The sequence below is a fragment of the Cavia porcellus genome, unplaced genomic scaffold (genome assembly GCF_034190915.1).
Source record: "Cavia porcellus strain 051 isolate PalLab524CR breed Dunkin Hartley unplaced genomic scaffold, mCavPor4.1 scaffold_22, whole genome shotgun sequence".
NCBI classification, from domain to species: Eukaryota; Metazoa; Chordata; class Mammalia; order Rodentia; family Caviidae; genus Cavia; species Cavia porcellus.
In genome coordinates this window covers 6,756,017-6,816,964 of record NW_026947505.1, presented here as the reverse complement: position 1 = coordinate 6,816,964, position 60,948 = coordinate 6,756,017, and the positions used below count along the sequence as shown (strand labels likewise).

Below are 60,948 nucleotides of genomic sequence, written 5' to 3'. Positions count from 1 at the left end.
ATGACTGAATTCATATCCAGAGGAAGCCAGCATAACAAGCTCCTCCAGGAGAACCAACAGCTCAAACCGGCAACACTTAGGAGAACCCACAATGCCTCGCTCTTCTTCTCCATGTCTCTATTTATGCTGGCAGCTTTCCTCAGGTGGACCATCTACACTCAGCACCGTGCTGATTTAATTCAGCTGGTTTTAAATTGACCACCAGTTTTAAATCCTTAACAGTGACACACTGCCTATAAAGCACTTCTGTTAATTTTTCAGGTCTCGATCAACTCACAATCTTCTTAGCACCTACAGTGAGGAAAGATCTGTTCTTCGCATCCTTGTTTCCCATCCGTTCCCTTCCTTGTGTTCTGCATCCTCATCTAGATTCTAAGCACCTTGAGGGTTAAGTGCTCTAAGGCACTGTGTTTTTCAGGTGATCTACGAGGGATCAGTGGGATGTGTGGACTCTCATCTAACAGCAACTGGGTGGTGGTAATGAAGATACCTCCCCCACACACTTTTGCACACATATACACTCACACACAGCAGCAGCAGCATGGGCTGGTCACTTTGTGTGTCCTCTCAGTTGATACAGCAACCCTATGAGATAGGTCCATACCGTTCTCATTTCTGTTTAATTAATAAAGATAATTTAGGGAAGTTACATGTTTTTCCCAGAGTCATCAAGTTAGTGACACATTACCCCCACGTACTTCAGTGTGTGCTACTCCAGGATAGCCTCTCCCATTCTGCAGATATAAACAGTGACAGCCACGTGCTTTAAAAATCTTGATAAACCGTAGCCTGACTCTCCTACCCTTCCTCATCCCTTTGAGCCTTTCTCTTTCTCCTCTGAGATAATACAGTGGAAATTACCCAAATGCTAGATCTAAGCCAGGAAATGTAGCTGTAAAAAAAAAAAAAAAATAACAAGATCCATTTCTCCAGTGTTTGTGAGCGTGAAAACAACTATGTTTTCCAGCAAACGTATCTGCAGGTCATTCTACTCACTGGCATGTGGACACGTTCTTCCTGCCTACTGAGTCATTCAGAATTGGAACATGTGAGTGGATGTGTGTCAGCCTCCCGTGAAGGAAAAATGTCAACACAAACAACACCCAAGAGTGAGAACTGTAAGGTTCACAGCCTGTCCATGAGGATTATGTCACTGGCTTCTAACAACATCTCTGAGACGTAGGTAACATAAACAGTGTGACTATCCCTGATTGACGGGCTGAAAGAAGTTAAGTGATTTATCCAAGGTTAATAAGATAATTAGTTAGTGCCAGGGAGCCCTTACTAAAATCCAAAGTTTTGTTTATTTGTCTTTTAATTGTGATCTTTTTTTTTTTTACTGCATGCTGGGAGAAGAGGAATCAAATGGAATGAAACTATTCACATGACAGAGCCTGGACACGGGTAAACATACACAAAAAAACTAAGAGACCTCTGCACCAAGGCAGAAGAAGCCCTTTCATGAGGGAAGGAGGCTTCTAACACAATGGCCATGTGGGGAGGGGGGGGGACACCCACAGTTGGCATTTGGCAGGAGAGACTGTTCCCTGGTGTTCTCATTCAGAAAGTAAGTGTATTTGAAATTCTGAGGACGCCACATCTATTCTGTTAATAATTTACCAAGTGAAACCATTAAAGATGTTGACAAAGCTTTTTCCATTTTCTGTGGGTGTCTATGGGTGATTTGATACCACGTGTTACCTCTCAAACCTTCTGGGTTATTTCTGAGGGTCCCAGTTATTCAGCAAGCAGTGTGGAATGACACCAGATGCAGCTTGAGTTTGAACACACAGCTACTGCTTCTACACTCAGGCATTTTGCCACCAGGTCACTAGGGGACTATTGGTCTGGGCCTCAGCAGACAAACTGTGTTTGCCAACATAGCGTAACTGGATATTCCTGGATAAGAGGCTTAATATTAAAAAGTAAATATATATTCTCAGAAGCCCATCTGTGTCACCACAGTTGAACAATCAATAGAAGTGAGAAAGGAGAACATTCTTATCAAATACTTCATTCTTTTAGAGCCTTCCCAGTACATAGGGGCTAAAGTTCTTGAACGGAAAGAAACAAACTGCTTTACTGAAGACAAGTGATTCCTCTAAGCCATCATTTGCAAATAAAAACAGGCTGCTCAATATTTGCTAAAGTTCTAGATTGTAGCTCCATTTCTGCCACCCCCAATCCCTTTGGATAAGTTAAATCAGTGAGAATGTGTTTGGCTGAAAATAATAGAAAATGAAACTCAAAGTGACTCGAACAACGGGAGCATTTACTATTTGGCTTAGCATGCAGGCTTATGGAAGTTTCAACATGATTACACTGACAGCTCCATGACCTATGACTCTCCTCCTGCTGCCACACCTCAGGCAGGTTGTCCTGGTGTAGGCTAGCATCTTCCATGGCTCTCAGGTGGCTACCGAAGTGTCTGTGTCACCTGGAGATGATAAGGTTTGCTTGCTTTTTGTTTAAAGTGAAAATCTTAGCAAGATACAAGGGTGGAAAGCCCATAATTGAGCTGGCTAGTCAGGGCAGCCTTTAGAGCTGAGGGGTGTGAGTTCAGAGCCCAGTCTGCCTTCAAGCATGTGAGCACTCAGAGGAGAGTAAACAAATCAGAGGAAAGGAGGAGAGGTCAATTGTGCAAACAACAGGGATTATCCGTCACATCTAGGAATCTAGTATCTTCTTTACGGCTCAGTCTCCTTACGTCACTGGGTAAGAACTAGAACAGAGGCCCTTTCTAAGATCTTTTCAGCTGCTAAAATTCTACAATTCAAAGATGATAATAGTATCCCAACTTAATGGAAGAATCAACACATGTTAATTACATAGTAAGATTTTCCTGGAAAGCTGAAATGGTTCAAAGGAATATAATATACAATATAAATATATATAAAATATACAATATATAATATATTATATAACATATAAATGACTTAACTCTTATAGTCAGGCATATGAGCCATTCATCTCTACAGTTCTGTGACATAAATAAGGTTGTGCCATCAGGAAAGGTAAACTAAGGCCCAGGCAAATAATGAGCAGTTTGTAGTCATGTTGTATCCCACTGACCCCCAGGCACAAATTCCAGGCACAGAGTTCAGATTTTGTTCAGATCACTGAGTCATGGGTAGGGAAGTCCTGCCTGTTAACAGCAGTTTTCAAATGACAGCATGGCCCTGGCAAAGCTTGCAGCAGGATCCATTCAGGTTTGGGAAGGAAATATTGACATGTCTATTTATACTTTCTCCTCTTGATTTATGTGTGTATTGTTTCATAATGTACATGACACATCGGTGTGTGTGCATATAGTCATTGATAGCTATGAAAAAGAAAGTGAAGGCTGATAAATTTAACTTCCAGTATTCACAGTTTCAAAGCATGTGTGAAGCCCTCTGCAACACACAAACAATAAAATCAACAACGACTGTCAACGTGACTGGTACAGATCATACTAGATTGCTACGGCTTCAAGTATTCCACAGAATGGAAGAAAAATACCTGCAGAAACCGACCCAACTGGATTTGTGACTACTCACTCTGATAAAAGCTCAGCTGCACTGGACCTGGGTTTACAATGCTCTGTGTGCAGCAAAACAGAGATTGCCAGCTTGTTTTTAATTTGTTGATTCTTTCAAAGTCTCATACTTTTGTTTACCAGAACAGGATTTCTATCATTGTTTTCCTCCCCCAACCGACCCCCAAGCCCTTCAAAGCATCTCCTACTTTAAGAACTGTTGGGCTTGGTCTATCTGAAGCAACATAAATGCAGCTCACTAGGGCACTCAGGAAGTCAGAATAGCTTTGTGGTTCCCACAGTTTTTGCTCATGCAGTTGACAATCGTGCACATCTACTAAAAGCTAGAAAGATGTTCCAAAGCTCCTAGAGTCCAGTGCCTGAAGGAAGACTCCGCCAATCTAAAGAGACACCATGGAGCAGTGATACAACAGAACCTTAGCCAGCTACATGAGAAAACAAACAAAAATAAATTAGCCAATTGTGGGTTAGTCAGGAAGGAAGTCTGAGTTGGGTAGCAGTTAGTGTCAAAGACTTTTTCTAGGAAGAAATGGCTCTCAGCCCCTTCCGGGGTCTTGAAGGAGACAGGAGATCAGGAGGTTCCGTGTTCCTTTCATCAGAAGTAAAAAAAAAAAAAAAAAGAAAATAGTAATACTCATGGAAAGACACTGATTATCCTCCTTGGAGGGAGAAGAGAGGTCTCTTTTTCACTTCACTATACCTCATCTCTGCTTCCCTGCAGCTTCACAGGACACTGAAGGTGCGGCCTGGGTGTGGATGCTGTATTCAGTGGAATGCAGCTTTCCCTGGACATACCGGGCTGCCCATCCCAGGGCACCTAAGGACATGGGAATGTGCAACTCCCACAGCAGCCCAAGGCTTAGAAGCAAACGTGTTTCTAGGGGCTTCTGCAAATGGAGAAACCAGGTAGCAATGGTTCTGATGTCAGCAGAGAAATGGATCGTGAAGGCTCAGAATTTCTCCTGTTTAATCCCATGGACACGCCTGCCATTTAGGTTAAAAGGGAGTTATTCAGTGAGTCTAATCAAAAAATCTGCTATAAGCTAATTGCAACCTAACCCTAAAATCACTCCAATGACTCCATGCTTTTAAACTACACACGCAGAAAGATTGGAGTGTTTGTGTAGAAAGAAGTTATTTTCCTTCAACCTTCCATTCTCCCACAGTTCTCTCTTCCCAGGGGTTACCCTCAGGCTTTCTGCTTCAATTCAGTGTTCTGAGGAAGTGCAGGAAAAGTATCCGTGCAGTGTGACTCAGCTCCATTTTTTTCTACTTTCGAAAGAAACATGGCAGGATTGCTTAATTGTTTCTTCCTGAAACAGGGAAAGGAAGGACACAAAGACTCAGGAGTCAGAAAGGCAAGATTAGAGCCTTGCCAGAATCAAAGCAAATGGTTTTTTGGTGAAAAAACAAATGTTTTTATCATTAAAACAGAAAACCCTTCAAAACACTATGGTACTTAGTCCTTATCAGTTAAATCAGAGAAAAGAAAAGGATGGAGCTGGTCAAATTCTATATACAGAATTTTACCGGGGATCAAACTCAGGACCTCAAGATTGCCAGGCAGACGCTTATGCTGCTGAGCTAAAATCCTCAGCCCCAATATACAAAATCATTAAATTGGACAGAGAGGGGTGGGGAGAATTCAACTGGCAACTTTTGGTGTTAAATTGAAGCAAGGAAATTGGAATTTGAATTTAAATTGCAGGAATCAGCAGACCATCCCAAACCAGATACACAGGGAGAAGGCAGGGTCACTCTGCATCTTTCCTTCCCTGCTGGAGTATTTGCAAACAATTGTATCTTCTTCAAATTGAAGTTAATTTTTTAAAAATGAATACAAAAAGTCCAAGAAAAGCACTCAGATATTTGTATATTGTATATGCTCCAATTACAACATTTTACACCTACTACAAACCAAAAATTTACCCCCACTGTGGGACCTAGAGAATCTACAAACGTCTAGACTTAGCACTCTGAATGGAGTCATTATTGCTTCTTGTCAATATTTTTCCTCTTTCTTGTGCTAATATGTCTTCAAACCAACCTTTTTAAAAGGCAGGGATGGATACAAGGAATACAGGGCCAAGGGATGATCTTTGTCATTGATAATTTTGAATAGTCATGTAAGGTATTTGTTTGAAGGCTCATGGCTTAAATGTACATTTCAGTCCCCTGAGTTTCTTAAAGTACATTTTTTTATTTTAAAGAGAAAAAAAGGAAGAAAAAAACAAGAGACATATAAACAACTATGACAACAACAAAATCTCAAAATAATAGTAAGATAGGCTTTCAAAATAAGATGATAGGAATTTAACAATTGTTGTAATATTGCAAATTGTTATGTTCAGAAGAGTTGCTTGGATTACCAGATACTGACATGCAAAATCAATTTAATCATATGAGTATTAACTGTTCTTTTCCAAGAACTAATAGAATTAGTCATATAATTATCTTAGCTATTTTATGTATATATAAACAAATTCATTAAAGTATAGTTTTATTATTAGTTGAAATTCTCTGATTTATTTATATAGTTGATTTAAAATATTTTCTCTTTTTTAACTCTAAAACAAATATGGAGATTGATTGTATTTCTGAGGGATTCCATCTCTTCAACCATTGTTAACAGAGTAAACCAACAATTTAAGAGTATATGCCCCCAGAACCAAAGCGTCAGTTAACCGTTACCGGGGATCAACTCACGACTGCCTGCTTGCAAGGCAGGCACTTATGCCGGTGAGCTAAATCCCTATGAAGTTATATTCAAATATTTCAAAGAAAAAGACACTATGGTAACTACCATTAAGTCGGGTTATTTGGTGGTGAAGCACTAGGTTGCTGAAAGTGTCATGCTTTAACCTGTATTGTTATATTGTTATGCCCCCTTTTATCTCATCCTCTCCCTTATTCATTAAAAAATTATTTGATTAAAAAAAAAAGCGTCAGTTAAACGCCAGTTAATGTACTTCACCAGGTCTTAAAGACTAAATAAGATAATGTTGTTCTTCACTGACTTTCATTCCTTATAGCAACTGTAGTCAGAAAATTTAAAGCTGAAGTTTTAAGAAAACAGAGTAAGGTGAGCGCACTTTATTATAAACGTTTTCAAGCTGATAAATTTCTGTAAAGCTGCATTTTTAAGGTGGATGTCAGTTTACAAAAATAACATTAATACTCATAATCACAGATTTCCATCAACTATTTGCTTTGCATTATAAATTGTTTTTGGCTGGTGCTCTTTTTAAAATTATTCTTTAACACTGTAATAGACATGGAAAGAGATAATTTCAAAATCTTGGGCAATTTTTTCTTCTTGTCTCTCTTAGGCCCATCTTCCATCTTTTCTTGCTGTAGTCTCTAAAAGAGTCACTTAGTTACAAGGCAATTAAAGAAAGAATATTTTTCAAAATGTCATTGCCCAGAAATAAGAAATGTTGAGATTTAGGAAATAATTTCTTAAATTATAATTTTCTGGGCAACTGTCACAGCTGAGTTCAGCAGAGTGTAGCTCTCCAGCTCTGACTGCTGACCTTGTTTCATTGAAGGGTACATCAGTGTCACACTCAGTTCTTGTGGCCGGATCACCTGACATGTTTGATTTGAGCCGAACAGGCAGGGACTCTGAAGTTCGGGGCAACCTATGAGTCATAACAAACTCGTTCTAGTTTGTCTTTCATCCAGTTTGTCATTTCCATTGCAAAAGGCTTACTGGAGAATTGCTACGCAATAGTCGTTTCTTACAATATGCTTGGTCCTTGGACTCAAGTATTCTCAACCTGGGAGATAAGAAAGAAACCCACTCTCAAGAAGCATGCAATACCTCTCTTCTTTCCCATCATGGCACAAAATGACCATTCTAAACAAATCAGGCCACCAAAACACAATTCCAAAGAAATACACAAATGATCACTACATACATGGCAAGCCACCAAAAAAAAAAAAAAGGGAATCAAATAACATGTAAGCTACTGCAAAAGTATACTTTTTGAAGAATAAGAAACACCATAGCTTTTCCTCAAGCTATTAATGGAAATGTAAGCATAAGTTCAAAGCTGAGCCAGAGAATTTCAGTTCAGAGTAAAATAAAATTGAAACTCTCAACATCCTTCAACTAGTGGAAGACAGACAGTTTTTTGAGCGTGTCAGGCAGGCATTCATGGAGTCATCTTAATTATAATAGCAGCCAACATTTTTGGAGTGCCAACTACATGCCAGGCTCAATGAAGTATGATTATCTGCAGTTGGCAGGTGACAAAACCACAGCTCTGGGGGGATTAAGTAACCATTCAGTGAAGTATAGAGCTGGAATATGAAGCTGGGTCCAACTTCAAAGGCACTTTGGACTACTGTAGAATGGTTTTTTATTAAAACACAAAATAAAAATGAGGCTGGGTTTGACTCATTTCCCCCCTTCCCTTGCATGGCTTTTGTGGGTTTGGCTCCATCTCTCTCTTTAGTCATTTATTCCTAAATGACTATTATTCCTAATAATTCCTACTAATTTGTTGATAAAGTGTTATATATTCTGCCATATTCACTTCTGGAGTAATAATGCCATGGGTTTGTTAGTAAATGAGTTCAGCGATATCTCTTTTTATATTCTAAATTTACTTTGTCAAATATGTTCTGAGTAAATTTTCATACCATTAGTCTTCTTGGTTACGATTTCATGGTTATTAATTCTCAATCAATACTCTTTATGATAGTCTTTTCCTCAAACTTCCATTATCATCTTTTTGGCCATTTTTGATTGCCCATCCCTTTCTATTGATTCTTTCTAAAATTAATCTGACCAAAACTGCCCGTGATAATGCAGATGTGCATGTACCCTCATTATAAGCCAGTGGCATGACACGGACTTCTGTTTTTCTACACCCCTCCTGGTGCCCAGTTTTGCTTTGTTTTGTTTTGTTCTTTCCTGGAAGAGTTTCTTTGCTGAGGAATGTTCCCTCATTAAGCAATGCTCTGGATCTTAAATTCTCTCTTGGTTTCTGTTCTTTTCATCTTCTGTGCATTTGATGAGGCCTCGCTGGGAGTGGTGAGGTACACAAGTTCTGAGTCAGGTTCCCCAGATTTAAATCCAGCTCCATTTACGGTGTGGACACACTAACCTCTCCCTATCTCAGTTTCATCATTAGTGAAATACAGATACTAATGGTGCCAATTACATATAGTGGCTGTGAGGCCAAGTAAAATAACAAATGCCAAGTGCTTGGAGGAGCAGCCAGCACATGGGAAACTCTTGATAAATATTAGTTTTTGCTGTTACCGACCATGTCTCAAATATTACAGTTGTCATTTTATCCCCATTTAGACAAATTTACAAATTTCCTACATTTATATTTTTGACTTGCCTCTGAACCCCACAAAAGTCCTGCATCACTCCAAATGTGTAGACTTTGCTGGAAATTTTAACCTTGACCAAATGTCATTCACAAAGAATATGCCCTTTATATCTCTTCATATTAAAATCATCTATTTGCTTTATAATTCACTTCCTGTTTTAAGTTGGTTTCCTCCAACTGTAACTAATTGTTCTTATTCAGTGAGAAAATTACTGGGATGCCACATGGAAAAATTGAATTATTCAATAAATTATGAAAATCTGTAAATACTCTTCCCATACTTTGTATCCACATGGAAGTTTATATGATAATACAAGGTAATTATTTAGATCTCGAACTTGCCTATTAAAGAAGTGCTTTTCCCCTCTTTCCTGGATGTAACTGTTTCAGGATTCTAGTGTTACAGTCTCTCTAAACAAAGGAAAATCTGAGAATATAATTGCTGTCTGTGTTAGATTTTTTTCCTTGGTTTTGAATCTAAATTGTTGATATAAATTACAATTTATTTGACTGGCCACGCCGTTCCCCCATAAACTCCCTAAAACCATTATTTGCCATTTTACAACATCCAGATTGAGGCAGAGCAAGAAAACGAATGTGATACTATCCAGGATAATAAATGGAAAGGGGGATGGAAATGGCACCCTCAGAAAAACATCATCCAGAGAATTTCTTAACTTTTGAAAGACTATTTTTAGAGCAGCTTTAAATTCACAGCAAAACAGAGAAAAAACACACACTCCATCATCAGTATTCTCTACCAGATTACTACACTTTTTGCAGTTGGTGGACCTATGTCATGCATCACTGTGGCCCAGAGCCCACAGATGACTTAGTTTTTATCTGAGGTGTTACGTACTCAGTGGGCTTGGGTTCAGGGGTGATGGCATAACCCTTCACCGTAGTGTCATATAGAGTATTTTCACTATTCTCTCGTTCCATTGCTTCCTGTCCTCTAAGCACTCTTAAGCCCTGACCTTTTTATTTCTCTATAATTTACTCTTTCCACAATGTAATATAGTTAGAATCATAAGGTTTGAAACCTTTCAGATTTCCTTTTTCACCTGGTAATAATCAATGTTGTTTCATTCATATTTTTCTGTGGCTTGATAGCTTGATTTTTTTTTCCAGCACTGAAGAACATTCTATCATCTAGAAGCACCACAGGTTACTTATTGGTTCCTTCCAAGTTTGGCAGTTAAAAGTAAAGCTGCTACAGAAACTCCAGCTTGCGGATTTCACTGGGCATTGCTTGCTCTTTTCAGGGGCCAAGCTAGCTATGCATTTCAGGTCCTCTTCTTCCCTACTGACCTTTATCACGGTCCAGGGCTGTTCCTTATTCAATCATCTACTCAGTACCTGTTGGGTCTGGGTGTAGGGACTAGAGATGCAAAAGCAGAAGAAAATAAGTCCTAACTTTCACAGAGCTCAAATTTCACTGGAGAAGCACAGACAAGGGAGAAGAAATGAAATCATTTTAAGACAATGTCAGTGATTAAGACTATGAATAATTATAGGGAAAACTAAATATTCCTTGTTAGGGAAATCTACCATCAGTCTTAAACTTGGAAATATTGGAGAAGAAATTTTCCACTGAACAGCAAAAGCCTTTTGACCTGGTAGCATCTCTAGGTCATAAGCAAGACAAGACCCAAATCAAGGCAAACAGAAACACTGGGTAAAAAGCTTAAATGAAAAGGTAAAACCTCAATAACTGAGTAGCATCAGAGAACAAAGGGCTTCTAGTTGCTGTATCAAAATTCCATAAGCTTAGTGATTTAAACAATAGTAATGTATTTCTTATAGTATGGAGACTAGCAAATCCAAGATCAAGGAAGCTGACAACTTAGTTCTTTAGTAAGATTTTTTTCCTCTCTTATGAATGTCTGTCTTCTTACTGTGTCTTATATAGTACAGGCAGTAACAGCTGTGGTCCCTCTTCCTCTTCTTAAAAGAATGTTAATCCACCATGAGCAGGTCAACTCTTGTGACCTCATTCTGGCCTAATTTCCTTCCAAAGGCCCACCTTCAAATACAATTTTTTTGCAGGTTAGGACTTCCCTGTAGGAGTTTTGAAGAGACACAAACATTCCACCCATAATAGCACGTGTGAACATCCGCCGGGGCATATTTAGAAATGTTTCGGCCTGTGTGCATAGGCTGGAAATTCTGTACTGCAGTCAGTGGTCCAGCTCCCAGTGGTGAAGGGTGGCCTTTGCCACTGCTCCCACCTTACTTCAGTCCTGTCAAAGAATGCAGATGTGTCTGCAGTGCTGCTCAGCCTGACAACGGACGTACCACCATCCCAAGTTTTTAGGACAAATTCTTTGTCTTCTTGAGACATTTTCCTGTAAGAAGAGTAAGATACACACATTGAAGAGCTACACATAATTTCTCTTTTAATGTTGCAAATAAGGAGCATGACTCCCATGATTATCAGACAACTGAAAAACCAAAACATTTGATGATATATTTCAATAAACTTTGAGATAGTTGCAAAGCAATTCAAAAGCCTGCCCAATTTAGTCTGAAGAAACACTGCTCTGGGTCAAGAGTGTTGCTTTGCTTTTAACACAATGAAGAAAAACAGCACATCCTACACACCTTTTTATTAATTGGCTCTGACTTTTAGGTGCCTAGAGAGCTATAAGGACTGTTTTAGTGTTCCTGGATCAAGTGTAAGCAATAGATCACTTGATTCTTTGTGAACGATGATGGCTAATAAAGCCATTCTCAAAAAGATCACCCTTTGGAAGGATATTCTTCCACTCTTTGGTAACTTTCAGAACAATATACAGGGACTAAAAATAATGTCAAAATTATTTAGACAGTGGAGGAATAGCAGCATATGGATGACGCAGACCCATTATTAATGGCACTCCAGTGTGACATGGTGCAGCAAGTGGGGAACAGCATGCCCTCTTGCTTAATGCTTTAGAAACTACTGACGAAAAGTGATACTAAAATTTATGCTGTAAATCCATCATGGTCAAATTTGAAAGAAACTGGACTGAGTATTGCCAAATCAAAATGGGCAACAACAACAAAAAAATAAACAAAGCTTTTGTAAATAAGGAGAGAAAGAAAGACTGAAGGGAAGGATGAGGAAAAAAAGAATCAAGATATATTAGACACAGGTATGAATTCCCTAGGATGAGTGTGATCATTATATATAGCAAAAGCGTACCAATAACATTAATTTAAAAATAAATATAGGGCAGCTGGGAGTTAGTCAATCACATGACAAACTCAGCTGGCCCAGGGTTGTTGGGGGGCACTATCTCAAGGATGAAGTGGGGTGCACTGGGAATTGGAGGACAAAGACAGTAGAACGTTTTCAGATATAAACTGTCAAAGATGATGAACAACTTCCAGGCTCTTCCAGCAAGGCTACTTTGATCATCCTCTATGTCTTACGTGTCCATGAATTAAACTTGCTGTCAGAGTTGGGCAGGAGAACACGAAGAAGGTAACTAACAAGGTCCAGGCCTGTATCAAGCACCAAAAACCAATGCTGTTTTTCTGTTTGTTTATCTGGGGTTTGCTTTGTTTTGTTTTTTGTTTGTTTGTTTTTCTCTTTATGAGCTTCTTGGAGCATGACTGTGAACTAAAATGCACTTATCCTAGAACCATCTAACTGGTGCTAGAGAGGCCCTGTGGGGCTTGTGCAGCGGAGAGTGAGGAAGGGCCTCTGAAACCAGGACGGGAACCCTGGCTCCACCAGGAACAACCTGTGTGACAAGGCAGGTTACACAATATCCTACAACCAGTTTCCTCTCCAGGAAATGGGGTTGACTCTAGCTGCTTTTCAGAGCAAGGTCACTTTATAAAGAAAATATGAGCATATCTTCTTTCTGTTGCCAGAATGAGGCAAAACAACTTTCCCTGGTGGGAAAAGTTTGAGCTTTATGACCTGCTGCTGTAGAAAGATGAAGAGCTTTTTGTTGTTGTTGTTGTTGTTGTTGTTGTTGTTGTTGTTGTTTTAATGAAGCTTATAACACACTACCTCTGCAGTAGTAAAATAAAGTGATAAGGACGATTGTCTTTGAGGAGCAAAACTAGGTGGTTGCAGGAAAGGAGCTGACAGGAAACTGGCCTCTCCTTCAATGGATTTTTGAATTGTGAATCTAGACAACAAAAGTAAAATGCAAGTTTCTAAACCAGCATTCAAAACCCATACCCACCTTCTGTGTCCGCCTTTATTATAGGGGAACAGCAACTTAATGCTTTCCTCAGCTCCTTGGGCATCATTCAGTATGAAAAATGCCTCATATGAACATTGGAATGTGATCAATTCTGACTTGAAAGAATCAAATTCACCAATTTTTATGTTTTTCTTAATCAAAATATGAAATATATTAACTTGTGAAATTCAGATATAGCACCCCCCCTTAATCTAAGTGGGATACATTCCAAGAAACATGTTTTTTTCCTACACATATATACCTTTGGTAAAGTTTAATTTATAAATCAGGTACAGATTAATAACAATAACAAAACAGAAGAATTACAACGTATTGGTAATAAAAATTTTATGAATATGGTCTCTACTATTATACTGTATTCACCCTTTTTCTTGTGGTGATGTAAAATGATAAAATGCCTAGCTGATGAGACAAAAGGAAGTGAATGACAAAGGCATTGTGAGGTTGCATTAGGCTACTATGTAAGGGTTTCATGAACACAAGCACTGTGATGCCAAGACAGTCAATCTAACAACCAAGATGGTGACCAGGTGACTAATGGGCAGGTAGCATATAAAGCATGGATCCATTTCATAAAAGGATGGTTCACCTTCCTGACTGGATGAAACCATATGATACAGTGTTTCGTGGTGTTTCTCAGGACAGTGTGTAACTTAAAACTTACAAATTGTTTACTTTTGAAATTCTCCATTTAATATTTTAAGATGGTGGTTGACCACAAGCAACTGAAACTGCAGAATGCAAAACCACAGATAAAGGGGGACTTACTGTGTTTTATAATTGGCTTAACATAGCCTAAAAGAAAAATATTTAACTTACAAAAGTTTTCATCCATTTTTATAATTAGATTTGTTTTATCAGCTGCCCCATTCTCTCTCCACATGGAAGTACAGTCATTTGCCTTCTTTTTCTCATCTCCAAACATGAACTTCCGAAACACAGAATCACTCTCAGAGGACAGGATGAAGATGTAAACTTTTAACTTCCTGTTTGAAAAAGCAAAATGAAAGTTACTATTTGTGTTGCCAATCATGTTGTCTTTTAGACTTTCAAGTTCTCTGCGGGGAAAGCATTTTAATTTTTTTCATCATGTAATGATGAACAAGTCTCCCCATGCTTAAAAATCAACCTAATCTGACAAGAACCATTGCCATCTCTGTGACTCAGAAGCAACACGTTGTGTCATTTGACTTTGCAGCTAAGCACACTGAGAGGGCGTCTGGGGCTCCCAGTCACCGCAGGTCCCAGGCACCGCATCACCCACTGCAGGTCTGTTGGCCACAGGGTGCTTTCTGTGCACTTTCGCAGCTCCGGGCCCAGCAAAGCGCCCAGCTCCAGCACCTCCACACTGAGGAGCAGCGGCCTTCACGCATGTCCGCTGCTCCCTGCAAAGTCTTCCTTGAGAGAAACGACTTTCTTTGGCTTTTCCTTTTTTTCCCTTTTGGTACATTTATTTCTAATGTCTTAATGAGTCTCTTAATGCTTTGGAAACCTGAGACTTCTTCAGAAAGATAATGAGATTAAATATGTTCTTTATAATTTTTTAAAAAAGAAAATGCTATTTAATGTAACTTTTCTGCGTTCACAGAATTCTGGGCTTCCATACTGGTAGTCTGTGCAAGGCAGAGAGCTTTATGGAGGAAATCTCTCAGTTCTAACAGTAAGGACTGCATTGAGTTCATCGTTTTAATGATTCATGTTTAAATGAAGCCATTATTTTCCAGATCCTGCCAAAAACTTACCACAACATACTCATATGGTTTTACTGCAAATTAAAATTCCTATAATTTTGAAAGAGACATACAATTCTAAAGCTTCTCAGCAAGGGAACACCTTGGCTTCAGAGCATTGAACTGCCCTTGAAAAAGAAAAGAGGAAAAACCTTGCCATAGTTTTGCAAGTTGGAGATGAGGCCACCCTGCCTTCAGCACTCTGAGGTGGCTCAGGAGCAAAGCCCATGAGCCGCTGTGTGTCTGAGGAACACAGCCGAATCCAGCAGGGACTCACTCACGAGGAGATACGAAGAGGAAGGGGGGGTCACAAAGACTGAAGGAGCTTAATTTTTGTTTGTGGTCATTGTTAATCTACAGACCAATCAATCATCTCCACGCTCTAGTACCTATGAGATATAGAAAATGAGACGCAAGATCACGAGAAGATCGTTGACAATCTTTTTATTTATTATTTTTCTATCAGGAAGAAAGATATTATCTGTGCTCCTAATCTAGAAACAGAAAATTCTGGAACTCTCCTGGGGTAAAGGAAATGGGAATAAAAGGATGGAAAAAGTCGGCAACCTCTCTCTGACAGCTGAGAGCATAGCTGCTAAAGACCCACGGCCCAACAAAGGACAGAAATTAGACATCTGTCCTCTCTATCTTCCTCCAATCTCCAGCTCTTTATTGACACATCCAGGATTTATTGACACCACATTTAATTTTATTTTATGCACTGAAGCTTAATGTCAGTTAAGTAACAGATCAGGGCTATTTGAAGGAAAAATTTTCATTACAGTATTGCACTACTTTTTATGTGGGTCTCATATACACAAGCCCATGAGGACTCTGCCCACAAAACTCACTTACTTCAGTTGTGAAGGCACCAGCCCAGCACCATGAAGATGTCTACGCAAATAGTCAGAGAGAGCACTTCCTCAGCGTCTCCAAACTCCACATCCTCTCCACTGCCAAGAGCTCAAAAACACATCACCATTCCCTGGAAATGGCTCAAGTCTGAATACAACATAAACATCCAAACTGCCTGTGCTATCAATTATTATCAGAGATGACAGCAACAAAGGGACAAAAATATTACTGTGAACATCTTTATTTCTTGTGAAATGAGTGATCATGGGAACATCTCCAAAGTTTAGCATTAGATTTTCTCGGTATTCCACATGTCAAGAGTAATGAGTAATTATGGGTGGGGCGTATATATCGAGGTGGGGTATGGAATGTCATGACTTCAATGGGAAAAAATCAAAGTATGTCATCTTATGCATGGAGTGGTACTTTCCCTGAAGTTTGGGTCTTGCATTATAGAGTGTATATACAGATATATGTTTTAATCTAAACTCCATAACATGATGAAAACTGTGGACTTGATACTCCTAATCAATGACAGGAAGCTGCTGAATGTCTATGAAGAAATGCCCAAATATTATAGCCATTATAATGTTAGTAAGAAAAGGCTGCAAGGTCTACAGCAGCCTTGAGGCAGGGGCACTCACAAGGGCACTGCATGACAGAGGCTGCTGTCCCCTCCTGGCCCACTCTTCACGTATTGTTGATTCTGGATAACTCTCCAATGGGCCGCAAACCCAAGGCAAAATTGACACAAATACAGAAACTTCTTAATCCAAAAACTAGGAATCATACACTCAGTTTTAAAGAGGTAAAAATTATGAAAAAATACAGACTCCTAAAGTATCTTGTTAATTACTTGTAAAGCTTGCACATCATAGTGGAAGTAAAAGCTTTTTTTCTGCACTGAAGAACACTCCTACAAGTAAAGTCAGCTTAAAGATACCAGAGAAAAAGACTTCAAATTCTGCAAACATGAATCATGATATATCTGACTCCAAAAACTCCTACCCATTTGCACCTCAAAGAATACAAACAAAAGAAAGAAACTCTTCCTTCAATTAAAAATGTGGCTTAGAGTAAATCCCAAAAGAATTCAAAGAAGGTGGGCTTCAGAAATTTCTTATTTCCACTATAAAGATTGGACTTTGAAAACAAAAAATGTCTATTGTAATTTCTGAAGTTGCAGTTAGTAAAACAACTTTTTAAACTTTTATTGATTCTTTAAATAAGTGGAAACTAGGTTAAAGAAGAGAGAAGATCTGACTTCAGATTTCATCAGCTTTAACATCCCACGGCTGTTTTCCCACAACTCACAGGACCTGGGTTACTGGAAGGTACAGTCTGTGAAACATTTCATCAACGACAAGAAAAATTGGGTTAAGCAATAAGTAAACTTGGTCTTCCCAATCTAACTGAGCTCTCTATGACCAAAAATCATGTTCTGAACCAGTGCAATAAAGACACACAGTGTGGTTGATCAAGAAGATGTAGATTTCCAGATAAGCAAGGAGCAGGGCACAACCGAGATGAGAACAATCAACTCAAGATCTACAAAAGCTGAGATGAGATAAAACCTCTATGTTCTTACCAATCTGGAAAGACTTCTTGGAGCCAGTAGGGTTTATTGTTTGTTGTTTTGCCTTGCTTTGCTTGGCAAATGCACATTGCTTGGAGAGCTGAAAACTCGGAAAAGGTTCAAAAATTAATTAGGATGATCAATCAGGAGGGTTTTCACCTTGTGTGCTTTTGGGGACGTCTGCTCACAGACTTCCCTAGAAGGACCCTAGATCTGCCACAAAATCTCTGGAGAGCAAGATCCCAGTAAAAGACAAGAAATCTGATGAGGACCTGAGACACTGATCCTATTTTTTTTTTTAAAAATCCAAATTTCTATACCCTGGCAAAGATACCAGCAAGAGAGAACAGCAAATCCCAAAAGCACTGGAAAGGAAGACATTGTCAACTATACAGCACTGCTTCCACTAGGCTTCTTGTCATTGAACAGCTTAGCAGTTGGTATCCAAGAGCAGTGACCTATTTATCTGTAGTGTCTTAATATGCTGCAACTGACTGCAGAGTCAGTAAGCTGAAGTTTCTGTGGGATATTATTATGAAATATGGCACATCCCCAAATCATTCCTTCTCAACTGTTCCTCAAAAGTTTAAAAATAGCACGTAACTCTCGGAGTGATTCAACCGGCTTATAATAATTCACAAACAACTTCCTAAAAGGAAGTAGGAAAAATATGGAGGTGGAATGCAAATTAACCAACGGGTATTTGTGAACATGGAGAGAGATGAATAGATTGGAATGAACAGATCAGATGGAGTCTGAAGTTAGCAGTGGGGTTTATATCATCTAGATCACAAGTCATTTGTTGGATATAGAGGCTCACAAGACCAAGGAAGACTGTTCTGCGGGCAATGAACATAATAGATTAAGATGATAGTTAAGGGAGAAAAATTCCACTTATCCCTATTAAGCTACAAGTACATGGTGTTGACTGTCAATTGACTCTCTGTATCTACATGATAACAGTTGCAATGCCAGAGGAAAGATCATGCCCAATGATGGGCACCAGAGAGATTGTTTGGGGAAAGTGGTAAGAACAGGAAGTGTGTGGGTTTATTGCTAAAGTTCCCAGTAAACACTACAAAACAACATTTTTCTTTTACCTTAAGCCACAGTCTGTAAGCTTGTAAGTTAATTCATTAATTCATCAGAAATTTATTTTTCTCTCATCACACATCAGGCAATGTGCCAGGCCCTGAAGACACAAAAGTGAATAAATAACATAATTAATCATAATAATAGCTTCCATTATTGAGTGCTTTGTATGTGCCAGGAACTCTACTTCCATTGCACAATGGAATGTGTACAATAAACTTCTAAAGGAGACGTTATGTTCCCATTTGCAGATGAAAAACTAAGAGGAAGAAATGACAGGTCTAAGAGATGTGGTGCATCTCTCAGAGACGCTAGTGGGGAATGAGATAAGGGAACTACAGTGTGCTATAGTCTGTGGAATTGCTAAGACAGAAGAGAAGGCAGCGTGCTAACTCAGCTTGGGGAAGGGAGAAAGGATAGGATAACAGCAAGAGGAAAGAACAGGGGGTGGTAGTGTAGGTCGGTGTATCTGTGGCTGTGTGTGCATGTCCCTGAGTACATGCGTGTGGGTGTGTATGTCTCTGTGTGGGTGGATATGTCTGTGTGTCAACACACTGTGTGTGTGTGTCTGCATGTCTGTGTGTCTGTGAGTATAGGGAGGTAGGTATATCTGAAATATGTGTCTGTGTGCATCTGTGTATGCACGTGTGCGCATCCTGGGCAGAGAGAGACAGGCACAGCCCACTGCAAATAAGCCATCCCAGAAGAAAGAAGGTAATGCAGTGTGTCTTGCACTCATACCACAAAGCTTCCATCTACATTCTGCAAGATGAAAAGGTTGCAAAGAAAAAGCAACAGGGCTTGTGTGCAGTGTCTCAGAAATGACACAGGAGGCTGTGACAAAACACTTTTTATCTGCTCAGAGAAGAGGGACATTTATCATGACAGATTAACCACTCATCTTGAGTTAGATGGTGTCTAAGGTATGTACCCAATGTGGTTATATAGTAATGATGAGTTTTCTAAGCAAAGAAACCGAAGCAGGTCCAGAGAAATGCCCCTGAGTGACCACCTCACGTAAACGCTTACATCAGTGTCTCTTCCAATGCTCAAAGAATTTTAGGTACATTTCTTCTGCAATTGTCCTCAGAACCTGCCACGTATTCTCTTGAATGCCCTTAATGGTGACAAATCACCCACTAAATGTTAATGTTTTTGTTTTTTGTCAAAAATTATTTTGGATTTAGCTTATAATAAGATAATCAAATAACTATAACCAAAAATAACAATTAAATGTCAGGCACTAAGCTAAGTGATTTTTATAAATCATCTCATCTGATACAATTCTCAGCACAAATCAGTTGGGTTAATTTGTTCGTTTTTCTTTTTGCAGTGCTAGGGACTAAACTCAGGGAATCACACGTATCAAGCAAATATACTCCCATGAGCTACATCCTCAGGCCTTTTTATCTTTTATTTTGATGCAAGGTCTTGCTAAGATCTCATTAAGTCATATATGGTCAATATTAGTGTTCCCATTTAATAATTTTTTTAGCATTAAAAAATTAGTACACATCACTGGACGGCTTTTGGAGAAATCTAAAAGAGCAGAGAGCCTATAATCTTCCTCTAGAGTCTTACCACACAGATCTAATCACTGTTGATATGTTAAGCTTCTCTAACTAGTCTTTCTCTTAATCACAATGTGTATAAATTTATAACTTTTCACTTAAAATTCTGAATCATTTTTTGTGTCACTAAATTTGTTCAAACTCAAAACAGTTTCAGGATTTTAATGCTGCAGAGACACATTCTTCATAAATGTGTCTTGGTGGATTTCTATGATCATTTCCTGAGATCATTTCCTAGAAGTAGAATTGCTGGGTCCAGGGCCTGAATAACTCTAGAGGCTGTTATAATTTTGACATTTTTTGATGAGGAAGTGAAAACTCAAAGTACTTTCCAAGGTTTTAAAACTAAAATGTAGCAGAGACTGGAGAAGACCCAAGACTGTAATTTTCTAAAGCCTATGATTTTTTCCCACTAATGTAAATTAATTTTGAAAAAAAAATGAGAAATATCAATAAAGAAGAATTTTCATGTGTGTCCCTAAAAGACTCTCTAAAGAGCCAAGTTCAGCCCCGAGTCTGTCTTTTGCTATATTCGCTTTCCTTCACTGTTACATTCTTAAATGTCAGTTCTATTCTTTATGAATTTACAGTATTATTAACATTCTGGCCTAAATATTGGATTTTTGGTAGAAATGACAAAATGTGTAATGTCTTTGGCATTTGGGGACAAACTTGCTTACAATTCTGGCGAGCCCTAGGCAGGTGGGGGAGTCCACCCCAGCGTGCTTAGAATACCAGATGACTAATAGATAACCAGTCTTCATTAAGTCTGACTACATTGTGATAAGTAGAAGAGGAAAAAAAAACATCTATCACCCAAAGTTCTGCTGGCTAGTGACACACTTATAGCCTGTTTGCCTGGAAGAATGAGGGGAAGGAACAATACAAGCACAACCTGCTCTCTCCTTGCACAGTCGCCCCTGGAATGTAATTCAAATTGGATCTGAAAAATCCCAGACTGACAGAGAAGCACACTAGAAGGGGTGAGTGGGTGATGTGTTGAAACTGCATTTTCTAGGTGGAGCCTACAAGTATTTTCAAATCTGTCCCTAATTCTTTGACCCCAGGAGCTCTTTTCCTTGGGACAAGGGGAAGACAAACCAGAGGATTGAAAGATAAGGCAGTGGAAAAAGTTGACTCAGGCTTTCAAAGTTTTGGTAAAGACATGCTCAGCCAGCTTTCCCTGATGTTCTATTTATTGATCAGCAGAAACCAAGCCTGGCAGTGTCCCCAGATCACTAGCCTTGACCTGCATGTTTCACCAGCATTTCAAATGCAACTGAACCCATAAATCCTATCTCCCACTCTGGCACCTCTCATGGCATTAACAGCACCCTCATGGACAAGTACCCGAGTTCTGCTTTTCTTTCCGTGTCCCTTGCTGTCACCCTGGTGTAAGCCTCTAGCATCCTTGTTTCAATTCTGCGTTTTCACAGTGCTTTAGCCCGTTTTCACAGTGCTCACTGCCCACAGAACAGTCTTCCTTGGTCTTGTGAGCCTCTATATCCAACATAGTAATCACGGTCAGTGGCCTACTGAAAACCCGACACTGACTTTTTATCTCTAGAAGTTCGGCCTCTGTACCTTGATTCATAAAGCTGATTCTTAAAGCTGCTTTTCTTTCTGCCCTCAACCTGTCTATGTAGTGCTCCTGCCAGCCCCTCACCTCAAGCCCAGCTCTCCAGGAAGACACTTGACCCAGGCTCAGACTTAGCTGTCCACTGCCTGCAATGCTCCCCATTCCTGGGCCTTCCCTGTGCTGCGTTCAGACCTCAGCCCCAGTGTTACTTCCTTACCAGGCTTCCCTGAGCCCTCCCTACAAATGGCCCCATTTTACTGTCTCTATACCAGTCATCATCACTAAAGGACATTATCTTCTGTTAATCTATGCAATTGTTTACTGTTCTTTCTTCCTCACTAAAAAAATAGGCTCCTAAAAAATGGACATGTCTAACCAGTAATCCATACTGGCACGTAAAACAGTACCCAGAAGAGGAGAACCAGAACTCCCAAGATCCGGCCATGATGGGACTCAGGCAGCTTATTCACCTGCCCTCTTGGTAAGCGCCTGCAGCGTGGGCCTGGAGGAGAACCATTAACTGTGAGCCTACTGCCACGCGAGCTGGAAATCAAGCACCCTTCCCCCAACCCTCTACCCTAGCTCCTGGGGATAGCTGTCTCAGCATCTCTTGGGAGGATGTCATATGCAGTATAGCAAATATGGGGGATTTCCTTCTGTCTTCTGTTTGAAGGCAAAGGTTATTTTCACTGTTTTGTTTTGTTATGTTTCTTTTGCTCTATTCAGTATTCTCAATTGGTTTTATAATGTTCTATTTTTGGTTTGATTTTGCTATGCCTAATTGACTGGACAACTATTGTGAAGTTAAAGAGATATACCATAGTACCTATTACTACTATCCCAGTATCCTACTGTGAAATCCTGTACCAATTTCTCTGCATTGTCTTGATTGGCTTTGTTCTGTCTTGTGCTATTGCATTTTTACTACTTTCAAAATAAAATTAAAAAAAAAAAAAAAACAGTACCCAACTCTGAGCAGACTTTTGATAAAAAATGTGTCTAATAACAGGATCAACAAATGACTGAGATGAATGAGTTTATTACTATTTACTTCTACTATTACTTTTAAATTCCTCAAGAAAACATGCATTTGGTTCTCTTTAGGCTCAAGAGATGACACTGTATTGCATTAGGTTGAGCCACCACATAACCTGCTCTAAGTTATAAATTAGGCACTTTTAATAGTTGGATAAATTGTTCATCTCTTAGTGCCCTAATTTGTCAGTGGTGTGAAAGAACTGACAAGCTTTCCAAAGTCCCTTTCTTATGACTACCATCAAGTTGCTAATAATAGAATTTAGCACCTTGTGTTTTATACAATTAACTCCCGTTGTCTTTTAAACCAAATGCTCTTTTCCTAAAGAACTTCAATTTGAAAAGTAATTTCTTAAAAGTATCTGACCAAACTCTTGTATCAAAATGCATAAGTAATTGACAAAAGTCAAATTATTTATCTTGCCCCCTAGGGCATAAAAAGAAGGGCTTTGCACCAAAAACACATACATGATTTACACACACAGGGATATCAGTGCGTGTACGTAAGAACATATTAACATTAACGGCCCAGGAGGTTTTCTGCATAATACAACTCAGAAGTGGCAAAATTGGTCCAATAGTGGGAATTCCCTCATCCTGGAAATCTTTATGAACACAATAATATCCCCACATCACTTCTTGCCTAAGAGATTAAAAATAGCCTGGTAAAGAATGTGAAGCAAAATAAAGGTCATAGCTCCTGTGTGGCACACTCTAGCAACACCACAGGCTGGGGTGCTGGTGTCATATTCATGGGGACACATTCTTGTGGCTGACACAGTGCTTCTAGGTCATTTGCTCTGAATGAAAAAGGATTTTCCATATGGGTTTTCACAATGTATGTTAGAATTTGGTTACATATTTTATCCAAACTATGAAAAGTCAGTGGTAGCAATTCAATAAGCTAGGAACGGTCTAAATGACATGCTTACTTTTTCACAAGTGCATTATGAGGAAACACTCCTTAAACCATCTCTTTAATGCTATGTTAGGATTTATTTCAGAGTTATTTCCACAAACCTTCCCCCCACAGCAGTATAGCCCCTTTGCTCTCCTCCCCTCTTTCCAGAAACACTGTATCCCCAGGAGACAAGAAGAAAATGAACATTATCAGAGTGGAGGAATAAAGAAGTCTTGTGTAGAAATAACTTGAGTGTCTCAGATGGTCTCAGCGTAACTCACAGAAGGAAGACATTCAATTCTACAAGTCTCTAATAAAAATGTGAGCAGTCAGAGAGCTCATCTTTCTCAGATTTACCTCCTTTCTCCCAGGTCACTTTGTGCTCTTAAGAACGTGATTTCCCTGGCTGTGTCTGGAGCAGATGTTGCTTTATTGTTTGCTAACATTATGCTAACATTACACTCACAAAACAGTCTGCAGAGCCTGACTTCTGTCAACACAGTCTAGCTATAACGCAAGCTGGAGATTTTTCCCAGCCCTAGTCAGTGAGTCCCTTTAGGCAAATTGCTTAACATCCACATGTATAAGCTGGGATCTATAATAATATATATCTGAGATCTTCAGAGGAAAGATCACCTTCCTTTTTCTCAAACTCTTTGCTCTCAGGCACCTGCCTTCTTACTTTTCAGCAAGGAAAAAGCACCATTATTCAAAAATAACCATCCTGGTTTAGTGAATAGAGTGGATAAAAACTTTCCTAGAATTTTTTTTTTACTGGACCCACACTGAGCTACATTACCGTCCCTTTTTTATTTATGAATACAAGATCTCATTAAGTTGTCTGGTCTGGCCTCAAACGTAGAGTGCTGTCTCTCCTGCCTCAGCCTCCAGAGTAGCTGGGATTATAATTGTGTACTACCAGGTTCAACTAGGCTCTTGCATTGTAAGTGTCCCTTTATAGATTAAATACATGGCTCCTTCTTGAAATTCTACATATTTTCTCAAACTCAAATGTGTGTGTATTCAAAGACAGATTATTAAGATATAATTGTGAAGACAGAGTACATTATATGTTGGGAGCCACCACATTGCCGAGCCGCCGCATATAGCGATCATGCGGCCTGTGGTAAAGAGTAAAGCCTGAGTTAGATTACCCCTCCCATCGAGCACGTTAGTTTCCTGCTTACCGCGTAAACAACCCGCTCAATAATATGTTAGCCAATCAGCTTGCCTTGCTTACTTTAATATGATTGGACACTGTATCCGTATATATACTGGTGCCACCCCTGGGGGGAAGTAGAAGCCCGGAAGGAGCCGCGGAGAGCGGACCGGTAGAGGCTTCGGAGCGAAGCACGGAAGGAGCCGCGGGGAGCGGACCAGAGGAGGCTTCGGCTGGGAGCGATCCCAGGGCAGGCTGTACGGAGAGAAAATAAAAGAAAAGGTTGTCCACTGCCAGACTTTGTCGTGTGTCCTTCCTGCCGGCCGGGAGCGACATCGACAATTATACATTTGTTTTATCCATATATACATATATATAGATATAGATACATATCTATATATATCTTACTTTTCTGCCTGAACTATTTTTGGTCTGCTGAGCAAAATAAATGAATGCCTTACTTATGCGTCTCTTTCATTTATTTCCAGAAGACAAGAGAAGTTAGAGAAACGTAGGAACATAGAGTGGGAGTCATGGGGGAAAGAGAAGATATGACTATGGCCCAGAGAAAGACAAACCCACAGCCCTACTCATAAGTTTTTTCTCCCAGAGTAGTAAAGTCCTACATTCCTGTAATCGCAGGACCTGAAATGCTGAGGTAGGAGATGGCAAGTTCAAGGTCAGCTTGGACTAGACAGTGAGTTCAGAGCTAGCCTGAACTACAAAGTGAGACCTCGCCTCAGAATACAAAACAAAACAACAATAAAAACATTCTGAACAGTTTAACCTAGTTTTACTTCTTTAAATAGTAACTAGAGAATATATGTCTATCTGCTTAAATATTTTTCAAAAATAGCAGACTATATTGAAAGAAATCAAAAGAGAGAAATGTTTAAAATGTACACAACCATGAAAGCCCTTGCATCCAAAATATTAAAGAACTCCCCAAAACAGATGAGAAAAACCCAATAACTCAATAACAAAACAAGCAAGTAAAAAGACGTTTAACTAAAGAAAAAAATCATGAATCACCAATAAATGCATAATTTGAAGCTCAACATTTTTAGAAACATTTTTAGTAACCACAGAAAATAACACTAAGTCAACAAGATCACTTTCCATGACTACTAAATTAGTAAGAATTTGGAAATCTATTCCAAACTTTGGAGAAGATGTAGAGCAACAGGAACTATCACTCATTGTTGGTAGGAGTATGAACTGGTTACTGATTTTGGAAAACAATCTGGCATTATCTACTGAAGTTCCAGATGTGCACATTGCACAAGAATGTCTCTGATGGCCAAGAGACAATCTGGCTGCTCATCAAAAGGGGAAAAGTAGGTAACAAATGGTGAACTTGTACAGTTAAAGACAGTCAACCCTGCCTGCGGGTTGACTGTAGGTTTCACACCCATAGATTTAACCGAGGACAGAAAACATCAGAGAAAAAAATTGTGTCTATATCAAACATGCACAAACATTTTCTACAATACAGGATAATGACTATTTACATAGCATTTACGTTGCATTATCTATAAAAGTACTCTAAAGATGACTTCACGTATACTGTAGGATATGTGCAGAATATATGCAAGTTTTACTCCACTGTGTACAAAAGATTTGTCCATGCACAGATTTTAGTATCCTCAGGATCCAAGAACCAGTCTCCTAGGGATACTGAGGGACAACTATATTTTAATCTGTGCAACAGATATGCATAAATCCCACAAATAAAATTCTGAATAAATAATCAAATCACAAAAGAAAACATAGAATACATATCTTTCATGTATAAAGTTCAAAGACTTGTAAAATATTATTTTATTAGGGCTATATATATACTATATGCATGTACTATTATAACATACATATATGTATATGAAAGAGTATGTGCATGAATGTATTTATAAAAACATCAAAGAAAAAATTATAAACACAAAAGTTAAGATAGTTGTTACCTCTGAAATGAGGGAACGTAAGAAGTAACTCATAGGAAATGTCAAAGAGATTAGGAAAGTTTTCTTTCTTTAGGTAGTAAACAAAGAAGGAAAACAATGCATTGTTATTTTACTTATTTTATAATTATTTTATTTGTATAAAACATTTCATACACTATAAGCAGCTAATGAAGTACACAGAAGTTGTTATTACCAAATACCTTTGGCAGAAACTATTTGGATAAAGATCAAAAATGTGTAACACACACTATTTAGCACTCTTCTATTAACCTATGGGGAAGATGTGTCACCCAGCACGGGCTTAGAGCATTCCTATTACTGTGCATGTTCCGCATAGCTGTGAAGTTGTTGAATCAGTACTAATCACTGGTCTTACAGCTCTGCTTTGAGTCTTCTAGAAATCACCCCACCCACAATGTTAGACAGACTCTCCAAAACATGTTTCCCAAGTGCTATGAGGCCAAAAATTACTTGGCACAAGGAAAATGATCCAATGAACACCAGGTCCAAAATATTCTGTGCTTTTAAAAGCTCAATTACAAAACTGCAGAAAGGGTGTGATTAGGTTTTCTCCCTGGAAGATGTGTTAATGCATGGCCATAAAGAAAATGAACAAACTGAACACTATTCTGTGCCAAGTAGAGTCCAAAAATATGTAGATCCTAAAACTTTCCAAGTGACAATTAATGGAGCTCTAGTTGGCTCCCTTTCTTATGTTCTGGGCCAATCTGCCCTCCTTGTGGCCTCCATGCCTCCTTCTCTAATGACACTCACCTCTGTCACTATCGCCAGGTGTTCCTGTCAACAGATTATTAGTGGCAACGTCGAGACTGTCCAACAATTGTCAGCGGGCCGGCATGTATCTCCCTCACTGAAACGCTAGATCCATATACGTATCAGACAGAAGATAATTCATTCCCTACTGAAGACAATCAGGAGCTCTTCTTTTCCTGAAATACATTGCTTTGGAGATGTTTTTTATCCATTTCTGGTAGTCTTTAAAACAGAGTTACAAACGTCTTAACTCACACAAATCTGTCCTCAGTTACAACTTAATTCTAATCAAATGCTGATCAAACATGCCAAAATACTCTTGCATATTACCAGTGTCATTTCATCCTTGTCTCAGAGCTACCCAAGGAGGAGGTCTTCTCTCAGACTTCTGTGACAAAGAACTAGAAATGAAACTTAACAGATTAGCCTGTTATTTAAATAACCTTTTTTTCTCTGAAATTATTCCAAATCCTTCATATATTTTAATGCCCACAGAAGACTATCTATAGAACTTTCCCTCCTGGGTCAGTCTCCATTTCTCCCTGAAACCAAGGGTCAGTGTCCTGTTATGACTTACTTTAATCTCCACATATGTTTTGATGATTGAATTTATACTGTATTCTTTCAATCTAGAGCTAGTTGACTCAAGTCTAGGAGTGCAGCTGTATACTTATGATACTGAAAGTAATCTCTAAATATATAGGGTAAAGCAAATCTTTGAAGAATTACTACAGTAATAAAAGTCTGGTTGAAGTTTAAAGAATGACACAGAATATTATAATACAAAGTATCTGTGAAATTTTCTATGTGAGAACACTTTAATAGTCTAATACTAAGGAATAAAATGATAACAGCATAAAATCAGAATAGGGCTACATCATTTATGCAAGTATTGTCATAGTACCAAGAATCAGAAGCCTAGGGAAGCCTAATCTGTGTGGTCATATGGAGCACTGACTGGGGAAGATCAACCCGTCTCTCTTCCAGTTTCTTCAGAGCTAAATGGCATTAATAACTCTATCTACCTGCTAATGAGATGGAATAAATTCATAAGGTGATGTTTATGAAGCACTCAAATTGCTTTCAATGGGAGATTCTATGTAAACACAATCCCATATCTTCTGTTACCACACTCCACTTGTAGCAAACACCACTTTACACCCTAAAAATGAGAAGTTACCTTTCCAGCACCATCCTATTTGTAGTTAGCTTGCTCTGAGAAATAAGATGATATAAATAGAGATAAAATTTTAAGTATATCTGAGATATATGATACCCCATTCAATATTTTCCCCACAGATTGCCTCCCTAAGTAGTATTTTAACACCAATAGTATATTTTTAACTGATGCCCTATTTTCAATCTCTCTAATTGGAATCATGTATTAGTCAACAGTGTTTAGAAAAATGTGGCACCACATTGACTTTCTCACTTGACTGAAAAAGAGATGTTAATTAATAAAATGAGACTAAGGTATATGAAAAAAGAAAAAGGTAAAGTTGTTTGTAAAGAATAAGGAAACTAAACGTCACATCACCGCCACTGTAAGATGAAAAGTGGAAATAAAGAAGCTTATGGTTGGTTCCAGACTCCTGCCCCACAGCTGTGTTCTGAGTTGCACCATGGATCTGATGTCATCCCAGATGATTACATGGTCCTATGGCCTTTCTCTCCACCTTCAGAAATTTCTGACACTTCTTGCCTATGTCTCAAAAGACAGGAAAATCACCTATGGGGGCACAATTCATCCTTAATCTTAGAGACCTTTTTTTTTTTTTTTTTTTTGATACTGGGAATCAAACTCAGGACCTTGCACTTGCCAGGAAGGTGCTGTACTGCTGAGCTATAACCCCAGCCCAAGATTTTTTAAATGAATGAATCTTAAGCATCTTATTCCAATAAAAATTGCACTAGAAAAATTGACTACTAAATATAATTTCAACAAAACATTGTAAGTATTTCCCTTCATTAGACCACCTCTCCCACTACACACTTGAGATATTGGAAAGATACGAGGAATTGACACAAATGTCAGACATGGATGTCAAAAATGGCACAATGGATAGTTTATATCCATTTAGATTTAGTAGTAGTTTGTTAGACTTTAGTATTAAGGATTATGCTCCTTGCTTTAAGTAATACAAATATGATCTAGTTAAAACCTCATATGGAAGAGTGTCTTCCATAAGTGCAGATAGGATAGGAAAGAGAGGTAAAATAGTGAAATAGTACATAATGAATATAATGAAAGGAATGCCAAGGAGGAGTATAAGATGCATTGTGATGACTAAAGAAGAAGAGGTGGCACTGGATTAAGGTATAAGGAAAATCTTCATGGAGAATATGTATTTGAAATGGACCTTGAAATAGTTAGAATTGTATTTTTTTAAAAAGGATAGTAGAAGAGAGAAAACATGATACAAATGTAGAAAAGAGTCATTTTTACTTACATACGGCAGCAAGTAGACAAGTCTAAAGAGACTGTAGAATACTTGCACTAGAGTGGACAGTAGAGATGGGAATAGTGAGGTTACTACAATGAGCCTTGAAGATTACAATAAAGATTAAGAACCTGGTCACACAGTCCAGGCTGGGAATCACCAAGTTTTTAAGCAGAAACTTAATAGATATGCTGTAGCTCAAATAATTTGACCATCATTCTACAGGCCAATTATTTTTTTTAAAAAGTAGTTAGTGAGCAGATAGACTTGCATAAAGCTTTTGCAACATGCAAGGGAAGAAATAATGGAGTGGTGGCAGTAGGAATGCAAGAGATGCCATGGGTGGAGCCCAGAAAACACACTCTGAAAGTCAGGTGTTCAGGCAACAAGTTTACTAACGGCACTCCCAGAAACTCCTTTCAGGCAACATGGAAAAGTAGGCCTGTGTAGAAATTAAACCAGAACACAGGAGCAACAGAGGACAGAGCCAATTCTATGTGAGATTTAAAACTGGATTGGCCCCTTGCGGTCTCAATGGGCCTCAGCCGTCATACTCAGTGGACTACATTAGATACGGGGGAAAGGAAGAATCTCGGCAGAAGTGAAATCTGAATGGATTAGCAGTTGGTAGGATGTGGAGGTAGAAGAGAAAGAAAAGTCAAAGCTAAAGTCAAGCTTTAGGAATACCCAGAAATACTAGGAATGAGGTGAAAGCTTGTTTGAGAGATGAGGGGCCAGCTTCAGTGGGGCACATTGATGCACTCCTTGTTTTAAGTCTAGAGAGTTGTTAAGTCACATCACATTTCTACTAATTCCAGTGCCATCAGGAACAATAAACAAAGCTACCTTAAGAATCATATGAACACCAAAGGCAGCGCAGGAAAATGCAAAAGGTCAGAAGGTGAGTCCTAACAACATGACAAAAAATTGGAAAGCAAGAGTTAAAATAAACATTCTTTGTTTAATGACAAAGCTCCATTCCTATAAGGAATTGTATGATAGGAATTATGATATTCGGAACAAAGGAATGGTCAAAGGAAACTCCAATTTGATGACTTTGGTTTTATTTGCAAAATTCTTACATGCAGTACTGAAATGTATAACAGAACATAAAACTGTAATACTATCCTGTATAATACAATCAGCAAAAATTACAGTACTGTACAAACAAAGGGTACTGTATAAGAAAAGACACTAAGTCTCTATAAACAAGATGTACAGAACTATACAAGAGAGAAGACACATCATAAGTCTGGACAGTCAGTAGAAAGGTAGGTCATTAAATGAGGAAGTCCTGTCTTTAGTTGTAGTTGATATGATGAAATCTCGGGAAATTCTTAGCCATTCAGTGATAAAATATAAATAATAAAATAACTCAGTAAGATATCAAGATATCAAAATAACATAAAAGCCCATAGCCTTCAAATATACAAATCTTAATCAATTAGAAGATAAAAGCTGTTTGCAAGGCCTACAAAAAGATAAAATGATCAGCAATAAACTCAGCAAGAAAAATATAACATTTACATAACTATATCATAAATCTCTGAAATATTTCTGACAAAGTAGATTTCATGAAACAGAAGTTTCCTCTTTCTGTGGGGTAGACTCAACATTACAAAGATATCAATGATGTGTACTCCAATAAATGTATAAATTTAATGCAATCCCAATAAACATGTAATAAATCTGTGTAGTTAGCCAAGATGACTCTAAAATTCATGGAAAAACCAAATATGCAAGAATAACTAGCAAACTACCAATAAAAAAGTAATGAGGGAAGAACTAGCTCCACCAAACATGAAAGCACACTGTAAAACTTCTGCGAGAAGGAAAAAAATATTGTGCTCTAATGTGGGCAGAGAGATAGGCTGTGGGATGGAACACAGCGATGAAAGTAGGTTATAGGTCAGCAGGGAAAAGAAAGACTATTAAATAGTGTTGAGGAAAATATAACTATTTGAAAGACAGATATAACTAGATCCACAAAAATCAATTTCAAATATATTATATTATATATCTGAAACTTCAAATATATAACCCGTGTAAAACAAAAACACAAAATCTTTCAAGAAGTAGAAAACTTAGATGAATATCTTTAAATCCAGTGTGGGAGAAACCTCTGATTCAAATCCAGATATGAAACAATATAATAAGCATATCTAAATATTTAAAATATTATTTAAGAAATAAAGACACTAAAGTACCCAGTGCTGATCCCGGAGTGTCATGATGTGAAATCTAGCAATACTATTATTCTTTGTTCAGAATGATCTTAGCCTGCTTTAGTTTGTTTAATATAAACATAAATGAAGATATGGATAACGCATGTATGTTTAAGTGTATAGGATTGACAACCATGTTACTAACTTTTTGTTGGATAGTTGAACAGAACTGTTTGCAGTCTCGCTGTTTTAATTCCTACTTCATATATTCCACTTTTGTATCTTGAACAACTATTTGTAAAAGGACAGTATGTAAACACCAACTAGTGATTTCTTACTGTTTATTTTTTCTCTGAATGTATATATTATTTCTACCCATTTTCTGTTTTGTTTAGTCTTTCATTAAATAATTTTTTAAAATATTATTTTAATCATGTGATATAGCAAAACAGGAAGTCAAATCTAAAGTCAAAATACAAATGCCAAACAGAATGAAAATATGTGAAACATTTATCATAAGCACTTAATCAACCCAATGTATTTACCTCTAAAAGTGCCTGAAAGGAAATAACCAAAACTCTCATGGGAATGTAAGGAAAGACATACACAGACAGTTCACCTTCTCGCCCATCCAAAAAGGTTCTAAAGGGATACAAACATATGTAAAGCTGTTCAGCTTCATTCATAATAAGAGAAATGCAAATCAAAACTACACTAATCATATATAGAGTTATTTCTCACTTATCAGATGGGCACAAATTCATAACTTGACAACACATTCCTTCATGTCTTGCTGGTAGAAATGCAAAACAGTATCATTTCCCATACCATGCAAAATGATATGGAAGAGAAATGAGCAAAATCTACCAAAACTATGTGTGCATTTACCCTTTGACCCAACAATCCCAGTTATAGGAATTTATCTTAAATGTGGACTTCCAAAACAGCATATGCACAGAGACATCCACTATGGAATTATTTTGTAGTATTAGCAAAATACATAAACAGTCTAAATGCTCACTCCTAAAAGATATTAATAATGAAACAGTTACACGATGAAATACCAATCAAAACACTAAGGAAAATTCCTATCAATTGGTTTGTAGGGGTTTCCAGGCGATATTCCTAAGTAAAAAAAAAAAAAAAAAGTCAAGGTTCAAAGAGAATATGGTATATTGTACCCTATGTTGTATATAAGACAAATAAGCTAGAAATTCATGGAAACAGTAACCTATAGATTGGAACATGATCAGGGGTAGGGACAGAAGTGAGATTTTACTGAACAAATATTTCAGAATGTTCATTTTTACTTTTGAAACAGGCAGATGTTTTATTTACTTAGAAAATAAAATTTAATTTTAAAGTAATAAAAAAGTGAATACAAACAAATGAAACAATATCAAATCAATGATCTAAAATGACAGCAAAATAAGTTAATCCCAGTAGCTTTTGATAACAGCAATCAGGATATATGTGTTCTCTTATCATAATAGCTCTTGGAGACTTTGCACATGTATACATGTACACACACACACACACAGAGAGAGAGAAAGAATGCACATTTGACTACATTTGCATACATTTTGTTTGTCACAGCTGGGGTAGAAGTTACTAGCATCTAGTTCCCAGAGGCCAAGAATGATAGAAAATATTGAATGACACACAAAACAACCCTACACAACAAAGAATCATCCAGCACAAAATGCCATGTGTGCCAAGAGTGAGAAACCAAGTATTAGTGGGAGAGAGTCTAAAGACCAAAAATAGCAATTCTAAGAAATGCTTGAACTCTACTATAGATCTGTTTTAAAAGCTACTGATGGAAGAATTTTGAAAAAAATTGGGATGCATTACAGCGTAGAGCAAATGAGCAAATCTATCAATATTTTTCAGAACAAAACCCTATAGGAGAAAGAAAAAATAAATATGAACTGAGAAAAAGTGAGGAACCCTTTCATTGCTAAGTATGAACTCCTAAGTTAGCAAAATTTGTACTTGAAAAGGCACAAAATAGTATGCTTCCGACAGCAAGAAGCACACTTTGTACCAGCTCACAGTTTCTTTTTCTTTCTTTACCTTTAGGGTTTTGTTTGTTTTGTTTTGTTTTTCTTTGTGGTCCTCAGGATTGAACACAAGGCCTTCACACTGAGATACATTCCCAGTGCTTTTAGCATTTTGAGAGAAGGTCTTGCTAAGTCACTAAGTCGCCAGCGCTGGGCTCAAACTTCAAATCCTCTTGCTTCAGCCTCTCAGTTTACTTGGTTTACAGGCATATGCCACTACTCCTTGCTCCCAGCTTCTAAATATCATTATTTGGGAAAAGGGGCCGGATCTTTTTAGGAAGCTGCTGACTGAAGGACTGAAGGACAGAGTGAGTCCAGTGAGCCATGCTAGAAACAAAAGGAAATGCTGACAGGCCAATGAAGTGCACGACTCCAGTAGCTGGCCAGAGTTTAAATAATGTGGTCATGGTATAGATTATAATACACTGAATCATAAAAAGAATCCATGAGTCCATATTGTTACTCAAAAAAAAAAAAGTGGGGGAGAAGTATGGAAATCCCTACTCACAGAAGAGTATAAACTATAGATAATGTATTAATATTAGAAATTCCACAATTTATAATTACCAATGCAATAATTGATTCAGGCAAGATCATAAATGAATACTAGTATATTGTGGAGCTCCAAAGTCCAAACAGTCTTAAAAATACTACACTTCATTTTCCTATTAATTACAAAGGGAAGAGCTCCCTTTGCCATTGTGAAATCTGGCAGACTTCAATAAGACCAGAGTCAAGCGTTCTGCTAACTCGCCAATATTAGGATAAACCAACATGATGCAATAGTAAGTAAGCAGCCTCGCCTGTGTAATACAAACACCATTCCTTAGGCAGCAAAGTGCAAGACTATACATTCTGGCTCAGGCAAACCTTGGTTCCTGGGTCAGCAAGAGGAAATAACCAAAAGAATAAAAAAGGGACATGATGAGATATTATGCATGAGCCTTCACTGAATATTTTAAAAAATAGTTTCAAAAGACATTACTGGGACAAGAAGCAATTTGAATATGGTTTAATTATTAAACACTATTACTTTAGGTTAAATTTATTTCTTGTGAAAATAGCCTTGTGATCATGTAGAAACATGTCCTTGTGTGCTCTCCTTGGCAGCACATGCACTAAAATTAGGAAAGTTCCTTTTTCCTGGGAAATATATGCTGAAGTATTTAGGAATAAGTCGCCACAAGATCTGTGACTTACTTGATCAGCAATGAATGCAACTTACTTAAAATACATATATTCTAGGTATATAGTATGAGAGAGAAAACACGTGTATCAAAGCCTTAACAACTGGTACATCTAGCCAAGGGGTATATCTAGTCTTGTCAGTTTTCTAAAGATTTGAAGTGTCTCATTTAAAGGAAGAGTGGTGGGCCAGGGCTACAACTCAGTAGCCTAGTGCCTGCCTGGCAAACGTGAGGTTGTGAGTTTGATTCCCAGTAGCAAGAAAAAAAGAAAAAAGTGGTTTAAAAAATTGAATCTATGAGTTGATAGAAAATAAATGTTTTATTTAAAAATTGATAAAGAGATGGAATGTAGTATTTATTCTGCCTTCCCTAAAAAAATTGTAATTCAGAGTAGAAAAGCCTTCTGTGTAATAGAGCACTCTAGTGAAGTAATGAATCTAGACATAATCATCAATCGACTGAAAAGAAAACGATCAGAACTAGTATATCATCTGATGGAAGCAGATAATACTATTGAAGTCATCTTGCCCAATTGGAATCAGTAATATGACTAAGTTTGTAGATAAAACTAGCAAAAGACTGGAAATAAGGAACATGGTAAAGTCACCTTGAGGATGATTTTATGTTTCTTCTTCATGTCTGGAAAGAATTTCCTAGCAGACATACAGGGAAAACACCCTTTTTCTTTCCTAATTAAATAGCATAGAAAAAATTGTATAGTAAGAGAGTGACAAGTTAAAAAGAACATAATATAGCAACCTATTTGAATGTATGAATCTTGTTGATACTAATTCGCACAAACTTGTTCAATATGTAAACAAGACTAGGTTATTTGACAATGTTAAGGAATTATCATTAGCTATTTGTGGACACGCTAATGGTTTTTGTGGGTTTTGGGGGGTTGTTTTGATTGTTTTTATTTGTGGTGCTGGGGATTGAAGCAAGGTCCATAAAGGCAGGCACTATACTATACGTTATAGTCCCTCTGCCCCAGAAAGTTTTATTATATATTCTTAAAAAGAATTCTTATCTCTTAGATATATATCTTGAAGTATTCATGGATGAAGTAATATAATTCTGGAAATTAACTTCAAAATAATACAGAAAGAGGCAGACAGTTGAGGTTGGTGAGGAATATGGAAGGGGCTCTTGGCATTAGTCTCTTTCCTTTTAAAATGGTTAACTGAATTTTTGTGAAGTAAAAACTACCTGAAAAAGTACAGTCAACTTAGATTTTTTAAAAAGGGAAGGCAACAGACGCTCTGTCCTTTTCCTTGTCTGTTTTAGTAAAAGCTTTTTCCTATATTCCTCCACATAAGCATCACTAAGTCATCCCATCACCTGCTGGGTACTGCAGAGATAAGCAGTGTCCTCTGGTGTCTAATTTTCTGGGTTCAAACTTAGTTTTGCCACTACACATAAGCCAATTAATCTCAAATTCCTTATCTCTAAAATGGGGTGACATTACATTGTCAAAGTCATAGAGCTGTAGTGAGTTTTAAACAATAGATTACCTTAAGCACTCAGGACACTCTGCACATAGTAGCTCAGTGTAACTATTGGTGCCTGTTACAAATAAGTGACAGGAAAAGATATGATCTTGGGTTTGCCTGACCAAAACTCACTATCTTCCACTATGCTGCCTTAAGAATTTGAGGTGTATATGCATATATGTATCTATTTTCTGTCAAAGCTACTCGATTCACCTTGTTGGGCATATCCTAAATTTTGTTTATGTATCAACAGCAAGGTTTAGGATCTGCCAACAAAGAGATTTAGAATATTAATTTAGGTGAATACTTAACTATTTTATTCTTTAAATATATATTTATTAAGCTTGGCTCTGCAAAAGATGCCAGGTATTTAATAGTTAAAGTAAATACAACCTGTTCTCACAAATTGAGTAACCAGAGGCCATGCTGGGAATTTCACCACATGGCTGAGTGAGAGGAAGAGGCTGTTGAGTAGGGTCAGACGGAAACCAAGCAGAGAGGTCTATCTTCCAATACTCTGGTATCTATCCAGAAATGAACATAACCAATTGAAAATGACTCTGGAAATTATCAACACTAGTATTTTCCAGTCAACAAGCAGATCCCAGCTTGGAAACTCCAGACAATAGTCATATATGTGTGAACCAGCCAATGAGAAGAAGTGTTTTCTGAAATCCTGTCCATTCATGGAAGAAATGTCCTAAGTTGGAAAATTAAAGGAAAGACTTCAATCTCAAGAAAAATGTCAAGTATAGGAAAGAATATATGGGTTCAACCATACCAGCAAGGCCCTGGTTCTGAGGGGTCTCTGGTCTCATCCAGAAGCAAGAAGACAATGGCATTATCAAGGTCAGTGCACAAACTGAGTTCTGAGGCCCACTCCGTGATGGGTGGGGAGAGGGAAGTCTCCCCACAACTCTGTTTCAGTGTTCATTTAGTCCTTCATCTTACACTTAACTAAATCATAACCATAACCAGACCCTGAGGCAAGAATTCATGTACAGAAGTTATGAAATTCTCCCAGGAAAAGCCAGGATTATGATGATAATGAGGAAAAGATGAAGAAGAAATCAAAGAATTTGGTAGAATTTCCATCCAAAGTTCGAGTCTAGCTTCAGCTGCATTCTACAGAAATTATGAAATACAGACTTTTGTCTCAGAGTTTGTTCCAACCGGAGGCCAGAAGGTAGTGCTTTCCGGCGCTTACATAAGAGTGTCCCTGGCTCACTGCTACACTGAGAGATCTACACTCCTGTCACTTCCAACTCATTGCACTTGTTTCCAAAGAGACTCACACAGTCCCAGGCCTGGCCTCTAAGAGAGTGTCAGATGCAGGTTTGCCAAAGCAGAGTAACACAGAAGCCTGTGAAGAGCATGTAGATCATTAAGAGCTCTGGGCACTGTACCATAATGTCTACCTCATCTCTGTACTCTAGATTCTGGGCTCAATGGTCAGTAAAGAATAATTGGAGGGCATGCCAACTGGCCTAGCCATTGTGAATATGCTGTAGATAATTAGTGTACACATTGCAAATTACTTTACACTTCAAAGTGTAATAGAGCCTAGCAGTTGATATGCTTAGGGACTCTGTGAGAGCTGACTTTGGAATGGGTAAACTGAACAACAGGTGCAGGGGCAAGCTATCACCCAGGTGTGCTGATTGGAGGGGTCGGGTCAAGTGTTCCGCTGACCTCAGCGCCATGGGGAACCCACATAGGCAAAATCTCAGCATCACAGCTCTCTCCTCCTTTCTTCAATATTTGAGAACAATAATCAAGATGAAGAAACATATTTCTCTAGTGAATTTCCAGGACATTTATAGAACCCTAAACATTTTCATAGAATCAGCACTCAATCTTCTAAACTTGACTCTGGTCATAAAAAAAGAAGCATGCAGATTATTAAGTCACTCTTTTTCCAGTATCTCTTGGATGCCTACAGTCTTTTTGTGCCTAAGTCATAAGATAATCCTAGATCTGTTCCCCTAGACACTCAGATGCTTCCTCATTTCTTCATATACACCCCTTGGAACTGGACACTGTCCCTATGATCACTACTAGTAAATGGGAGGTCCCTGACTTTTACACCAGAAGTTAGAAAGCAACCCATGATAGCAAAAGAATGAGTGTTTTAGTTTGTGTATACTTTTGAGACATGAGGAGCGGAGGTGGTGGTACTAGTTGAGGAAATCAAAGGATAAAAGATGGTCTGATGTAAGAGTTACCAACAAGACCAAAAGCCATAGATAGACTAGACAATAACAACCACCCAAGAGTGTACAGATGAAGGAAAAATGGTGATGTCCACAAACTCAAGTAGCTGAGGTCAAAAAAGTGACTCACGAAGACTCCAAAGCAAGCCAAAGAGGAGACCCCACAGCCACTCAACAGGGTGAATACTCTAATGAAAAGCCATTCCTTGGAACCGTATCAGTTTTTATTTATCATATAATGCCCCTCCACATGGGGAAGCATTCCAGAAGAAGAGTAGAGAGGTAGTAGTCTTGTTTAAATATCTTACTTTGCAGTTTTACAAAGAATGTGTCCTGCAACTACAGGGCCAGAGATAGGTGTTTTGAAATCTCCTTTTCCTTATGTTTTTATTCTGATTGGCTGATTCTTTTGAGTCATTCAAATCTCATGCATATGTTAACTCATCAGAAAAGACCTTCCCTAACCTCATTAGCTACCCCTATATTTTCTTTTTCCCTCAGAGCACTTACCATTACCTAACATAATTTTCCATATTAGTAATAAACTTAAGATCTATGAACACAGATTTTGTCTCATTTAGTTTTGTTTTCCTTTGAGCAGTGCTCTAGCAGTAAACACAGTACCTGGCTGGTGTTCAACAAGAAGGAGGGGAATGAATTAAAGACCATATAAACTGACGTGGAAGGTTGTCCATAAATCATTGCTGTGTGAGGAAAAACACATTGTAGAAAGAAATGTAGTTGATTCTCATTATTCATGGGCCCTGTATTTGTGAAACTGCCTGCTCACTAAAATTTATTAGTAACCCCAAATCAATATTCATGACGCTTTCTCAGTCACTCACAGACTGAATTCTAGCTGAGATTGAAGAACAAGGCAACACTCTGTTTTCTTGTTCTAGTTCATATATTGTAAGCAATGCTCCTTTTCATGGTCTTTTTAATGCCATGTTTTTTGTAGTTACTTTTGTCATTTTGAATGGTCCCAAACATAGTGTTAGAGTACTGTCTACTGTTCTTAAATGCAAGAAGGTCTTTGATATGCCTTACAGAGAAAACACATCAGAAAAGCTTTATTCAGGCAGAGGTTATAGTGCTGCTGACCATGAGTTCAGTATTAAACAGTTACCAACCTCCATTGAAAAAAGTATCTTTAACCTAAATACAAATGGAATAAGTGATTGATCAATTGATTGATTGATTGATTGAGAAAAATGTTAGAATCAGAAGCTCACAAGAACCTAATTCTATATTTCTCCTGGGCATAATGGTTCAGTATTCACTAATCAAGTTTTTATAACTTTCTATGTCTTAACTGCTGTGAGTAATGAGAATCAACTATATATAGTGTTCTGGATTTGCTGAAAAATATATAATAGAGACACATAGCCACTGGATTCAAACAAACTGTAACTGGAAAAGAAAGAAACTGGTCCTCCTATATACGCTTATATGGGAAGTATGGGAAGAGGGAGCAACAAGAAAGGGTCCTCGGCCCCCAATCCTGAAAACACTGATCCAGGAATGGTAAATGCAAAGAAGAATGAGAACAGAAAACATGCAATATCAGACATGACACCAATAGACTTAAAGTAATATATCCGGAGCCTCATAGATGAGTTCAAAAGTGAAGTATTTAACAAAGTAAAGCAAGCTATAAGTAGAATAGTTAGAGAAATGCTAAGCACCACCCAAGAAAAAACAGATGGTGGAATGGAAGAAGAGAAAAAAAGGGGAGAATTATTTGATGGACAAAATAGAGAAAACATAGAATACATGAAACAGATTCAAAGAGATTACCAGGAAACTAAAAACTCTATTGAAAACTGGCATAACAGCTTGAAAGAAACTAAGGATAAATTATCTGAACTGGAGGACAGATTTGTAATGTGGGAGCATGAAATGAAAAACTTCTTAAAAATAACAAGGAAACAAACAGCAATAATACAAAGGCTAGAAGATGATAAGAGGATCTATAATTTAAGAATTAAGAACGTAAAAGAAGTAGGGACACAAACAAATGAACTACAAAGGCTATTCACAGAAATAATCCAGGAGAATTTTCCTAATTTAGCAAAAGGTAAAGATACGCAGATGTATGAGGCATACAGGACCCCATCCACCTACAACCTAAACAGAGCTACACCCAGGCATATAATAATCACAATTCCAGAAACCCAATATAAGAACAGAATATTAAAAGCCATCAGAGACAAGAAACAGATCACTTACAAGGGAACACCCATCAGAATTACAGCAGACTTCTCAGCACAAACCATCAAATCACGAAGAACGTGGGGAGAAATAATTCCAGCTTTAAAAGATAATAACCTCCAACCAAGATTGATATATCCTGCACAACTGTCCCTAGAAATTGATGGAAAAACAAGGTGCTTCCAGGATAAAGAGGAACTAGGGGAATATGCAACCACCAATTCAATTCTACAGAGAATACTACAGGACATTCTAAAAAAGAAAAATACCAAGACTCCAGAAACAGTGGCAGAGAGGCCACAATGAATGGAGCAGAAAACAAAATGAAGAAGACAAACTGACAATGACAGAAAAACAGCTCAACAGAAATGAGACAGAGAAGGTTGGATGGTAGGAACAGCTATTTTTGAGAAAACAAGACATCATAATAGCTAGTGCTGATTTAATATCATCTTGTTTTGAAGTTCCATCAAGCTTTTGTTCTTCTGTCTCCATCAGTCATAACATGTTGTATCTTATTGGATTTTATTATATGTGATAATATAAATAAGAACTTTTATAGACAAGATTATACAGAAACCACTGTTCATTTTCTGTTAGTTGATTCTAAATACCCTGTAATACTGTCATTCTCTTGAATGGTTTTACATTGTCTTGATATGTTTGATGCTATAGTATATGAAGTTATACTCAAAGATTTCAAAGAGAGAGACACTATGGTAACTACTTTTATGTCAGGATATCTCGTGGTGAAACACTATTTTGCTTAAATGGTTATGTTTTGACCTGTGCTGTTTTGTTGTTATGCCCTCTTTTATCTCAATCTCCTTTTTTTATTATTTGCTTTTTTATTTTTATCTTTTTAATTAAGGGAAAAGTAAATAAAAATAGCAGGATATATTATAGTAACACATTTTGATTTCCTATTAACTTGATTTGAAACCCTGTATTGCTCTCACTATCTTGTTTTGACTGATTTTCCTCTATTCTGTTTTGCTTGATAGTATAAAGTTCGAGAGTATAGGCAACAACTGTGAAGACAATAAGATTCATTATGACGCCCATTCTGATTGACTATTATCTTCTTTTGAAGTTCTGTAATGTCTCCAATGTTTTGGTTTTATTGGTTTTGTTCTGTACTGTTTTGTTCAATTTTATTATAACTGATGATATAGGCAATTCTTTTTAAAATAGCAAGAGGCATTATGGTAACCATTGTTGATCACCTTGTATTTTGTTTTTATATTATGTATTATGTCCATGCTTTTGATTTGACTGACTCTGTTTTGTTATGTCACATTTGGTTTTATTCTCTTCAAAAAAAGTAATAAGAACTGTGGAAATAATAAAATCCAAAATGTGTAATTGTCATTGTACAAAAGAAAGGAAAGGAAAGTGCTCTAAAGAATATAACTGTATGTATATTTAAGTGTATAAGATAGATAACCATATTACTGAGCTTTGTTGGATCATTGAACAGAACTGTTTGCAGTCTCACTATTTGAATGTTCACTTTATATGCTTTAATTTTGTAACTTGAACAACTATTTTTAAGATGACAATATGTAATCTATTAACTAGTGATTTCCTACTGTTTATTTTTTCTGAAATTCTTTTTCTTTTTCTCCTTAAATAAAATTTTTTTTAAAAGTGCATACCTATAAAAAATAGAACAGATAAGTGACTGAGAGACAAAATACCATGTGCAAATAATAAGGCATTTTATCCAAATTGCTAAATAAACAACACATAAATAAATAGCAAGCAGCTGAAGGAATGAAGCTGCCTCTAAGCTAGCAACAATGCAAATGAAAACAAGCATGCCCGAAAAAAGGACAGTCTTCTAGTTTCACATGAGTATGGTCATCAAAGAATCAGCCCAGAAAAGCAAAACAAAACACAAAACCTTAAAGCAAATAAAGTGTCTAGTTTACAATATGGTGGAAATAGGTTCAGAACAAATACACTTTAGGAAATTGACATTTCTGTATCATACATTTAAACAACTAATTTTTTAAAGCAGCATCCTATCAACCTTTTTGGTAATATCAGTCCACTGAAAACGAGATTTTATTATTTTTTTTCTGCAAAGACCCAGTGTTAGCTTGGTTATTCTCCGAGCAAGTTATTTTTACATGGTGTTTGGTACTAGTAAAGACAAAGATTGTTGCTAATTAATTCCCAGGCAAATGAGACTTGGGGTGTGCACAAGAAAATGAAGAAAAAGATTTAGCCCTCCCTCTCTTTTGGCGTAATATATAAGAGGTAAATGCTGTTTTTCTTGTTTTGTGTACAGAAAGCCATGAAGTGAAAAGAATTTGGGTGACATTTTTCCTCTTGCAGAGACAGCAGTACTCAGTGGCACAAGCGGGCCTTGTAGTCAATGAGAATTTAGCACTATTATCCCCACCTGCTCCCCTACCACACCGCCAGGGGTTCCTTTTAACACAGTTACCCCTATAAAATTCATCCTTAAAAAGGGTTCTGTGGGCTGAACCCTTGAATTTACAGACTCTCACATAAACATAGGAAAGTCTAGGTAAATGAGTCCTCTTGGAGCTTTACCCTGGGAGAATCAGAGAAATTGGAGGGCTAGGTCTCGAAAAGAAACTGCAAGGTGTGATGCTGTCACACGGGGAAACAGCCCTGTAAAGTGTTGGATCACTGTTTTATTCCAGCATAAACCTGACCAGCATGCACTGCAATTATCAATGAAAAAAATATGTATATATAGCTCTATCTTGCCCTTTAGAGTGAAGCAAAGCATAATGAATATATTACAGAATAAAAACTTGGAATTTTCATATAGGAAATGTTCCCCAAGAGAGTTACAGGGTAGCATGAGTGTATGCCTGGTCAGTGGGCATGAAATTGTATTTTATTTCTTTCCCAAATGTATTTTTGTTTCCTTAAGTAAGGAAAAATTGCATTTAAAGAAAAAAGCTTCCAGGCATTTATTGATCTTTCAGCATGAACATTTATATTAATGGGTGAGAATAAAATTTGAGCATTTAAAGGGGAGGAAAAAAATCTCTATGCAAGCTAATCTTTTGCCAATCCTGCAGCAAATCTAACTGAATTTTAAGTACACTTGTGAGTTCTTCCTTATTTCATCCCTAATATATTTTACTGAATGTCAAAATAATGTTTCCACTATACTTAAAAACTCATTATTAGACAACATTACAGCTCACAGATGGACTAGGGAGGAGCTTCTCCTGGGGTTCTGCTCTTCATCTAACTTTCTTAGTCTGAAAGAAAAGTTATAGGTGGGTCTTAATTAAAATCTGCTCTTGACGAGTCTTTGAGCTGGTGAGTTTTAGAGAAATCTTCTAGAAAGTATCACACATATTCAGTACGATAAGTACATTTTAAAAGCTCAGAGTTAATGTCCTCTAATAAGCCTATGATGAAATTGCTTTAGGACTTGTCACCTGAGGTATTTGAGCTTTGTTATTGGAACATAAGAACTTTCGACTCTGACAAAGTCCTTTTGACTCAGCATGGCTTGTACTTTCAAATTCCCTGATTCCAGCACCCTATAGTTTCTCAATTTACAAGTTCATCCATTGGAAGCAATAAAATGATGCCCCTAGCTTCCACAGAGATTTTGAAAACTGCTTATTTGTGATGTTTTTCTTCTAGGTAAGAGCATTTGGCAAGAGCACCTTTCTTCCCATCGTGTCCTAGTGGTACAAGATCAGGTTGGCTTCTGTATTGTGAGCATAAAGAACTTAACTGGAGTGATATTATTATACTTCACAGTTTACTAAATTTATTTGGCCTCTGTGAAGTGTCATTTTCCTCCAAAAGAATAACCAGCTTCCTTATTAAGCCCTTTGGTGAAACAGAAATAGCTGTTTGTTTGTTTGTTTGTTTGTTTGTTTAAGCCCTTTGTGTTGCTTGACACTCTATCAAGCAGCCCCTAAAGCAAAAGAATAAAGGAAGTATAATGACCTTAAAATTTTATTCTAAAACAATTTCTAAACTGAAAATGTGGAAAAACCACTGGGTTGGTCTTGTATTGGTTTGTTCCATATGTTCTGAGTTCCATAGAACTCACCCAGAAAAGGATTTAATTTGCAAGAAGACAGAACTTGCCATCATGTGAACCCCATTTTGCGGTCATTTTTATTGTAAATCCCACTTGTGAGGTCCTCACCCAATCTATGACGATGTCTCCTTTTCATGCAAAGATGACACCTGTCCTAGGCAGCCACACCACTGAGCTCTCTTTCCCTCAGAACCACAGCTGGAATAGCTTCAGCCAGAAATCCCACCTTCTCAAAATCAACTTTTAAATTGCGTTTGAAACTCAATTAATTGAGTTTTAAAAATCTCATTTCCATTTGTCAGGTTTTTGCATATGTTAACTCACCTCAACATTAGAACTTACCAGCCTGCCCTGCAAGTGCTGGACCTCTCTTACTTTCCCCATATTTTTCCCTCAATGGTAGTGTCTTTCTCAGCCTTCTTCCGGTCTTCTGTGCCTCTAGCTGGTTTTCACTGTGTCTTCTTTTGCCCATTCCGCACAGCATCTTGTTGATTCTTTCTCAGTGAGATCACCTGGGTTTCCTCCTTGCTTTATGTCTCCACAACCATGTCCACCTTACCCAGTCTGTACTATCTATCTTTACATGACTAGGAAGTCTTAAGTATTGGTGTTAAATTTTTCTGCTTCTAACCCTTCCTGATCATTGCCTAATGGATTTATTTAAACTTTTCTGGCCTTCAATTTTCATATACCACCTGGCATACCTGTGCTACCACATCACCACAAACCTTGTGATGCAAAAGATGGACCCTAGTTCTGTGGCCACCAGCTCAGTGAGCCCCACAAACAGCTTTACCTCTCTGAATGTCAGCTTTCTTAACTCTGATATTAGCACCCATCTCAGAGAAATTCTGAGAGTGAGATGATGCTCTCTGTCTTCACACTGGTTTCTATCTGATTTTTGGTCAATATTTCCTTCCGTTTTCAATTACACAAAGTCAACACTTTCAATTAATTTTAGTGATTAATTTCTTTTCGTCATAACATTTTTCATAGAAAAGCTCTCTAATTCCATGTAGGTACTCTCACAAATAGGTTGACAACTTGCCACATTATCTTGCTCTTGGTTGCCTATCACACTACCTTCGATCATCCTTATGTTTTTTCTTGTACAGCCTCTTTCAATTAATTTAAATTAATTTAAATTTTCAAAGGACCCAAGCATTATTTTCCATAAGCCTCAGAATAAGAATTTAATCCTGTACTAAGCACAAAATACTCTGCCCCCCAGCTGAGAACCTCAGATTTACATTTCATAAATTATTATTTATTAACCATGATATCAGTTATCTTTCACTGCCTCTTCTTCTTGCTACAGTCGAATTCCTCTAGTAGACTCTAATCATGTCAACCCAAGGTCCTAATATTCGGGCCCCACTGCCTAAATCCCTAGTAGTTTGCTGCCTCACTCATGACAGTAAAGACTGAAGCAGAGGCAGTGTGACTCCGGGGGAAGGTGAGACGACAGGGAAAGACTGCACCCGAGACAGAGGCAGCGCCAGGGCAGGGAGCCTGCCGGAGATGGGCAGCAGCTGATGGCAGGCCTTCCGGACGACCTCCGAGGGTACTGGCAATGAGCCTCGGGGCAGAACCGCGAGCAGAGTGCCTTCCTCTCTGCCTCAACCCCTTCACCGCACAATGCGAATCATAATAATGTTTGGTATTATTGGTCCATTCTCTGAGATACAGATTCTGAGGAATTCGTACACAGTGCACTCTTAGAACATCAGAAGCCACTGAGAGAAGCAAGATGGAGAAGAGGGAGACCCTGAAGTGGGGGGCAGTTGCAACACAGGTCTCCACTAACCCCACAGGGCTCTGAAGAGACAGGGACCAGGCACTGGCTGCAGGCTGTCCCTAGCAATGGACATATCCTTGCCAAGGACAACATCCAGGAAAGGATTTAGCAGGCAACACCTTTGAAGGGAGTTGAATGCCCTGATCCTGCAAAGGAATCTGTGTGACCCCATTGCAACTGGTTTAAGGACAAGGCAAGTTAATACAGATAAATAACTTAAACTGTGTCTGGCATATTTTAGCTCAAGAGCCACATTATCCTATCAGTTGCATTCCCTAGAAGATCTCTTTAACTGAAGGCTTCCTGGGTAAAATTTGAAAAGAAGATTGACCATATTTCTTTTTATTTTCATGTCCATAGCAGCTCAACTGTATAAATATTTATGTGCTCATTTGATTATTTATGTGTTTGCTTTTTTGCCTATTACATACTTTCAGGTGTTTATTTCCATACTGCCTACCACAGCTTAAAGCAAATAGAGGAGAACAGCGTCTTCCTGCCTGTGCTCACCCTTGAACACAAGCTGGAGCAAATGATGCTTACTTAGAGTAAATTAATTCAAAGAGTCTTGAAGGGCAAGGTGATCTGTTAACTTAAATTCATTATATTTATTATTGCAAGGTGATATTTTAAAAGTAAGACCAGCCAGGCATGGTGGCACATGCCTGTTGCCCCAGCACTCAGGAGGCTGAGGTAGGAGGATCGCTGCAAGTTCAAGACCAGCCTAGACCACGTAACGAGTTCCAGGGCACCTTGAACCCACAGCAACACCCTGCCTCAAAAAAAAAATTTTTTTTAAGATCAAATTTAGGGTCATATTTAAGTGCTACCAGGACCAGAATTTAGTAAATCTCTGAATGGAGTATTCTTTCAACTGCACTTTTGCAGTTTCTCTCTCCACTTGGAAATATTCTGAGGCATTGACTTTCTCATCCTGAGTCCTAGATACACAGCAACCAATGCTTGGGGACTCTGTGGCTGTTATTACAAGAAACCTAATTAATGTATGTAGCTATCCAACTGATATCTTTGTTAGTCCAAGAATGCAAAATTTCAGTTGAAAGGACAGGGAATGTAGCTCAGTGTTCCTGCCTGGCAAGTGCAAGGTCATGAGTTTGATCTCCAGTATTCCAAAAAAAAAAAAAAAAAAATCAGTTAAAATGAGTAAATTCAAGTGTATTGGTGACTATAATTAATTACAATGTATTATACCCTTGATAATTACTAGGAGGGTACACTTGAAGTGTACTCACTGTGAAAAATAAGTATGTGATGCCAGGCATGGTGGCACACACCTGTAATCCCAGCACTCAGGAGGCTGAGTCAGGAGGATCGCCATGAGTTCCAGGCCAACGTGGACTACATAGTGAAACCTTGTTTCAAAACAAATAAACAAACAAAAAGGTTATCTTTAAAATTAATCTTTAAAGTTAGTTAGCTTGATCAAGCCATTTCACAATATACACATATGTCAAAACATGCTATACATGATAAATATGTACAGTTTTTGGTCAGTTAAAAATAAATAAAGTTAGAAAACTTAATAGCCAGCATATATACATATTCTATTCCTTGAAATAATATAATTCCTTGACTAACAATGTGTAAATTTATTTAATAGCATTATTGAAAAATACATAGTTTTCTTTCATGAATTACCTTAAGCAATGTTTAACATAGAAATGCTATTCTATTTTTATGGTAAGAAAATTACTCCCATAGACCCTAAACTTCTATATTTCTTCTCATCTCTAACACTGCCTCTTTCATCCTGAAGGCCTCAGAAATCAATCACTGCTTCCAGTTATGGACAAATATTTTATTCATCTGGTTATTTCTAGGATATCTTTTGTACAACAGAAGAAACAAAACCCCACATAATGCCCTAAGGATTCACTGCACTCTTAGTTTGAGCCAGGGACTACGCTAAGCACTTGAACGGTATTAGCGAACCAAATAGATGAATTGTCTGTTCACATGTAGCTTACAGTCTAGGAGAAATGACCGCCCATTAAAGAAAAATCTAGACTATTAACATGAAAGAGAATGAAAGGGGTGTGCTGAAGTGGTTTTTGGTTTGGCAACAAAATACTTATTCAACTAAGGACCAGCCATCATAGTAGGTATCAAAAATACAGGGTGAGTGGGTCAGGGTTCGTCTTCCAGAAATGTTTGGTGCAGCCAGGGAGGGAGGTTAGCAGACAACCACAGGAGGAAGGGCAGCGCTGAGAAGGGCTGACTACAAAGAGAGAAGACCCCCGCCACAAAGGGCCCTTAACTTCAAAGAAGGCCTCCTGCCGGACTTAGCATCTAATTGGAGATGTGCTCTAGGGTCAGAACCACAATAGCAGCCAGCTAAAAGCTACAGAACAGCTGATGGGAGAGGATTATTTTGCCTACAAAGTTTGGGGAGCTTGGAAGGAAGCTGTGACCCAGAAGAGGGACCTTGAAGGAGGTCTGAGTTGGAAGGAGACAGCACAAGATCATTCGAACCTTAGAAATTTTAGTTTAGAAAAGAAGTGAAATACATTGAAATACGCTTTAAATTAATATATCAAAAGGCAATTTCCTACTACATGAAATGCAAATCCAAGTGATTTGGCATTGTTTCATGTTTTACAAAGCACTGTTTTTTCTAACCAGGCAAAAGTGTGTTTCCTTTCAACTCATTGCTTGTCTCTATTATTTCAATCAAACTTCATAAATTTAGCAGATCCTGCCTGTCAAATCACAAGAAGAGGCCAGTTTTACCTATGGACCTTGTCATAGATGCCTGATACATCTGTTAAATAATATTAATACTAATAATGTGAGCTACATTATCTTAGGATTTCCTGAGTGTTATGGCTTTGATAATGAGCTCTTCCTGGTATTCTAAGAGATGACATTCATTCTGGAGTTCTGTTTATCTCCCCAACATACCCCTCAGTGCTAACTCTTCTTTAATTAGTGAAACTGTTGAATGGTGAAAGCTTCTTTTCCTTGGAGAACTAGAGCACTGTAATATAGCCCTTCTGCAGGTTGCAGCCAAAGAATGAGCCCTGACTCACACATCTGCCTTGGACCCTAAGTGCTGGAATTCACGTGCTGATTCCCTTGTATGACAGGTTCTACATAAGGAAGAGCTAGAAGCTGGAAGAGGGTGAAGCAGAGAATAAGCAGCAGGAAGTGGGTGGTCAGAAAGAAACGAAGGGAGGAGAGTTTAGAACAGCAAACAGGAGAAGAGAATGCCAAGAAACTTGAATGCTGTTTCTGGTAGGTTACCAACGTTTCTTAAATCATAGAAGTCTTAGCAGTTATCCGGCTACCATTTGGCCATATTTCATAATAACCAGGTATTCCCAGGGGGCTGCATGCCTGGCATTTTTTTAGTAACTCAATTCATCTCTGAGTGTAGTTCTGAACATACTGACACTCTCCACAAATATTATCCGGTGAGCTTGTGCCGGAAGCCAAACTCTCCCGTGAAGAACTCCACCCACTTTCCCACTGGTTAATCAACATTTAAGGTAAGATAAAGGATAGAAATTGCTTCGATCAGCAATTCGCATTCAGGGAAAGTGCCAGGAAAACTTACTGTAATATCTGCAGTTACAGAGTCAATCAAGGGCATGCCTAGCTGTGCGCTGCCCGTGCATTCAAACTGCCCCCCTCAGTGTATCACAGTGGATTATTAATTCAAGTCGAGCTGTTAGCCACGAAACAAACAAAAAGGTAATTCTTTGGTGGTGAGTATAATTTTTTTTCCCCTTAAAAATGTACCTTTTGAGAAAAGAATGTATTTACCCCAAGCATAACAGAATGTATTAAAACCCTGCTTGTGAGCTAGGCATAGTGGTTCCAGGCCAACCTGGGTAACATAGTGAGACCAGTTTCAAAAAAAAAGTAAAAAGGATTTGGGGATGAGATTTAGCTCAGTGTGAGGGCCCTACGTTCAATTCCCAGAACCACAGACAAAATACCTCCTTGTTCATTTTGGGGCCTTGAATTGCAAGTGTGATGTGCTTCTATTTGTAACATCTCTCTAAACTTTCTTCTGTTGCTGGAGGGACCCTGTTATAGATTAAAAACTGGTGGTCAACTTTACACCAGCTGCCTTAAATCAACATAATGCTGAGCGTAGATGCTCCACCTGAGGAAAATCACCAGCATAAACAGAAATGTGGAGAAGATGAGTGAAGTATTGTGGGCTTCTCTAAGTATTGTTTTGAGCTGTTGGTTCTCCTGGAGGAGCTCATCATGACTAGCTTCCTCAGTGTGAGTTTGACCATCGTCATTAGAGGAGCTCAGGACCTTGTTGGTGAGAGTGGCTGTGGTTCACTGTAGAGGAGCTCGGGTCTTTACATTGGACATCGCTTCTTGGCTCCGGAGGGGAAGACATGTGTGGCTTAATCTCCAAGACAAACTCGTCATGCTGGCTTTCTGGCATGTACTCGACCACTCTTATCATTGGAGGAGCTTTAGAACCTCCCGTCACTGAGGATGGCTATGGTAACTTTCAGGGCAGTCCTGGCACTTATTTTGAGTGTGACTTCTCTGCTCCAATGTAGAATCCTCAGCCTACCTGCACAGCTCCTTCACCCCGCTCGCACAGACTTTCTAGCTTCCCCTGCTGACCTTTGGGCCTTCCCACTGCAGATCCGTAAAACAGTCTGGCGTAGGGGCTGCGGATTTAGCTCAGCGGCATAAGTGCCTGCCTTGCAAGCAAGCAGTCATGAGTTCGATCCCTGGTACTGTAAAAAGGAAAAAGACAAAAAATAAACAAATAAAACAGTCTGGCGTGAGTCCTTCTCATAGGTGGCATTGTCATGGGCTCTAGGTCTTCATCTGGACTCACACGGGACATTGCTGTGGGATTCAGGCCCTTGGCTGAATATTCTGGGTCTTTAGTGTTGTGGACAGATTTCCTGCATTTTCTTGTGTTAAACTCTGAGTGACCATCATAAAATAATATTATAAATCCTATGTCCTGATTCTAATTCTCCTCACAACCCCTGACTGCAACAGACTCTGACCCAGACTTGTGCACTATTTAACAGAGAAAGCACTCAGGGATCACAGTAACTAATATTTATTTGAAAAACAATTTTTTTTTTGATTCATGCTTCATTTCATGCTTTCGGTAAATCCCTTCTGGAGAAAGCATTAAGTTGTGATGCAGAAATAACTCCACATGCCACAGATCCCTAGTGCTGGGTTTGCCCCTGGAAAAGAAGCTCAACCCATTTCGATTCTATTTCGAATGTGGTCTCTAGTGTCTCAAGATGTTCTTGGGGACCCTGAGCAATATATGAGCTACTCTTCACAACAGCACAGCAGTGGCTTTCAGAGGAGCCATTCAGTTAAAGGAGAGCATAACAATGGGAAGTGGTGGGTCCACTCTCCAGCTGGTGTTATATTGTGCGAGGTGCAATCCTTTTCCCAAGGTTGGCATCTTCCCTTCTGTCCAACAAACACTCCTACAGAATCCAAGGTTCAACAATTGCAGAGTGAGCACTGACAATCACCTGATACTTTCCACACAGAAATGCACATGTACCATGGTTCAAGGCTTTCTGCACTTTAAAACAATCTCCATTGTCACCATCCTGTAACACAGTGTGAGGGTATTTGATTTTATAGAATTATTGAATGTAAAGGGTCAAAAGGGAACCTGGAAATCAAAACTCGACATATTACAAATCCAAAAGCTAAAGTGACTTGTCTGGTGTTGCCAAAAAATAATGACCCAGCCAGGACTTTACCCCTGGTTTTCTGGGCAACAGCCTGACTCTGCCTGTGTCTTAGGTCCTACATTGTACGATCCATGAGTGCCGAGACCTGACCCACTTCATTGACCACCCAGCTTCCAACGTGGTGTCTAACACAGCACAGAGAAAGGGAAAGAATGAAGAAATTCTGTAATGCTTAAATCCTGAATGTAACTCAGATTTGTCTTACATGTTTTAGCTGTTATACTTGGAAATGGGATCATGGTAAAGAGAAAACAGACAACAACCCATCAGACAGAGGGAGCAGAGGGTGTTTACAGAAAAAGGTTAAAGGTGTCTAGAAATATAAGGGATATGAGACAGAGCAGCAAGTTCACTCTTTTTCCCTGTTGGAGCCCAGGATGTAGACACTTCACAGAGCTGTTTGCCAGTTCTGACCATGCCCTCCCTCCTTCCAGGTGACTCTTTGTTCATCTTGAAGAATTAGCTCTGATAGCCACTTGTGCACAGACAGCTTTGAATGTACCCCTCTAAAGGTCACCTGGAGCCCAGTTTACACCAAATTCCACTGCAGGGTGTGAAGGGAAGCATTGTAGGGGAATCTCATGAAGACCTCAAGTTCCTTCAGTGTCACTGCTCTGCCAGGCCTGCCACTGGCACTACAACTGCCACTATCCCCGTTCTCCGTTCTTATTCCGGGTATGACAGTGTGAATAATCTCTAATGCCCATGATGATCCTCACTCAGACAGTGAGGATCCCAGTCATTTAAATACTACTGTGCCTCAAATACCTCGTTTCTGATTCAGAATCTCTCCTGGCTTTCCTTCCATGACATACCAACTATATATTTTAAAGGTCAAAAGCAAAATTTCCAAATGCTAAATGAACACAGCGGGTCCTTGGTATTAGGGAGTTGTACATTTGCGCTTTTCCTACTCCCTAACGCTTATTTGTAATCCCCTACTCTAAAATTTGTGATGCTTCACAGTCATTCACAGACATGTACAGAGAGGCGAAGAATTTGAGTTGCTGGACAGTAGTAAATGTTCCCACCAAGTAGAACAAGGCAGTGCCCTGTAGGAGATGTAACTAGCGTTTGTCATTTCTGCATCCAGTGTTTGACTTTGCATGCTGATAAAATGTATTTGTAATCCCAAAATTAATAGTCCAGCCTTTTTTCAGCTATGTGGGGAGATGTGCAGAGCTACAAAAATATCTGAGTCTCCTGTTCACTGGCTTTCTAGCTGAGGTGGAAGAAGGTCACATTCTATCTTCTTGTTTCAGCTGTCACACAATAAGCAAATACCTTTTTTGTAACCTATGTAGTACTATGTTTCTCACATTTTTATGCATTGTGTTCGAGATTTTACTTTCCAAGATTGTGAAATGCTCCAAGTTTAGGGCTGACATGTATTCAGTGTTCCTCAATGCATGAAGATTGTGATGTGCCTTTCATAGAAAATGCAAATTTTGTTCAGACATAAACTATATAGTATTATTAGCTGTAATTTCAATGTTAATGAATCATTAATATATATTAAATAAGGCATCTTTAAACAAAGGCATCGATAAAATGAGTTTTGGGACCAATAGGTTGAAAAAAGTGCTGTGACCAGAGGCTCAAAGGAACCTAAACCTATGATTCTGCTAGGAACAATAGTTTAATATTCTCTAATTCAATACTTGAGGCCACTTTATAGAAATAACTACTGCAAATAAAGAGAATCAACTATAATTATTAATTTATCCCATCTTAAATTTCTATTTGTATCTACAAGTTCATGTAACTTGAGCCCAGAAACTTGAGAAGTGTCTGTATTGTTTAGGACATGATGACAAAAAAAGAAGTATGTATATGTTTAGGATGAATACAAGTTTTAAAAATTTTCAGTCCAAGGTGAGAACTCAAAGAACCATCTTCCAGAGGTCCAACTAAACAGTGAGCAATTATTAATCTATTTTGTACTAATTAAAAAATAATGCTACCAAATTAATTGCCTGAGGTTAGTGAGAGATAAAATTCGAGGTGGGAACAAAATAAGAAAAAGTTAAGGGGATTTCAGTACTAAAATGACAGTAGAGAATTGAGAGTAACAAGCATGTGCTGACTCTAAGAAGATTCTGAGAGAACTTTGCCGGGTCACCTCCGGGCAAAGGGAGAAAAGCACATAGACAGAGACTCGGCAACACGGCGATTCCAAGTATTTGAGGTTTGGGATGGAGACAGGAAGAGTACAAAAAGAGTGTACCTTCTAGAGCCGAGGCCAAGCAGAGATTGGCTTAGTTAAGGCACACAAAGCTAGAGTAAGTGGCCAAATTGGACAGGAAAGGACTTCAACAAGATCACACATGGGGACAGAGGGCAGAGTAAAGGGGAGCTCCTGGTGTGGACTCACAGGGGAAAGCTTAACCTGGCAGGGAACTTGTGACAAAAGAGTGCCTGGGATGAACTGTGAATGCTTCAGCCTGAGGAAAGAAGAGACCATGTGAACTGTGACCCAATGTACCTGGTTTGTCCCCCCAAAGAATCCTCACCTTGCTGTGTGCTCATGCCCATCCTTAGGGCTGACTTTTCCGTGCAACACAGGAAGTTCAGTGCTTAGGCCCCACTGTGCTATTAGAGGTTCATGACAACATTTTCACTTTAATTTCTTTTGAAATCAGAAAGAAAATGGACATAATACTTACAAATATGCAAAAATGAATCCAGGCTGCCAGGATTATATTCCTGTTATACTGCCATGGTTATAAAATATGACTACCAAGATTTTTATGGAAGAAGGAGTTCATAAAGGCAAAAGCTAACTGAACCACTTACCAGACAAGGCACATAGGGGACCCGTCCACTCATTTTTATGCAACCTCAACGATCACCGGCATCCACATCTCCGGCATCCACATTGCTAATGTTTCCCAAGCTCTTCCTCATCTTCAGCCTGTTCTACCTAATCTGTTGATAGTACTTTAAAATGTTTAAAGAATGACAGTATCAATTTCTCCTGTGTTTTAAGCCCTTGAATCATACATTTTAAACAATGGAATGTGGTTCCATAACCCACACATCCATCTTTATGAAATATTAAGATCAATTAAGCACAGCTCCTGTCACTGAGATATTTTAAAAGATTAAAGCAGAAAAAGACTTATTTCTTCCTTTTATTTTGTACTAAACACAGTTCTTGAGGTTTATAAATACACTTTATCAAATCCTTCTGTACAAGTAGTCCTGAGTATTTGTTCCCCCACCAACCCTGCACCATGAGAGAATGAATAAATGAATATCTAACAGGGCCCACACAATACCCACGAGATAATCGGCATTCTGAAAGTGTCTGAAGATATCATGTATGATAGACACCAGAGAGTGACCCAGTGCGTATTACTCCCGAATTGCTGGTTGGCAAAAAGGACTGAGCAACACAAACAGCTTGGAGGAGGACACAAGAGATAAATTTAGAAAACAGGGTTAGAGTGATTAGTAGATGTCAGAACTGTGGTTTTTGGTCCTTTCTGATTTATGCAGGACATCGTTTCTGATTTCCTTTGTTTTCAATCCCTATGCATTCAGGCTCCAGTTATTCACTACAAATGGCCTCACTATTTACTGAAGACTGTAGTGTCAGCTGTTGAAAGAAGGAGGGACACAAGGTGTGTACAGCACCAGAAGTGCAGCTCCCATCCGCTCTGGGCTCCAGCCTCCTGGGGGTGAAGACTGCCCAGGTTGATCTCCAAACCAAGCTTCTGCAAGGCCAGCTTGCAATCACAAGAGGACACTGCAGGAGCCTCCCAGTGACAGCCGCACTGAAAATAACTGTTCAAATGCACAAACACCAGCAAAGCTACGAGAATGGTCTGGTAAGCAAGGTCTGCTTTAATAGAAACATAAGTATTATGTATTGCAGTCTATTATAAATTGGTTGTAATTTTCTCCTGACAGTTTCTGAATTAAACTAGTTAGTATACAAATAATAATAACAATAATAATAACAAATGCCACAAAGCAAAAAACAAACTCAGTGTCTGAAGGTTAATGATTGCTCATGAAAGCCACAGAAATAAATTATCTGCCTAGGGACACTGTCACATGATCAGCACAAAAGCTGCAACAGCCAAAAATGTTTATGTAGAGGAAAAAAACACTGTCAGCGTCACAGCACCCTTCCCCCCACAGCTAAATTCGAGTCCCGAGCCAGCCAGCTGCTCCTGACTGCTTACATTAAACTAATTTGTGCTGCTACATTGCAGCTGCTTAATTTTTAGTCTCAACTTTATCACCAATAAGTGTTACAATAACAAGCGATATGATGGTATCTCTGAAGAAATATCCATCAACTCCCAAACAATGACAGCTTTACAAGAGTAGATTGCAGAAAAACAAATTAAAAAAGAACAAGAAGAAGAAAGAAATCACCCCCACACTGCCTCTTTAAAAGGGGGGGAGGGGTGAACTTTTAGTGGAAAAGGCTTTAAAATGCTGCTTTGTTCAGAAGGCCATTCTGCAATGATGAAGGGGATGATTGAAAAGGTTAGCAAGCAGGGGAAGAGTTAACAAGTAAGATGTGCTTTTGCTAAGAGGGGGTGATTTGCAAGGTGAGAGACTTACCAGCGAGAAGGCAATTTCCTTACAACAATGCAATCTGTATTCTCTCACTCACTGTCCTCCGAACGTTTTGTGAACCCAAACTGCAGCTCGGGCAATAATTCCTGAGTTGCTCCAAAGAATATTCTTTGGCTAGCCTGGCATCAGGGCTCACAGTATTAGCTGTTGTTCCCCATGTTTTTCTGTGTTATTTTCCTGGTCTGGGGCAAATGCACAAACTCTTCCTTGGGCAGAAAACAGACATTGACGTGAACTGGTTTAAATTCCTGCCAAATATGCAGGCCCTGTTTTTGCTACATTTTGGAATTTGGCTGAGACCATATGTCAGACATTTATTTGTGCTCAGAACTAGAATAGAGACCCAACAACTTACAAAAAAAGATTTTGAAAAAAAAAAAAAAAGCGGTAGGAATGCCATGAAACTTTTCCATTATTAATTAATCTGGATATGACTAATGTTTTCAGCTGAGATATCTCATTACACATTTCTGTTTACTGCTGGGGACAATTCAACTTTATCCTACTTAGTAATTACAAAAACAATTCCTTTGAAAGCAGGGGAAGAACACCCATGTCAGCTATTTACAGCATTTTTAAAATTCTGTGGTTTTCAGAATTAAGGTTCAAAGTGAGTGTTATTAACATTGAGTAATAAAGTAGTTTTTCTTGCACAAAGATATCCTAATTTTGAAAAAGAAATGTTTACACTGGAATAATTTTCTCAGGGCAGCAAGGGGGCCAGGGTGATGGAGTGGAGAGTTAGATCCACCCTTGTTTTTTCAACTTGACACCTTCACACCTCATGGTCACAGCTCAGGTTCTAGCAGTATTTTATTCTTTTCAGACAGCTGGTAAATCAAGCTACAGGACTCACTTGAGTACCATGGGACACAGCCCTATTTCCATGAGTTTCTGGTAAGGACCCTCGACTGTGGCTGGGTGATTGTGTTTGCAAGAGCTCTCCAGGGGAAGATCCCAGAGGAAAAGAGGCGAGTCCCTAAAGCCCACCAGGATTATTCTCCTCTGATGCCAAATGGGTCACTGTTGCACAATGCAAGGCTTTCTCTTCAGAGCTCACCGTGATGCCTTGTTTGCTGCTGGCCAGGCATTGAAGCTGCTGGAAACTCAGACTAAAAGCATCCTGGAGCCTAGAGGTGTGGCAGGGTGTAACTTGAATAAGGGCAACTTTTCAAAAGGCACCTACCCATAGGCAGGTAGGAAAGGGCTTAGGATGGAAGGGGAGCAGCAGGGAGAGGCACAGAAGTACAGCTCACTTTTCTTCACGATGAAATGGGCAACTGCATTTGGTTGGCCTTGAATGAGAGAGGCCTGTATGTGGAGGCCAAGCACCCTGTCAAAACTTCAACTGTGAAATTAAGAGTTAATTTGATGGGATCTACCATAGCTCTCTGATTTTCCAGAGCCGGACTAAATTGGTCTGACGAGGACACGTGGACTGGTGGACAAGTTCACACAGTTTTGTGAAAAGCAGATATAAAGAACCAGGGGTTTGTGTGTACCCATGAATGTCAGCACACATGTGGCACACACGGATGCAGTCACAAGCAATAGTATGCAGAGAGTCTTCACTCAGCAAGCCTACAATGACAGAAAGGACTCCCTGCCAGCCAGGAATGATCTCACAGGGCTGAGCAGTTTGAATTGGCTATTTTCCTAAAAATCTTTAGAAACAAATTCTTTTCGACATAGACTTTTCCAGAACAGTGCCAAATTTGAGTTGGCTCTGCAGATCCTGAGTTTGGATCATGACTGAGGAAAAGTGGTTGTTTTTATCTTTGTGAGGTTCATAAGCAGCGTAGTGTTCTCAGGTTCCTGCATCCCATCTCTGAACTTCCTTCAACCTAGCTTTCCTTGTTAGCTAGAAGGTAGGTCTTTCTGGCTCCTAATTGTTGGAGAAATGGAAATAGTTAATGAGGTATGCAGTGAGGTATGTTGTAATTTCCCAATTCACAGCAATAACACTTATAGTCATAAGCTTGAAATGTATCCTTTTTCACAGGAGTGAAGTGTGGAAAGTAATATATGCCGTATGACTAAGGAGTACAAATTTTATTTTCCACTTATGCCTCCATATTGGACCATAGGCCAAATTATAAAGTGATAAAAGCCAAATACATACTATCTTTTTTCAGTACTTCTTTAAAAAAATTATAAATTATGAACAATCTAAAATTTAAATGACATCATAATTAATACTTAGATATATATAAATTATAAAATATTTTCCTCCTAAGATTTTTATGCTTTTGTAAGTTATCAAAAGAGATGCTGTACATGAAGGTGTTTTTGCAAATGATAAACGCTATTAAATATAAATAATGTTATTTATTATTACATTCACCTTCAAATTTTAACCAGTATTCCACTGTATTTTTTATTTGCAGCATAGGTAAAGAAAGGTATGTATAAAGAAAGGTATATTGTTTAAAACCTTCCAAGAAACCAAACTAAAAGACAAGAATCTTGTCGCAAGTGTTTCTTTAATAGAAAGGATTGTGTGTTTATCATGTATACTAAGGGAGCTATCTTGATGTCAGGTGACTTAACAATAAACAAGCAAAATATGCGTCCTTGTCAGTGTAAAACTCTCCTTGTGCTCCCAATTCAAACACCAAGAAACTAAGTAACAACAGAAGGAGGAGGAGCTCTGCTGTCCTTCAACTGGCACGTATTTGTCTGTTCTGAATTCAAACTGCTGAATGACAGGAAAGGTTTGGATAGACACAGCCTTAGTGGAGCCAAGCTATCCATTAGGAACACCTGGCACTTCACTCCAAGTCCAGGATACCTGTAGGTGCTTGTGAAAATATTTTAATTTCTTTTAAAAAACAGAAGAAGATGAACTTTTACATAAAAGGAAATGTTTTAAGGTATATAATATTACTATATTCATCTTTATGTTAATGTAAGCATAAAATATTATTTTTTCTATTTGGCTAAATAGAGGAAGGCATGAAGGCAAAAAGGTTCCTGCATCCGTTTCCTATTGCTGTTATACTGAGTTACCTCAAACTTGGAGACTCTGTTATCATATGCTTATGGTGGTCAGAAGTCCAAAAGCGGTCTTCCAAGGCTAGAATCCACGTGTCAGCAGAGGTGCTTGTTCCCTACAGGGAGGAAGAATTGAGGGTACTCCATCCTATTAAGGGACAGCACGAGCATCACAAAAAATGTCCACTTGCTTAGCTCTATATCCTCCCCTCCACACTGTTTATTTCTTTATTGTAGTGGGAGGTTCACTCTTACTGGGAATCTCTGTTTCTGTGCCATTTTGATAGAGGGCCATGGAAAAGTGCCTCCTGGACCTGAACACACACTGCTACTGGTTAAACCTAAACTGCCACCCAGAATTCCCACGCGTGTGGAACAGGGTTGGATCATGATAGCACTCTCCTCACTGGCGGATTCATCCATCGAGGAGGCCAGAAGTTGGAAGGTGCAGCCGACTCCTCTCCTTTCCCTGCATTCCTGGCTGCTCTAGGCTAAGCACTTCTCCTGCATCGCGTCCCTCTGCCATCCTGTTTCTGCCTCAGAGCTAACCAACCATGGACTCAAACCATGAGCCAAAATAAACTTCTCCTCCTGTAAGTTGTGGCTGTTGGCTATTTCCTGCCAGCATGAGAAAGCGACCAAGACACTGACTCAAAGCTAGTTCACTTCAGAGT

At 38.5% G+C, this 60,948-nt stretch overlaps 1 long non-coding RNA gene across 2 annotated transcripts; it reads right to left on the bottom strand.

Annotated features, from left to right (window-relative positions):
- Positions 1-5,389: 5,389 nt before the first annotated feature.
- LOC134472218 (uncharacterized) lies at positions 5,390-57,863 on the bottom strand. 2 transcript variants are annotated; one of them, XR_010042108.1, is made up of 7 exons: positions 57,266-57,863; positions 27,322-27,497; positions 24,671-24,844; positions 18,353-18,444; positions 17,265-17,352; positions 13,911-14,077; positions 5,390-11,234 (listed from the first exon to the last, which is right to left on the bottom strand). It is a non-coding gene; the product is annotated as an uncharacterized LOC134472218 (long non-coding RNA). The 2 variants fall into 2 exon arrangements; XR_010042107.1 differs by lacking the exon at positions 57,266-57,863 and having other exon boundaries at positions 27,322-31,802.
- Between the last annotated feature and the right edge of the window lie 3,085 nt (positions 57,864-60,948).